The sequence below is a fragment of the Centroberyx affinis genome, unplaced genomic scaffold (genome assembly GCF_046629955.1).
Source record: "Centroberyx affinis isolate AG114_WGS23_722 - 3 ecotype Tasmania unplaced genomic scaffold, CSIRO-AGI_Caff_v1 ptg002180l_1, whole genome shotgun sequence".
NCBI classification, from domain to species: Eukaryota; Metazoa; Chordata; class Actinopteri; order Beryciformes; family Berycidae; genus Centroberyx; species Centroberyx affinis.
In genome coordinates this window covers 245,232-317,320 of record NW_027280488.1, presented here as the reverse complement: position 1 = coordinate 317,320, position 72,089 = coordinate 245,232, and the positions used below count along the sequence as shown (strand labels likewise).

Genomic DNA, 72,089 nt, shown 5'->3' with positions numbered 1-72,089 from the left:
TCTAAGGAATACAAGATTTTAATACTCAGCACTAGACTAAATGACTTAAGATGGATATTTGGGATTTGTGGCCTGGCTGTTATGTCTCTCTGGTCTTGCCTTTTGTCAATATGTCCTCTAAACTGCACATGTGAAATGTGAACACATGGTAAGGCATGTTGGTCTTCTGACAGGAACACACTATCAGCTTGCAGTATGACGTCACACTGTACGTATGTTTGGTGAAACGCCAAGATAGAGTTTCTAAACAGGCATTTCTACCACTGATCACCTGAGGAGCTATATGCTAAAACAGGCCTATAACCAGCACTTCCACTATATGTAGGCTGTTCAGACCTGACGCACATTACCTCTCTTCAAGAGCTTACATTACTCAGCAGTGAGCATGAATGTTTTCATCCTCATCATAAAATCATAAGACACTTGCCTCCTTCTCTTAAAAGTCTGTAGCTCCTTCAGACAAAAAAACAAACTGCCCAACTGCATTGAGAAGCAACTACCAGTGCCTGTAAACACATTTTTGAACCTAGGCCTTTTTTTTTTTTACACCAGTAACTGTATGATCAATTTTGGTCTCAATATGGGCCATACAAACTATGAATACAGTGATTCCCAAAATGCCTCTTCACTTTCAGCAGTCTAGTGCAGTTTCACCTGGAAATCTTAAGAGCCTCTGAATCCCAAAAAGGGTTGTGTATTGATTCTGATTGATAGAATAGTGCAACTTTTGGAAGAAAGGGGACATTTCAATTAATGAATATAACACTGGCTATTTTGTACAAATCAAGTGACATAATGTAGAAATACTAATACTGATTGAGTATCAATCATCTTGATTTGACATATACAAGATATCTGCATCTTGTAGTTTCTTAGTTTTTGGGAACATGGAAATTAAAACTAACTTGCTAAACAAAGAAACTACTTTGGCAGGGTCCTATTTGATATTTCAAAGATGTTCAATTTCATAGTACATGTCAATTTTGACCTGTATGGATTATGTATGGATTATATCAGTGAGAGGTCATAAATGAAAGTATATGTACATGCCACTGCACAAAACTCACCAGAAATGAGAGATTTTGAAAAGCAGATTTTCACAATTTTCTCCCTTTTAGAGATTTATTTTTAAAGCATGCCTGCTTTATTAGACAGCCCATGGTGGAAAGAGACAGAAAAGTTGGGAGAGTCACAAGCAACAAAGTTTTCCAGGCCAGTTTCAAACCCAAGACTTTGCATTTACATAGACAACTGAGCCTCCAGGACAGTCCAGAAGTTGCCCTTTAAGAGGATTTTGCCGCTGTCCCTTTTCAGAGTGTGCTCACACCACTGGTATGCTGTGATAATTAATGGATATATCACAAGGATGCTGTTAATGCAGTGGATATCTGAGACACTGCCAGTGAGTCACAAGGTCTACATGTGCTGAGTCGTCCAGTTTCCACATGATAAAATGTCTATTCATGTGGGTGACAGAGTGAGACTTCATTTCTCATTTCGAGTCTAGACATCTGCTCTATGTTACTGCCCTTGTTAGCTCATTACTGTACCAAAGGTAAGTCATCATGTCGACTATTGCATTAAACCTCAGTGGTATCGCTGTACTGTGCCTCACTAGTGGGCTGTGGAGTTAATTTGCCATACTGTTTTGTTGAAATGTAAAGAAATTCAATGCCAAAAGAAGAATATTCCAGCACTTGTCATATTTAAATCCAAATTGCTTATAAGTAGCCTAGACTTTCTCCAAGTTAAAACACACTGGGCCTTGTCCAGCATCTCTTTCACATGTGTTGTCCATTATGTATGATAATAATAAGGTCTGTATGTAAAATATACAGGCTCTCAAAATATGATTTTTATGCCTCTGCAAAGTGTGTCATCGTGAATCACTGCTGTAGCACTGTACAGTCCTGAGAGTGGACTCTTCATCAGAATCCTGAAATATAGTGTATATTTATAGTGTACATATGTACTGTATCCTGAAATATGTGTCTTATTAAGGTGGCATATGCTCTAAGAGTTAAGTGACAAGAAATTACCCTGGTTGGCTGACCATGTGGACAGTTCAACTCTACAAAATACATTGAAGCAGTTACAGTAGTTTGGAATACTGTCATTGTACATTATGCAGGATTGGCTGTGAAATTAATGAATTTGCAAGGCAGATGACATGGACAACTATCACTGTCACTTGACACTAAATCCCTATACCAGCTCCAGACCCTGACCTCTGACCTTCCTGTGAAGCAGGCAAAAGAAAAGACTATTTCACTATGGGGATCAATTCAGTATCACATTATCACCTTCACACATTAAACGACACTGGCACCACCCTACGTCCCCACTAGGTGGCAGCATGGCTTAAGGGGAAAGAGCATAACATCACAAAGGTGCTGTCAATGTCTTCATTATATTTTATGGCTTTTTAACATAGGGAAATGCTTGGCAACATTCTCGCCCACTTGCAACATGATACACCAAAGCTAAAAACAGACTCCAGTGGAACTACTTTGTTCTTCTAAGTACACTTGCACAGTTTAGGCTTGCTTTCATGTGCAACTGCTGTAATGACAATAAAGAGTGAATCTGTTTGACTTATTAGAGCCGACAAGTATTTTCCACGATTTCAAAGCCGACGCAGAAAAGAGATTTTTGATACAGGTGTGCTGATGTTTTGGTGGTATCAGCTGCATGGTGGTCTGTTAGGATGAGCTGTCTGTAAGAGGCTTTAAGTTGCAGTCTTATTTAAGTTTATAGTAACCTGATCCATGTTATAGTTATGGATTCCTTAAACCCTCCTTTCAGAGGTGGAAAGCCCCTGGAGGTTATGGAAATCTGGTTTACAGTCCCACACTGTTTATTTTAAACTCACATTTACTGTAATCAAAACCAGTAAAGACTAAGATTGCCTTCCCATATGTTTTCCTATACATTTCTGTCTTTTGTGATTTTGTGTGTGTGTGTGTGTATGTGTATGCGTGTTTTGTGGTGTGCTTTGGCTTCAGCTCAGCATGACTGTGTGAGCCCTGGCATTTTCAGCACCTCATTAACGCCTTTATGCAGACATGGCACACACACACACACACACACACACACACACACACACACACACACACAGAGACAGACACATATGAACACAAACACACACACACACACACACACACACACACACGGCAAAAAGGCCTTCTTTGCATTGCAGAGCTGCTCTGAACTTTGGGCCGGTGCTATAGGTAAAAGCAAAGAATTGCAATAACCTGGTGTACCATTTAGAAGTCACGTTTCTCTCAGCCCATAGTGCATCAGCTGAGGATGTGGGTGTACTGTATTCATAGTATTCTGTTACATCACCATATGGCCATCTTGGTAGGAAAATAACAGGTGATTGTAATAAATTAACAGGTGATTACAACTAAATGACAAACAGCCAATGAGCTGTGTGTATTGTAAAGCACCATATTATTGGTAGGAAATGCATGTGACATCATGGGAATACTAATAGGTAGGCTATAGGCTACTCAATCCAAAGTGGTAATTAGGCTGATTGGTAGATTGACCCATATTTGTCAAATTAGACATTAAGTAACATAGACACCAAAGTCATGTGTGTCCCTGGTAGATTATTGGCTCTTGTGCTCCATGCTAACACTTTAGCATACGTGGCGTTGAGTGATAGTAGGCCCCATGCTAACACTTTAGCATACACTATGTTGAGTGATAGGCTCCATGCTAACACTTTAGCACTATGTTGAGTGATAGGAAGCTCCATGCTAACACTTTAGCACAATGCTGAGTGATAGGAGGCTCCATACTAACACTTTAGCATGCTGAGTGATAGTGTGCTCCATGCTAACACTTTAGCATACACTATGTTGAGTAGGGGTGTAACGATACACTCAGCTCACGGTTCGGTACGATACACGGTACAGGCTTCACGGTTCGATACAATGACGATATTTTTAACAAAGTTTAAATGGAAACAAATGACTGTAGAAGATTTGCTTATTGTTTAGATATAAAATGTCAAAAAACATTTTTTTTTACTTGAAGTTTAACCTATTCCTACAGTTTATTTTATAATGGTTTCTTTCTTTGTTATATATTTTTCAGTGCAAAAAGCAAATAATGGAATCTGTTGAATAAAATAAATCAGCTTTTAACAGCGGATGCTTGTCTAAATGAAACAAATTGTAAATTAAAATAAAATGTCTAAACAAGGATGTCCTCTTTACAATTTGTGCAAATGTCTGAACATGGTTGATCTAACATTCTCCAAACACCTTAGTTGGCCAGGCAGGCCACAAAACTTAAACTTAAATGAAAACAACAAATATGTTCAGACACTGATTTTCTAACCTAGGAGGACATGTTTTTTTGGGTTTTTTTTTAAAAGAAAATTAGCATGTCAACATTTTCGGGCAACAGCTGACACCTTTGACACACACTGCGAGAATTTGGTAGTGACGACCGAATTTATGAATGAGAATGAATGTGCATCTGTCTGGTCACACTGGAGCAGAGAGGAGTAAATTACCCCTGTGTCTGTACGGATAATCTCTGTAACCATAGTAACGTTTACTTCAAACCAATATGGCGGCTACCACTGCCTGTGTTTTCAGTTTACTTGACACCACTGACACCAGTAACCAGAGGTGTCAATTTATCCATAAGATCTTAATAAACCGCCACAGACAGCGGCGTCATATTCTCTTTTTCCACCGCATGGACTTGATACTTTCAACCGCGACATTTGGGCCGAGACCGCAGAACTGGTAGGAACAACCGTTTAATATGGGAACAACCGCAATGTTGAGGAAACAGACTAGATAGAAAATTTAAGAATGGCTCACAACATTTACCTCCGTCTCTTTCGAAATAACAATGGTAATGTTACCTAACGTAATGGGTGTATTTCGATTTCCTGTTGCATGCTGCACACCTGGCTCATCCGGGTCTCGAGTGAACGTCGGTGAACGTTGGTGTCAATGACGTCAATACGCCAGTGAGGCAAACCAAACTAGTAGGATCTAGGATTGCTGATTCCGCCCTCTGGCGTTTAAAGTATGTAAATGAAAACAAAGAGTAGCCCACATTTTGGTGGCGCAGTAATTGATAAGCTGTAGGCTACTTGATATCGCAAACCATTTTTCACCTCCACGATGCCTATCGTCATGTTTTTGGATCGCAAAATATCGTCCCACGATACATCGTTACATCCCTAATGTTGAGTGATAGTTGGCTCCATGCTAACACTTTAGCATACACTATGCTGAGTGATAGGAGGCTCCATGGCTCCACATAGTGTATTCTAAAGTATTTACAAAACCAACAAGTGACACTTGTGTCTAAGTTCTCACTTAACAGGTAAGTTGACCAACAGGTTAATCTCCCAAAATCTTGGTGTATTTCTATGGGAATGGGGAAAGGTGAGTATTCATAGTATACGTTACCCATGATGTCACGTGTGGTGATGCAACAGAATACTATGAATACTCGGCACACTTGTGTACACCCTCGACTGCACCACTAAACAATTAATTAATGGCTTGTGACCGGGACAGTGAGTGTCTTGCTCAGTACAGTGTCTTATAAGCTGCTGCAGACAGAGTGGATTTGGTACTTGGTGTGACGATAAGCCTGGTGGTTGAGAGATAGCTGTGTGTTTCCAGGCTCTTTGGCCCGGATGGTGGAAACTATCGTGGAAACTCGTAGTGTTGCTATAAATAAATGTCCCTGTCCCCTGTAGCGGGCCTGGCTATCATGTCAGTCAGTTAGTCAGTTGGCCTGTCTTTCCATCTGCCTGCCTGTCAGTCAGTCTGCCTGCCTGACTGTCTATCTTTCTCTCAATCTGTTTGTATTGATTATACATCTGTCTTGTCTGTGTTTACTAGTCTGTCTGTCCTCAACTCATTTGTCTACCTGTCTACTTGGCTGCATGTTCTGCTTACCTGTCAGTCAGCCTGTCATTTGACTCATGTGGCTATCTGTCAGTTAGTGTTTAACTGATATGTTTTTTTGAAGCAGATACTGATATTTTTGTATTGAAGTTGCAGATATTTTGTGCCGATTTTCAATAGCTTTAAAGGGGAATGCCACTCATTTTAAGAATTCACATGTTATTTCTGTGTCCCAGTTCAGTCAATGTTTGTGAACTTGTGAACTTGAACCACTCTTTCCTAAAGCTAGAAATCAGAGAGAAAATCCTTTAATTTGTGATGTCACTGGGATGTAAATTCAGAGCCATATTCAGAGCCAATTTATAGAGCCATAAGACGCTAATTTGAGTTGTCACACCGAAATGAAGTTCATATTCCAGCATTGCTAACAGGTATGAACCAGAATTGAAACCTCATTTGGGTGCAAGAACTCTCACAAAAACCGTACGCCTCAACAAAGTCAGTGCCCCATTCATTGTCTATGGAGCAGTGCCAGATTTTACATCTCAGTGACATCACAAATTCAAAGGTTAGCTCTCCAGTTTCTAGCTTTAGGAAAGAGTTAGGGAAAAGTATAAGAGTGAACTGTCTTGGGGCGCAGGTATAACACTTGTAAATTCTTAAAATGGGTGGTATTCCCCTTTAAATCTGACACTTTTCATGCCAAAAATCACAAGGATTCTGTTTCCCCGAGATCTTTGTTCAGTGTTTAGACCAACATGGGACACTAAAAGTCTCCATTGAAAACCAGACTAATGAAATTCTTTTAGGTGGGTTAGCAGCTCCTTGAGGCAGGGTGAGGCAGGTTTTATTACAGGTTTTACAGACTGTTGAGTCAAATCCTCCCACACCACACTGGAATTTTTCGGAATAAAACACTGATATCGGCCCAATGTATCAGTCTAACCCTCCATGCCTGTGTCTGTCTCTCTATTGGCCTGCCTGTCTGTCTGTCTCTCTGTCTGTATACCTTGGAGCACCTGTTGCTGGTCACACCAGCAGCTGTTGGCCTTGTGTTACTTCCACTACACCCACTCTATCTCCCCTTCTACACACACACACACACACACACACACACACACACACACACACACACGCACACACACACACACACACACCAGGAACCTGTCCTCGCTGTCACCATACTATTTCACCCACTCTTGCAACACTTCATTGTGTCATTACAGCTACCATGAGAGAGTTGTCTCCAGTTACTATCTTTCCACTGTGTGTGTGTGTGTCTGTGTGCTTGCATGTATGTGGGCTTGTGTGTGTGTGTTACAAAGTTATAGTCAGTTACAGTACAGTATGTCATCTCTGTAAACCCTTAGAAGGATGTGATTGTCACTCTCAGCATGCTAGAAGGAAAATGAAGAGGAAAGTAACCCGGAGTCACCCCATCTAACCTGAGAATGCAATGGAAATGTAATGCAATGGAATACCTAAACTCAGTAACCCAATCTGATTAGATTCAGTTATTGTTCTCACTCCAAAATCTGTAGAATAGATTAGAATCTAAATGCTCATTCCCCTTCAAACAGTCTGGGCAAATCAAAAAGTAAAAGGACTATTAGATTATATTTTTGTAATCAGATTACTGTAATCCCATTACAGATTTAATGCAATGAATCCATTGCAAAATTTCCCTCTCATTCACATGCTCTGCTGTTGTGAATATAAACGCATCCGTACAGCGATGAGTCAACATCATGATGCTGTCTGCTGCTTTTGGAGGAATGCTATTCAAGGGAAAGATGCCATGACTCATTTGTTCTGATGAAGCAGAATGACCAGAATCTAATGTATCATGTTATTCTGTCGCTGCTAGAATTTCATCGGTGCACACACTCGCGCGTTTCATTCGGTCGTCACTCATCAGCTCCCCTGTTGTTTACCACATAAGCATCTCCTGATCTAATAGAGCCAGGAGAACACTGGTGGTGAGAGACCCCTTTGAAACCAGAGCAAGACCGTGGCATTTTATTGGTGGCCTGTGCTAAATTCCAATCATATGGTATTTTAATATACTAGATGGAAAAATATGGCTAAGGTATTGTCTGACTGTAAAGACTGTAGGAATCTAGACTTGACACTGGAGAATGTTTTTGCAAGGACACGAACAAGGAACTTTGTGTCACGAGGAAACAACATTTCAGTGGAGTCTTGCTTCCGTAATTCAACACATTTGCGGTTGAAACAGGATATTAGGGTGGGACATTATGCAGAGAACTGTTTGAATGTGTCTGAACGGGTCAGATCATAACAAACATGGAAAGAGAAAGGCAGTGAAGCCCGTTGCATACACCGTTTTCCCGGAAAATCTAATTTGATGTAAAAAAAAAATATATATATAAATGTTGTAGCATCGATTGGCATGTATTGTAAAATGGGTGTCCGTTATGATATGAATTAGCTAACAAGGTGAAAAGGTCATTTTTCATTACATTGTGATTCATTCATCTTAGTCTCACTGGAACTCTGCTGCTTTTTAAGAAATGGGTAAAATCCTGAGCTATTGTATACAGGCAATAGAGGGATGGGAATAGAGGTGCGTGGGACAAAGCTTTGGTTGAAAACAGCTATAAACTACAAACATATATCAAAAAAAAAAATCCTATCTATTGCATTCAGCAGGATTATTATCACTCATATTGCCTCACACTCTCTCCTAGAAACAGCTGTCATCACTGGCAGGATAGAGCAGACATATCTAGTCCTTGTGCGCATGCAGTATGCATATTGTGCATGTGTGTATGTGTGTTGTGTACGCACATGTGTCAACTTTCACTGAATGAGTTCAGATGGGCCATCTGTTGGCTGCATGTCTAGCGTCCGCACCGTTAGAAGGACGTATTACATAATCCTACTGAAGTTTATAGTATGATGGATGGCTGGAGCTCCTTACACACTTGCTGTGTGTGCCAACACTTCTACTCTTTTCTCTTATTAAATCAATATGCAGAGAAGTGTTTTGGAAGCTTTAACTCTCTAAAGTGATGACAAGGGGCCCCATGATAACTGCCGTTTGAATTGTTTGCTGACTGTAAAGAAGATATAGCATGGTCGATGATGCTCGTAACTATATAGCTTTATGAGGTTTGGTAGGAGACAGGTGGACACATGCACATAATTATTAGGTGGTTGAGTGTAGTTTCCCTATTTCTTTCTTTCTGATTAGTGTATACACTGCCAAAAACATCCCACAAGTCATTTATTCTGGTACTGAGCCTTAAAATCTTACTTTTTCTGCTAAAACAAATCTGTGAGTGAGGTAATTCCCTTTGTTTCCAATGCAAATGAACTTACTTCAAGAGTGTTATTGAATCAAGTTCAGTTCCTTGATACATAAAATAACACTTTAGCACACACTGGTAGAATTGCATTTGAAACAAGTGAAATTATCTCTCCTCATCTACACTTTTTTTTTTTGCTTCCTTAAAGTGGTAATCCATGAGATCATGTTTTTTTGGTCTTCATCTTTGGTGCTCGGCGCTCTTTGCTGTGGTGTTTCTACACTGCTCTTCCCACAGATCACCTGTCAATCAAACAGTGTGTCCAGTTTGTTATTATTGGTTCAGTCTATATGAACCAATGGTGACATTATAAACAGATCTCAGGCTCTAAAGTGGCTCTGGCTTGGTCATGCTTCTACTATTTGGTGTTGTGATCCCCCTGAGGTTCAAGTGAAGTGACGGTGCAGTCCTAAGTGGTTGGTTCAGGCGTCAGGGTCACAGAGTCCTGCACTAGGCATTTGGGGTTCATATGTAAGGGCAGAGCCTCTTAATTTGAGCTTGGTGTACCAGCAGCCATCTGTAGAGAGCCTCAAAGTGTCGGGTCACTCGGTTTGTCATGTGCTGCCAGCAGGAAAGCAGTCAACCTAGGGTCGTTTATCAGCATTCCTCTGTCCACACACACACACACACACACACACTTGTACTGGCTCACTTTTACGACTACACCTTTGCTCTCTCTCTGCCCATTTCCTCTACTCAGCCATTACTTTTTCCCCATTCTTATTTTTCATTTTTGTATTTATTTATTTATTTTTTATTTTTTTTCCATTAGTCTCCCCTACCCAAGCTTTGCATCATGTCTATGTGGAACTTTTCCTCTTATCACAACAGCTCTGAATCCAGTGAACATAACAGCAGCAGGGGTTGACTTGCCCTGTTACACTGACTGTATAGTCAATATTATTATTATGTACTGGGGCAGAGAGCTTAAGTCAGTCTGATTTACTGTTGAGTCGACTGCAGTGTAATATTGATTTCCCATTCTTAAAAGGTGAATATGAACAAACAGGTTTGGATTCTAGCTGATTAGCAAAAAAACATTGCATGCCATCACTTTCAAACCCAAACATACATGTCCTCTTGCCTGACAGAACCCTGATATCATAGTGATATCATGATATGCAGTAATGTGTGTGTGTGTGTGTGTGTGTGTGTGTGTGTGTGTGTGTGTGATTTATTTCCATCCTCCGTCATTGTAAATCTCAGTGGCTGAACCAGTTGGTAGCCCTGCCATGTGCAACTGCTCATGTTGCTCACATGTCACTCCTCTAGCTTTCCTATATCTATTCACTGTATACTACTACTACTACTACTATTACTACTATTACTATTACTACTATTACTACTATTACTACTATTACTACTACTACTATTACTACTATTACTACTACTACTACTACTACTATTACTACTACTACTACTACTGCTGCCACGAGTACTATTACTACTATTAATACTACTAATACTACTACTACTATTACAACTACTGCTATACTGTTAATAGTACCGGTGCTACTACAACTACTCCTACTACTAATTGTAATGCTACTACTGCTCCTAGTGCTAATAATAATTATTAATAATAATAATAATAATAATAATGATAATTGAATGACGGTCTGTATACTGACGGGCCCACTTTACTTAAAAAAGAATGAAAATCTATTCTCATAGCAGGCCGTTTTACATGCCCGAATGCAGCAGTTGGCACCTGACTCTCCACAGCTCTGGTGAAGACAGTTGGGAGGTGCTCCGCTCATAACGAGCAGCAGCGCTCTTATGTAATGAAGCGGGCTGAGGCTTTGATTCCTCCCACAGACCCGGCGGCCCGCTGTGAGCAAAGCGAAGCAGGCCAGGGAGGAGGAGAGGTTGTAAAGCGGAGGAGAAAAACACAACACCAAGCGACCCTCTGTTGTCACCGGGGCTTAGCAAAAACAACGGAGCGCGACAGCTGCGCGTCGGTTTGTATTTTTAACCTGTCGGAAAGTCAGAATTACCATATTTAACTGCTCACACCTCCTCAGCACAGGAGTCTTTTTTTGAAACATCGGCACGAGCACAAGAAGGAAACTACTAGGGAACTAAAGAAAGAATACACTTATTTGTATATTTGCTGCTTTCCTTCCTTCCTTCCTTGTCGCTGAGCGCGCGCAACAAGTGACCCAAACAAAATGGCGGCGGTGCTTTTCTTTGGACCCTTTTCACCAGTTTGCACATAAAGGAAACCTCGCCTGTCCTGAGGGATCCACCGGCCTGACTGGTGTATCAGCGTCTGTGCAAGACAAAAGTGTGTCTGTGTTCCCTTACTGCCAAGCAAGCTGCACGAACCGGTGCGCACACACACACACACACACACACACACACACAGACCACCAGGAAACAGAAGGTTCTGGTGGAAACGTTGTGGGTCCAAGGGTGCATGGCTTGACGAGTCTTGGCTCCAACACCCGAAAAAAACTCTGAGATGCTGAAGAACTACCGACTGTGTAAAAGTAGGTGGTGTGTGTGTGTGTGTGTGCGGATGCTTGTTTGTGTGTGTGTGTGTGTGTGGCCGTTCTCCGAGAGGTGAAGATGTAACCTTGAGTCATGTATGCTGAGCGCGTCGACTGTTTCTGTTGGGAAAGCTGCTTGTTTGAGTCCAAGCGAAAGTACACAAGATGACGCAAAAGCATGTCACCGCACCGCTTTTAATTTTTCGGTCCGCAGTGACTCACACCTTGGAGAGGCTTCAAAGTGAACGCATTCGATGAACAGAGAGAGAGAGGGAGAGAGAGAGAGAGAGAGAGAGAGAGAGAGAAATCTCTGTTTCTCATTGCCAGAGTAAATAGCATTCAGAGAGCCAGCAGGACCTTGGGCTGTGTTACTTGATATAATCAATGGCAAAGCAAAGATTCTCTCTCACACACACACACACACACACACACACACACACGTACAAGATCTGTACAGTAGATTACAAACTTCACTCAAACTACACAAACACATGTATATTCTTATAATATTCTATCGTCATATTGCATAGGCCAATAGCATGTAACTCGGACCAGGGTTTTCTGATATATTTTGTTAAAATTCATCCAGTGAAAGTCGTCTACCTCAGATATGATAGAGGTTTTCTTTGCAGCTGTTCAATTATATTCTTCATTTAAAGTTCTGTTGCTTCCTATTGAGTTTCCCCAACTACTGAACAATTGAATTGGGGGTTCAATGGAGAGTTCTAGTGTCCCATGAGAGGCTTTTCCTCCCTGACAAGGATAACATTCAAGATTTAAGATATTGAATACCGGCACAAAATATCAGCTATTAGTAGCCTGAATCCTAAAATCTTGGTTATTAGTCGGTTAAGTGTTTGTGGTGGAAGCCCTGCATCATGCTGAACCTTGGCCTTGGTTGGACGAGCCTGTCTAGATGCATTATTCTGGTGGTTTTGGCCCCATAATGGCTGACTGGCATCTGCTTGCAGTATGCCTGATCTGCAGCAGAAGGTGCCAGTGCCTAAAATGATTCAAAGCATGATTTTGGGGACACTGAAAAGCAAATACGCATGCATTTGTTTCATTTTTAATATGAAAAGGTATATCACTTGTCCTGTATTTGAACTCAGTTGCATCTCCTGTCATGTAAAGCCTGCTCGCTAAACCTCAAGCACATTGTGGTTGATGAGATATGAAAATCTCTGAGGTTTTCTAGTTTGAATGAAAACTTGCGAGATGTGTCAGGTCAGTGGTTTTCGTCCTCGTGTTTAAATAGGTTAGTGCTATTTCAAGTTTCAAGAGCCTTTAAATAATACAGTTCACCTCATTCTGATATGGAGACGTGATTCAAAACCTGCCAACAACGAGAATTCATACTGTATATGTGTATGTGTGTGTGTGTGTGTGAGCCCAGACATCACACGGATTCTTCAGCTGTTTTCAATGGCGAGTTTTTTTAAAGTGTTAAATACGACACTTGAAGGCACCCACATACACACACACACATTCCCCATCACATAGACACTCCAACACTTATACACCATCCACATAAAGGAGCCTCTATTGACTGTACTGAAGAAAATCATCCGCCGTAAATCTGCTGGATGCGATTTTCCCATCTCGTTGTGGTTCTGGAGTGTGATGTGGGCTTGGTTTACTGAATGAATGGTTGCTCTTGGAAATGTCCGGGGCTGCTCTGACATTCATATAAAAGAGGGGAAAATTAACTGGGGGGATACACACACACACACACATACGCACGCACGCACACACACACATACATATACACACAGAAACACACAAAGCCAGAGAATAGTCCGACCGCAGGAGAAACTGTAACGCTAACCAGGAAACATTGGATGATGATGACAGTCTCTGGAAAACACATTTTCTGACTTCCCATGCATCTCCTTACATAATTCTCCCACAGAACTATTGTGCATTGTAATATGCATATTCTGTGTGTGTGTGTGTGTGTGTGTGTGTGAGAGAGAGAGAGAGAGAGAGAGAGATGGAGGTTCATGGTTATTACAGTAGTCGTTCTGAGAGTGTTTGTTCTTTTGTGCGTGTGTGTGAGAGAGAAATAAAGTTCTAATGTAACTCTTTGGCTGTGTTTCTTATTGACTTAAAGCAGGCAGAGCCTTATGGTTTGTTGCCAAGCACAGCCTAATCAGTCTTGTAATTGGTCTGAACCGTCAACAGTGGATAATAAAACTACAGTCTACTCTTTCTCTCTCTCACACACACACATGCACACACACACACGCAATAAGCAAACATACACCCACAGATATGTATGCATGAATGGACAGACATGCTCATACAGTACAGTACACACAATACACAGAAAACGCTCTGCTATGCACGTTTGTTTGTATGGTTGCATAAGCACACACTCACACATAGACACACACACACACACACACACACACAGTGGCTCTCTCTCCACTGGCTTACTAGCATGTGGTAATGTTTAAAGCTCTGTCTTCAAGACAAAACTCAGGCACACTCTCCACTTATAACTCTCTCACTCTCTCTCTCTCTCTGTGTCTTTCTGACTCTCTCTCTCTCTGTCTTTCTGACTCTCTCCCTCTCTCTCTCTCTCTCGATTGTCCTACCCTGAAGAAATAGCGAGGTCTCAATGTCTGGACATTCCTCTGTAACAGAGAAAGCAGATATCCCAGGAGCACACACAACATCACCATTAGAGTAAAGAGGCCTGTAAAACAAGATGCAATATCCCTTCAACATGTTCTGGAAATAGTTGTGCAAAATAACATTTACTTTGAAATCTTTCTGCCCCTGCATATCCATAAACTGACAAATCTTAAAACATTCCTCTCCTGCTCCTGTATGTCAGGTCTGCACTCTACACCACAGATCAATATCTATAATCAGTTGATACAGCTGATACCATGGCGAACTAGAAAAACCATCAAGCAAAGAAAAACTTCACAGCAGTTTTTCCACTGGGTTTTTGATGTCGGTTTGATGTTCATCTTTATTGGCTCTGCGAGTGAAATAGTTCCATATTTGGCTCTTGGTACCAGTTTGTCGACCAGTTTACGTGGACTGGGATCCAGTTTAAGACTTAAGACAGTTTAAGACTGTCAATCTGCATGTTTACATTTGTTAGAATTATTGAATGTTTACAAAATCCAATACTGAATTCAATTTTTTGCAGCGGTATTGAAGTGGTATTGAAATTTCAGTTATCGTGACAACATTAATCAGGTCAGAGGTCAGGGTCTGGAGCTGGAGCTGGTAGGGATTCAGTGTCTTGCTCAAGGGCACTAAAGCAGGGTGGATGCTTACTGACACAGTGGCTTGAACCAAGTTTGTCCGGGTCAAGGACAGTCTCTTTAACCAGACAATTAGACAATCCTGGCACTACTGCCCAGCAACTGGTCTGCAGCCCTGCTTCTGGTGACTGCCACCAGTAGAAAGACTACTTGTGTACTGGGTCCCAGGGCAACAAACTAGGCTATTTTTCATTTAGGCTTCGGGCTGCAAAGAGGTTTGGGACCCCGGAGTCTACACCCTCTTTTAAAATGGACATCCAGTAAATTTAAATGCTGGAAGGAGCAGCTAATGGAGCCAGATTGATAGTCCGGACAAAGCTCTCAAAGCTCTGCTTGAAGGCAGGCCGGGAGGAGAGGCACTACGGCCGCTCCTTCCTGCTCCCTTTAATCAGGCTGATTTCCCCAAAAGCCAAACCCTAGGAGGAAACAAACAGCCACTTCAGCCAGAGCTAACAGCTCTAAAGTCCACGTTAAAGCCCCGATCCGGTATTTATTCCTCCATTCAGATTCATTCGCAGATGGAATATTATATGTACTTTTTGCAGATGTATCATGCCATCACAGCTTAAAGCACTGTTCTCTTCTACTGTGAACAGTTTAAGTGTCAAATTAAAATTTTGCAGCTCTAAAACACTTTACTTCATGCTTTATTATCTATCTTATATCACAAAGTCTGACTATGAATTTGTTGTTGAAGTTGTAGTAGTGGGTGTAGTAGGTGTAGCAGTAGTAGTAGCAGTAGTACTAGAAGTAGAAGGTGTAGTAGTTGGTGTAGTAGAAGGTATGGTACTTGTAGCAGAAGGTGTAGTAGAAGGTATAGTAGATGGTATAGTTGTAGTAGTTGTAGTAGTAGTGGTAGTAGTAGGTGTAGTAGTAGAGGTAGTAGTTGTAGTAGTAGGTGCAGTAGTTGCAGTAGAAGGTGTAGTAGTTGTAGTAGAAGGTGTAGTAGTTGTAGTAGAAAGTAGTAGTTGCAGTAGAAGGTGTAGTAGTTGTAGTAGAAAGTGTAGTAGTTGCAGTAGGTGTAGTAGTTGCAGTAGAAAGTGTAGTAGTTGCAGTAGAAGGTGTAGTAGTTGCAGTAGAAGGTGTAGTAGTTGCAGTAGAAGGTGTAGTAGTTACAGTAGAAAGTGTAGTAGTTGTAGTAGAAGGTGTAGTAGTTGCAGTAGAAGGTGTAGTAGTTGTAGTAGAAAGTGTAGTAGTTGCAGTACGTGTAGTAGTTGCAGTAGAAAGTGTAGCAGTAGTAGTATTTATTTATTTGTTTCTTACCTTGTGTCTCTATCTAACCTAACAGTCTACACCCCATTATCGCTGGTGTGCCGTTTCCCCTCTCCTCTCTAGATTGAGGACTGGGCCTTTACCCAGGCAGGCAGGCAGGCAGGCAGCAGGGAGTGGGAGACATGATGAGATTGCCTATCAGTTACAGTGAACGCACTGAAGGCCCCTCCAATTCAAACAAACACTTGGCAGTACACAGCGCCGCAGCAATTACATAAAAGAGATTCAATTTGATCTGGTGAATGGGCCGAGTGTGCGAGTGTGCGAGGGGGGACGGCTAACATGTGATAGATAGATGGGGAGATAATGGCTCGGGGGAGAGCGACAGGAGGGAGAGATGAAGTGAGAAAGAGAGGGACGAGGAGGATCAGTACGTGTCTGTTTACGTGTCCAGAGAGAGAGACAGTCATCCCGTCTTCCTTGTACCTGAAAGATGCACTGTTTGAGACAGCAGGAGTCCCCAGCTGATAGCCAAAGTGGAATTTGTACCAGGCTTTCAGCGGACACAAAGTACCACTGTGTGTTTGCCAGATTTCCCAGTGTGTGTGTAATGTCAAACCTGCTGTATCTGATTTGGACAACATGCAGGAAATTAAGCCCAATTACAGTTCTATCTAAGATCGGCGCTATCTAAAATCCATAGTAATTCATTCAAATCATGTGTTTACAAATCATGATATATGCAAATCTAGTGTACGTGACTGTGTGTGTGTGTATGTCTGTATGTGTGTGAATAAAACGTACACCAGCTCATTTGAGTACCGCACCACAACACATTCCCACTGACCTGACAAAGACCTTTTTACTGTAGGAAAATAAATCGCCTGCTACAGTACATGCAATTCATCACAGAATAGAAAAAAATACAGTAAAATCTCCACCAGTGGCTTATAACTGCTGCTATATACGTAAAACAGCTCCAGATTGAGATATTTGGTTTCCAAGTCCTGCGTGGTAGGGAGCCGATGCCAACAGCAGTAATGAAGAAACGGGTTGAGTTTGTTGGTCAACTGGGCACCGAGCGGAGCGGGCTGGCACAGCGGGCTGGAAATGTGACTGGGGAGGTCACAGGTTCAAATCCCAGGTTAATGAGGAACTTATATGATGCGGAACACACACACGGAAAAAGGTTTTGCCCAGCCAACGTGTTCTTTTTCCGACATTTACACACATTCACATCACACAGCTACTCACAGTCTACTACTGTTGGCCTCTTAGCAGCTCAGCTGGAGCAACTGGAGGTTAAGTGCCTTGCTCAAAGGCAACTCCTGTCCAGTGACCCTTTGGCAAATGTGTGTCCTCCTAAAGTCTCAGCCAAAGGCCCCATGCAGCTCCGCCCCAACCTCTCTCACCCCTCATGTCCACGTGAGCTACGGTGGTCTGGAATTGACAGAAAGTATGACCTGGCGTTTTCACAATAGACACCACCTAGCCAAGTAGTGTTACACTTCAGAAATGTCAAGTGAAGAGGTAACATGCATTGCAAACTGTTAGAAATGCTTAGAATATCCCGGATTCCAGAACTATTATACAGCAAGTCAAGTAAAAGATGGAATCAGTAGCTAGTGATGCTATGTTAACTCAGATGTCTAGTAGTTCAAGCTGTAAACCTTTCAGCCACTTAATAGCAACAGGTTGTTTGTGAGCATATTGCTTGACAGATATTTATTTATGCGCAGCAAAGCTGTGGCAAGCTAACGTTCGCTAGCTAACTTGTGTGGCTAACGTTAGCTACATCATAGGTTGCTTACCTGTCCAACAAATGTAAGGCCAAGTCAACACCGATCTTGACGTTTTTCAGAGTCCTAAGCTACCTCCACCTTTCAAATGCTGCAGCAATGTTCACTTGGGTTTTGGAGCGGGCTTTGTCACTGGCCTTTTTGGCTTCAGATTGAGACTGCTTAGGCTTTGTTGCAGAGGGGTCTTGTAAAGCTGATCGTCTGGCTGCTGTACGTTCTTCCATGGTTGCACAAATGAAACTGAAAGAAGTTCACAACGCAAGTTCAGGGTGCGGAGCTTGGGCGTATCTTGAAATGCCTCCTTGGTCTGGCATTTGGCACTTGAACTATGAAATAATAAATTTGCAGTTGATATTGGCAAAAACAATATGTACCACTAAGATTAATTTTATTTTCAATGATAATATACTATCACATACTGTCAACAGAGTAACAGAGAAATGTTATCCTGCTTCAGGCTGCATGCTCATTTTATTTCCGATCAAAATCCACTCCATTTTTCTCGACCAGAACCTAAAGAACCACCGGAGAGTATCAGTCAGTCATAGGCTCCCATGAATCACCTATGGTGGCCCACGGGGGACAGTAGTCACATTCACCTGTGGATATATGACAATTCAACAAAAAAAATTTGACCAGGGTGAAATGCTAAATTCTCCTGATTATCTCTTTTTAGCATTTTTTGCCCCTTTCAATTTTTATTTCACAGATATTTTATAAACTTTCAAGGGCAATTTTTCCCCTTTGCCCCGTTCCTTTCTGACCCTGATAAATACTTACTGGCAAGTAGAATAAAGCCTTTCTTATGGAGTCCTGGCTTAGATGAGAGTCGGAGGGCAGCTCTAAGGCGGTGATTATTCTAAGTCTTGTTGGTTTATGGCTATTCAGCCTTGGCACAATGGTGTGGAGCATAAAAAATTCAAGCTATTTGGATTTGCTTGCCCATTCCTAGAGGGTGTGGAGATCATGTGAAAAATGTCTGAAATGATCTGGGTCAGTACAGTACAGAATTGTACAGAATGAATACACAGAAGTGTCAGAAGTGTACATCATATCTCAGTCTGAGCCTTGCATACCTTCTTATACCATGTTGGCACCCACGCAAGGCTCTGGGTTCCCAAAATCTCTTTCACTCAGTGATTATCTTTATCTATTAGTTTTACAGCCGAACAACGATTATCTCAGCTCCAAGAAGCTTTTGGGAAACCGTGGGGCCCCAAGTTAGTAACTTTCCAACCCTGGCTCGGCACTCGTGCTGCAGTGCGAGGAATGCAGTGGTTGTTTTAACATTACAATGGCTTGGCAGGACTCCGCTGTGGTCGACCGCTCGGTCCCAGACACCCTTAGACATGCCCTGCAGGGTGCCTCCAACAGCATGCCTCAGACAACGGAGGCAATCACAAACGTACAGTAAGATGTTCTGTAAAATGTCCCGAGAGCATGTTCTATTTTAAATAATTCACAAAACACACAGCGGGGCGTCCCAGAGCTTGTCCATTACAAAGAAACAGATGGCACAAATACAAAGTTTTCTTCCTCTGTCTTTTGTACATCAAATGGTGGAAGCGATCAGAAATGCACGGCGAGACCTGTGGTGAATACATTTGATTTTACAGTACATTAATTAGAAGAAGCAGTTAGCAATCCTGAAGGATGTCTATTTAGCAAGAAAAGATCGGAGAGGGAATACAAATTCCATTTTATATCACAAAATGAAAGCAATCAGAAATTGAAACCTACATCAGGACATTGCACAAATGTTCCTGCATCAGATGATAATGACAAAATTCTTGACCATATCACATTATTAAAATGATTGATAAGAAAAATAAATGGAGCAAACACAGCCATGACAGTCAGAGCATGTTCATTAGATTGGATTAGATTAGATTAGATTAAATTAGATTAGATCCCTGTGGGGAAATTGTGTTGTCGCAGCAGCAGAGAATAGGATACAGACAAGAATAAGACAAATGAGTAATGAAGATAAGAAAAAACAGATAATTACAACCACACAGAGATGTGACCAAGTCAACTTTGCTCAAGTCCCAAATCATTCTCAAGTCTTGAGGCACAAGTCTCAAGTCAAGTCCCAAGTCTAAATGTAGATTACCAAGTTAAATCCAAGTCAAATCCATGTCATTAATGTCGAGTCTAAATGTAGAACAGCAAGGCGAGACAGAACAAATCAAGAGTCCAATATCAATTTAATCTTAAAGAAAACTAAATATCTAGGACTCTTCAGTGCAATGTTGTTTTTATAATTATTCCATACAAATTCAGAAAACAGAATCTAGTCGTCTGCTGGAACAAATCTCATCACTTTCAATCTAAGTCATTTACACAAACACAAGATCTCAAGTCAAGACTTTAGAAACCTTTTCAAGTCATCAAAGTACAAGTCAGAGTCAAGTCCCAAGTCACCAGAACCCAAGTCAAGTCAAGTCTCAAGTCTTCTCTTCATGCATCAAGTCAAGTCTCAAGCTATTGAAACTGTGACTCAAGTCAGACTTGAGATTTACAGGTTTTATTACAGGAGATTTACAGGTTTACAGGTTGAAACGGATGTGCAAATGTGCATCAATACCTATTCACATTACCTGTGTATTGATGGGATCAAATATACAGAAATGTGTCCTGATGTGCAAGTACACATTGCAAACCATTCACATACTCATTATCAGACTTATGGTGCCAGGGAGTGCAGTACTGGAGAATGGAAACCAACACTGTTGTGTGTACTCTTGTATCCTTTTAAACAAAATTCCAGACACTTTTCAGTAGAATTTTATATCTCATCATATATCAAACTACAAGTTATAATTTACACTGACCAGGAGGAGCAATCAGATATATCCAGATATATAGAAAGATGGTGACAGCCCACAAGGTGCAGTGCAGGCAGAAAACCAGTGTGTACAGTAATTATCAGAGTACAGCTTTAGAATATATATATCCTGTTTTTCGTGTTAGTCTTCTGTCATTCCTGTTATTCAATGTGATATTTATTGACCTCCCTTTGTCCTGAGCTAGATGGGATTCCTGAAACCCGCTGCCTGCAAGACATTCTGCAGATGCCATCACTGCCCAAAGCATTTCCACCAAAGCAAACTTCCAATAAAAAAAAAAAAAAAACTGGAAACAAAAGTAAGATGAGAGAGAGACAGCAAGAGAGGAAGAGCGCAGAAGAACGGTAGCCAGTCTTATGAAAGAGCTCTTCTTTATGCCCATTCACTCTGAGGATGTTTTTTTTTTTTTTTTCTCCTCTCGTTCTTTTGTTTCTTTAGCCTCCCTCGTACTTCCTCCCTCCCTCCATTCCTCCCCGGCCACAATATAAGTCTGTTTACTCTCTGGAGGAGTCAAAGTTGTTCAGAAGACCAATTTTGAGATTCCACCGCAAATGATATGGTGCTTGTGAGAGAAAAAAAAAACCCTCCTTTAAAACTTACTATGTTTGTTGTTACCCCACAATCATTTCTCGTTCGTCAGTTGAGCTCTCTCTCTCTCTCTCCCCCCTCTGTGTTCTTTCCCTCTGTCGCTGATGTTGCCTTTATGGTGTCTGTTACAAAATACAGAGCTGATGAATGATTGATGAAACCTTGACTAGAGAAACAGCAAATCTATTCTTGCGGGGACAGCATGAACAAACAAAGGCAAACCAAAAGGACATCCGCAATGGGCTGCAATTAAAAAGATCTCTCACAGCAATTAATGCAAGAGAATACGCTACTTTATTGCATGTAGATGTGGCATATTGGATGATTAGATTGGAGTTTTAATTATACATTATACATTAAACATTTCTTAGAGGCAGAGCTGCTCTGGAGGCAGAAATAATCTCTTTAGTTGAGTTAAACCTCAATGTGCGGTGCCAAAGAACCACAGTTTGTTAGAGTGCTAACTGTTAGCTAACTGGCAAACTTGAATGGGAAGAAAGGAACTCTGGTCAAAATATTAATAAAAATGTAAATGCAATGACTTTGTTTTTATTCATTCATGTTGGAAGGTCAGCATGCTAGCAACTAGTTTACCTAGATAGCTACAGGCTAGCAGCCTATGGCTAGTTTGAACATGGAAGGTCAGCTATAGGCTAACTAGCTAACCAATATAACTCTTGTCTTTTTCACTGGGCTTCAGTCTATCGTGATTTAGCCAGAAAAACTGTGGTTCTTTGGCTTAACGCAACTAATCAGATTATTTCTGCTTCCAGAGCAGCTCTGCCTCCGAGAAATGTTTGCAAAACTCCAATCTGTAGTGGATATGCAATGTTTTTTTTTATTTTCAGAGATACAATTTCTTCCAATGAACCATGGGTTTTTTAGTGTATTATAATCAGTTATCAATCCAGGTGTGATTAGTATGTTCGATATGGAGTAACCATCCATATGGTTGTCATGCCGTGTTTGGTAATGAATACTTTTTTGAAAGTCGATTTTCTGGTTTTAAATATACACACACATACGATAACTTGCCAACACCACAGCAGGAGCCTGTGCCTCTGTACCTATTAATACTATCTGCTTCAGGTTCCTGGCTTCCACTCTGCAGTAAACCTGTGCGTGTGTGTGTTCATGCATGAATGTAAGTATGTCTTTTTTTGTGTGTGTGTGTGTGTGTGTGTGTGTGTGGTAACCAGACCACACATCTGTTAAACTGTAACAGATATTAGTGACTGTTGAAATCAGCCAGACTCCCCACATAATCCACAGAGGCTAGCTGTGTGTGTGTGTGTGTGTGTGTGTGTGTGTGTGTGTGTGTGTGTGTGTGTGTATGTGGTGGGGGATCATCATTTGGACTGTGATCCTCTTTCCCTCCTAAATTCACAGTTTAGGGTAAGATGACCTTGCGCAGGTATTTTTCTGGCCTCATGGCACAGTTATGTAAGATCCAAGATTAGCCGTGTCCAGAGTAAATATTTCTGTCTTTCATTCACTCTTTCTTTCCTTCTTGATTCCCGTCTTTTCTCCCCGTCTTGCTCGCTTTCTCGCGTGCTCGCTTTCTCTCTCTGTGCGTTTGTGTCCAGCGGACGGAGACAGAAAAGCTGCGAAATTCAATAAAGAAAGTATCTTTTGTCCTCCGCTGAATGAAATATCCACAGTTTCCTCTGCTTTTTCCTCCTCTCTGTGGTGGGTGCCAGCAGAGGATAGAGGCATTACAGTGTTGTCATTCTTCTTCTGGCCAGACACACACATGCACTAAGACACACACACACACACACACACTTAAGCCTGCAGATTTGCACATTATACATACACACGAAAACACATGAACAACATATGAACATGCAGCCACACTGCTGTGTAGAGGAATGAACAGAAAAGCCCTAGAAATAAAGGAACAAAGGGGGAAAAAGCCCGGCTGACAAAAACCACAATCACCATCTTCCCCACACAACTAATGAAAACCAGATGCTGATTCTATATGGTGGAATAATGACAGGATCTCTGCATGCAAAAAAAAAAAAAAAAATTAAGAAAATGTGTGTTGCAGTTATGGCAGCCGTTCAGAATTTCATTTGCCGCTGCTTTCGTTTTAATGACGGGAATAACCAGGCTTGTGTGCTGCTGCTGTTTAGAACGAGGAGGAGGCGACGACTTTATAATCAATCCCAATCAGCTCTCTGGTTTGACTTGAGTCTGCATGTTTTGTTGCCAGGAACATTATCTAATAATTCATATTTTGTGTTGTGCGGTAAAGATTCTTCTTCTGCCTAGGATTCTAATAAAACTACTGCTTGTTTTCCTACTCTTGTCAGATTTGGTACGTCCAATGAAAATCAGGGCTGTACAGTATATGTACTGATGCTTTTGAATTATCGCCAACAGTACACACACTTATTGTGTACTTTGTTGATGCACATGGGAAGCAATATCCACCAAGTTTATTCCTGCATTATACCAACACATAGTATAATTAATATTAATGTTAAATACTGTACATCACCTTTGAATCACATGCCAAAGAAACATGCTGACAATACATAAAAGGTATGGTTAATCTTGGATGTAGGTGATGATGCCACTAGAGTTTGGAGGTGACTTGATCCCAAATAAACTGAAACTAATCAGACTACATTGCTGATATTGGCTAATCCAAACTATTTTGTTTCTGATTTTAGTTTTCAGTGGATTAAACAATATAACGGAGGTAATCAGTAAACTGTAATGGATTATACCCCTCTCAAAATCTTCCCAGTTACTGCCCTTCTCCTTCCGTCACATTCTGTCTCTTTTAAAAACGACATAAGAGGGCCCCATCTGCTGTAAATGCAAAAAAAAAAAAAAAGTCAACAATTAACCCGAGGAACAGCATAGAGTCCAAATGCTGTTTGGCGACTGCTGGGTTACTGCGGGACACGGGCGGGAAAACCTGGAGGACCGTAAATCCTCCGCGCACACAAGGGTTAAAGAGAGGGAGAACGCCACAAAGCCAGCCCAGCGGTGGAAAGCACTAAAACTTTTTTGCCTTCGCCACACACCGCGGGGCTTGTGTGTGGTGAGGGTGGTGGTGGCGGTGGTGAGGGAGAGGGGGGGGGGGTAGGGCAGTAACATATTGTTGGAGGTAAAAAACAGTGTACATGAGTGTTGCTGTGTGTGGCCGGCTCAGACGCAGAGGGAGTAGATCGCGGCGCGGATAAGCACACCGCTTGGACCGGTTTGACTGTTTTCTCGAGGCACGTCGAGGCACAGCGGCACCTTGGGCAACTCTGCAACTGTAGATCAAGATAATGGATGGCAGCTGCGAGACATCTTGCATGTAAAAAAAATATATATATATATATTTAGAGCGTTGTTGTATCAAAGCAAAAATCGGAAACAGACAATTTAACCTCGCTGAAAAATATCGAGACTAAATACTTGTGGCGGGCCGTCCCACACACTTGCCCGTATAATGCAGTAAACATACCCTTGGCAAAATAAAGACTTGACTCTAATCATAAATGAGTGTACCTTTTGAGTTTTACAGTAGCCCCTGGAGTAATAAAATCTATCATAATGAACCCACAGCCGCAGAGCCTCCTCAGTTGCCGCGGCCTGTTTACCGTCCCGTTCATCTCGGGCCCCCGTTACACAACGCTCGCATGTTTAGCGCTCACTGGGGCCTTTATGCTCGGGTACTCTTAAAATTCTTTACATGCGCCCGGCACCGTTCTCCACACACGCTTTTATGATGATTTTGTGCTTTTGTACGCACGCACTACCCGGTGAAACAGGGGCTATTAAAACGAGAGCTGTAAATACAGTGAGGCTTGGAGTCAGGCAGGCCCTTATGTGAAGTGGGTACACCGTACATAAGGGCAGCTCCACATCCGCACATACAGGATGACCATAAGTACACACACACACACACACACACACAGAGAATCACAATGTTACTGTCATTATTGAAAAGCCTCTAGGCCAACAATAATAGCTGAGAACCGGAAATATTTTCAAATGCATTACAGTATGTGATACCCAGGGTGGCCCTTTGCCAGCAGAGCTGTTTAATATAAGTAGTGTGTACAGCTATGGTCTTAACACATCACAGATTATTCTTTACCTCTATCCAGCCAGGTTTAGGCCTGGTTCCAGTGGTATGACACAAATCAGGACCGATTTGTGTAAAATATCTTTGTTTTGAGATCGGTTTCCCTGTTCAGTGCTCATAAATGTTATTTTCTTTCTTGTCTGTCTGTATCTCTGTCATGACTGTTTTTCTCCCCGCCTGTCTGTCATTCATTGGCCGACTGCCTCCTATGCTACTGGTCTGCTGTGTTTGCTGCTTGGAGACAGACAGCATGATAGAAAATAGAAATGGACATATACAGGCATCCTGAGGCTCAGCGGGCTAACAAACATTGTTTGAATTACAATGTTTGAATCCAATTCGTGACCCTTAACCAATTTATACAACAGGAATTCCATGGAATAATAAAACATGGGAATATGGATGGAATACTGAGGAACATAATAACAAACATTAAACCTCAAATGTACTGTATTGTAATATGATTATGTGTTCACTGGGTATATTGCTCAGACTTTTTGTTTCCCTGCATCTCCCCAAGGCCTATTCAAGTCCTGCTGTCTTCCTGGCTGGGTGACCCACACACACACACACACACACACACACACACACACACACACACACACACACACACACTGACAGCCCTCCCCCTTTTAATCAGACGACTGTCACTGTGTTGGCTAGTGATCTGTCAGGTCATCATCACCTTGCTGATACACACACACACACACACACACACACACAAACACACAATCACAAATGTACACACACACACACACACACACACACTCCTTGATGGCCACTGCTGACCACTGGGAATGGATACATGGGCTCGGTGTGAGCCAACAGTTATGTAAACTTGTTACTGTATGCTGCACATTTGGGCTAAATACTTACAATTAAAAAATTAAATGAGTATCTATTTATCACAGATGCTAATGAACATGCTAATGACCCTAACTTCCCTTACCCTGACTTGTCTAAACCAGCGTGGAAAGTTCTGTACTAAAGACTGTCACAACAGCGTTTGGGCTTTGTGATCTCTCTGTGTTACAGCACTGATGATAATTATGTAATGGCTCGCCTATGGAGTCACCACAAAAGAAACCGCAGTCGTGACTCTGAATGCTGTTTGCTTATCAATCAGTGCCATGTTGTGTAAAAGGCTGTCATGCAGAGACTTGTGGGGTTTCCCACAGAAATATTTGTGAATACTAATGTACAGTTGGTGGTGTGAGAAAGCCACAGGGGACAGCATCTGGACCATGATGGTAAATGTCTCCAGTTTCAGGTTTATTTGTTATTTTGTATTTGGGAATTTGACATTTGAGAGGGCCAGAAAGCAAACAAAGTAACAAGGCATACTGGAGCCAAAACTCAGCAATGTATGATAACAAAGAGGTGGCAAATGAAAGCTCAAAAAAGCAATATGGCAATAAGATTATACAATAGTTACGGATTCAGATGTTTAAATTGTTATTAATAGACAAAGAAAGCCTGACTATGGATAGCGAGGCAGGGTCAAACTAAAACTTCCCATTGAAACCAATGTAAATCACATTCCTTTTAAAGAGGTGGGTGGCATGGCTGTACATGTATGTTAAGAATAAATGAACCTTGACAATTCGTCCATTTGGATTCATTACGTCCTGAGCTGTGGGAACATGTTGATTTTCACCAGCCTGTTACTCAACAAAAGGTTTCAGTTTTCACTTTCCATGCTGCCCTGCCTTATTGCATCACATCTACGTCATACGTGACTGCAGCTCAGGCATCGCGCGTGATCGTTTCAGCGTGTGCCTTCAAAGAAAAATAAGCTGTTTCTGAGTAATGTCACCTAGTCCCGGGAAGACGGCAGGTACGGGGGGTTCAGGCCAGGAAGTCACTTCCTCACTGAGTCTCTTTAAATCTCACTGGCGCCCAATCAGCGTAGGAGCGTTTATTTACCTGCCATAACCGTGGTGAATGTGAGTGTGTGTATGTGTGTGTGAATGCACATACACGGGTGTGCACATATGCCTCCATTCATACCTGCGTGTATGAGTGTGTGGCAGCATGTTTGTCTTTTTGTGTGTTTGAAAGTGTGTGTGTGTGTGTGTGTGCATGGGGGTGTATATATGCCTCCATTCCTACTTGTGTGCATATGTGCATGTGGTTGTATATATGCCTCTATTCCTACCAGTGTGTGTGTGTGTGTGTGTGTGCGCGCCTGCACAGAAACCCCAGCAGCCAGTCTCCCGATGGGGGGGGATGTGAGAACCGACTGAACCTGAGATGCGAATAATGACCTCCATTATTGTAATTTCCAATAATTCTCCTCCATTTGGGCCAAATGCCTACCAATAAACAGACGGGGAGCAGCCGACCGCAGGAGTCTCCTTACAAATCTGTCACTGGCGCTTCAGGTGTGGTCGACCGTTCACCCGGGAGGTCCGTGGACGCAGGAGTCGGGGGGCCGTTAAAATTTTTTTACCGTCATTTGGTTGTCGTCAAAAAAGAGGGGGCCAAGCAGTGTCGTATGACGGCGGACCCTTTTGAATGTAAACAAGTTCATGGCACCGGTGGGATCATGGGATGTGGGAGATTACAGCGGGGGATGCAAAAGGAGCGTCAACAGATGTTTTCGAGCTACCGCAGTTACCTGGGTGGTGGCAAAGTAAATGCACAACTCATCTTCTTCTTCTTTATTCTGGATTGTTTGGAATGAACAGAAGAAGAACTGGGTAGTTAGCATGAGCAGCGATAGCCACCGTGGCTGAACAGACAGAGAAAAGAGAAACTGCATCAACAGAAAATCCAAGGAAAAAGACGACACAGCACTGGACACACTGTTTAATTGACAGGTGAACTCTGTGAACTGCAGTGGGAAGTGCAGTGCAGAGACACCACAGCAATGAGCGCTTAGCACCAACATTAAAAAAAACACCTTAAGCGTAAAAGAAATAGAGCCAATCAGAGAGACAGAGACAAAGAGAGAGAAGGGAAGGCGAGGAAAGTATATAGAGAAAACACTGCGTTCAATTAAAAGTGTGAAAGAGGCCTTGGAGCGTATTTCTTCACAGATCCCATCTCTTTGATGTGGAGTAGTGAGATTGAGATGTTACAGTCAGTGCGACTCACTCACTTAACCACAACACTGTTGCTGCCCCGGGCTGCCTTACAGATTTCTTTATAGAGAGAGGGTTTAATTATTACTAATTATCCGTTAATGTCTATGATATTACCTCAGTGAATATGCTAAGTTGCGTTGGCAGCATACTGTAGCTGCCTCTCCTGCCAGGCCAAGGATTCATGAAAACATGTCCAGAGCGTCAACTAAGAAAAACAAGCCTTGCTTTGTGTTTTTGAGTTTATTCAACAGCTTTGAAAGGGTTTCATAAGCCCAAGGGTGGTCGAATTTATTCTCCACCCATAGAGGAGCGTGTAATTCTTCAATTAAAGCAAAGACATGCAAATCACTGAAAGTGGTTTTACAAGGTTTTCAGAGAGAGAGAGAGAGAGAGAGAGAGAGAGAGAAAATTAGTGGTGAGAGGCAGTCCTCATCAAACTGTTTGATTAGCCTCATGCTGCAGTTTCCCCTGGGCATTATCTGGAGCCAGAGCGTTACATTGCTTTGCAGCAAGCCGTTTTGCTGAGTTTCCACTTCTTTTATCTCTCAGTGTTTTGCTGAATCCGTTGAATGGGAAATAGAAAATATCCAGATGGCACGTTACATCAGTAGAATTCACTATAAGCAGCAGCAGAAGAAAACTGACACAGAAATATACACTAATTCACCGTTCAGTGTCATCGGCATACAGTAACATCATGTTTTTTTCTTGTTGCCCAGATTTGATATGCGTTTAGTTGGCTGGTTAGTGATTCCAGGCTATTCTGACACCATGTAGAATGAAGCTGTTCATGAATACAGTTTCAATGCACTGGGGGTAAAGGCACTGACAATCTGTGAGGTAATTTGAGTTACGTAACAAAGTCGACCAGATGACATTTATTAGGTAAAATGCTCCCTTCCTTTTACCACCCATATATATATATATTTATGCTGCCTACCGAGACCTTCACCCACCACCACACATGCATGAACACACACACACACACACACACACACACACACAGGAAGAGTAAACATCCCAAGGTGTTCTATGAAAGAGGCTTGTGTTTTGACTCTTTTTTTTCCACCACATTCGGACTCTGAGCGAGGGAAAACAAGCCAGCACTCATGGAAACAAGTAGGCCAGGGACTTAAAGGGAAAATCCACCTAAAACAAAAAAAGAAGCATTTTGCATACTATTCCTATGATTGTTATTGACTAATGTGATACTATACTGATCCTGTAGGGAAATTCTCTTCACTCTTTCCCCCTCCACAGGGAGGTCAGAGGTCAGTGTCAGCAACAGCACAGTAGCTGTAGCAACAGAAGTCTCCTGCTGGACATAGAAACAGAATAGTCAAATCTGTTTTGGTGACATCTTTTGGTGCTGCTCCATTGAGAATGTATGGGAAGTTGACTTTGTAGACTCACAGAATGTATGTTTGAGGTTTTGCATCCAATTGATCTCATCATAGTGCAAACAGCTAATGGCCAGAGGCATGTAAATATCACCCAGTATACTGTCACTGCGTCAGTAAAGTCAGTGTCAATAGAGAAGCCATATAGGTTTAAGTATCTGGTAGTAACATCATAGATCGGACTCCTGGTTCTCTGTATGTATGTACAGTATGTATATATGTGAATTCTGATTTAGGGTGTATTACCTCTTTAATGTAGTTGGAGAGAGGAAAAACAACAAACGGATATTTTTACAGCCGGGATTCACCGGTGGCGACCCTGATGGTGACACCTGAATGGGGTCATGTGATAGGCAATGGGGAAAAAGTACACATCCATAAAAAGGTAAAGGTATCAAAGTACAAAAGAAAGTATAAATACCAAATTCAGGGGATGAATTCATGCCCAGAAGGATCAACAACGGAAAATGTGAATGATTTCTTTTCAAAATGCAATATTCACCATGTCAAAAAAAGTGACGCTTTTGTCACAACAGCTGCCCAAATTAAAACAAATTATGGTATTTTTAAAGGATACTAGGTAAATTAATGAGATTTTGCAGGATGAACAAAAAATGTTCATATGATTTTTTGAATAAACTCTATGTGATATGTCACTTCAGTGTTTTTGAACTGAACAGAAACTTGTACTTGTATTGTAAGACTGACGTTTGGCCTGACAGACGTTAGTTTGTGTTAGAACATGCTAGACGAAACCAGATGATGAAAGCTATTATGGGTTTACCTAAAAGGCCTCCTGTTGTGCCGAGGTGCATGTGGTGATGCATACTTGTGTGTTATGTGTGTGTGCACTTGTGCAGCTGTGTCTGTGTTTGCGTGGGTGTATGAGTGTGTACGAGCACGTGGCTGTGTATGAGTTTGGTTCAAAAGCCTCCCGTCGGGTGAACGTGTACGTGTGTGTGTGTGTGTGTGTGTGTGTGTGTGTGTGTGTGTGTGTGTGTGCACGTCCTCCATCTGCGCCACTGTAGACGCAGCGCTAGCGAACAGCTTTTTCCTCCACCCCTCGCTGTGAATTCCTTACATTCACAAGACCTGAGGGCAACTCGGAGCGAGAGAGCGCTCCGCAGAAGTGTGTTATGTTTCCCCTGCTTTCCTTTTTACAACGTTCTCCTGTTCCTCCCACAAGTGTGTGTGTGTGTGTGTGTGTGTGTGTGTGTATGTGTGTGCACGCCTCTAATTCATGGCTTCTTTTCTTAAAGTGCTGTTGGAGTGAGTGTAAATAAGTATAATGTAGCCACAGAGCTCCTACGCGGCCGTAAATAACTTGTGGTAAAAAAGTGGCGTGGGGTGTGAGGGGCTTAATGTATGGCTTTTATAGATGCAGCTCCCACGTGCACACACACATATGCAAGCTGAGACACACACACACACGACACACACCAGTTACATAAGAGAGAGAGTGTGTGTATGTTGAGGTTAAGGGTCCTTGCTCTCATTGTTGCTTTTGGCTACCTTAGACACTGCAGGTACATGCAGCCAAAATTAACCCTTCTACCCCAGCCTGCACTCCCACCCCCCCACTCGGAGCTCCAATTTCCCTGTTTTTCCGAACGCAACTCGTTCTCCCTCTCTCTCTCTCTTTCTCTCTCTTTCTCTCTGGCTGTCCACCCCCTCATTTTTCTTATCTCATCTTTCTTTTTCATCAAACCAAACTTTTCCCTCTTCTTCTCCAAATGATTGACAGTACTGCATGCCATACATGGCAAGCTTTAGATCAAGATCATCTTTAAATAAACACAAAGTTGAAGCTTCTCATGTACACACGTCAATGTAGATAAATGTTGCTTAACATTTGTATGATGTCTGTACGTATGTCTTGATCCAAATGTTGTTGTTTTTTTATCCCATGATGACGACAGTGTGATGTTTCTGTGTTACACTGTTGTTTGTCACTCTCTTCATGTGCTGAGTTTATGTTCTCAGTGCTGTGATGTCCAAGAATTTCCCTGCTGGGAAATTTAACACTGCTGTTACATCATCCTTGTTTTGCCACTGTTTGGACACTATTAAGTTGTACTCTAGATCCTCATAGATACAAACATACCAAGAGGTGAAGTAAGGCAAAAAGAAAAAAAAATGCTTTCAGTGTCCAAACTTGCATTTTTGTAAGCCTGTTTTCATGTTAGCCATGTGGACTTTTATACTTTTGGCTTCCTCTACTGTCAATAATAAAATGACTTGACTTGGCACTGCAAAACAATGAATCCTCAAAAAATCCTAAAAAAAAGGCCATTTGTTCTGTTATTGAGTCTTAAAATCTTGTTTTTAAAAAAAAAAAAAAAAAAAAAGAAAGAAAAAAACACTTGCCAGCATGGTGAGTGGAAACAGTTTCATTTGTTTCCAATGCAGTTTCACCAGTTTCCAGAATTTTCCTGAGACAACTGACAACAAGTGACTTGAAATAAAGGTGGATCACACTGCTGTTATCAACATAATGTTTGATAATTATCTCAACCCATTGGCAGATTTTCTTTTTGATGGTTTTAACAAAAAATGAAATACATTTAAAACTTAATACCAAACTAAAAGACAAGGATATTTTATTGCAGTGTAATGCTAACATACACTTTACAGAGACTTTACAGAGAATGAGCCTAACTAGATCTAACTGATCAACAATCAACTATAGGACAGAATGATGTATGACTAACATAAGGAAGTAGAACAAAGCACAAGACACACAAAAACAGATTTTAGCAACAGCGTACCTATTCTACATAGCCTAACCTACCGGCTCCCTCAATGCATACATGGAAAAACTTCCAAGAAAACCTTATTAGGAAAAAAAAAATGGAAGAAAGCTTGGGTGGGCCAAGTCAAAGAGGCATCCCGCACTGGGACGGCTGAGCGTGCAATAGGTGCTGGGAATAGAGGAAGGAGGGCGAGTCTTCTGAAGAACCTGGGATAGATATGTCGGGTCCAAAATGAAGCAGTGATTTTAGAACAGCTAAGGGGTTGTTAGGCAACGCCCTAAAATAAACACACAGCAACAAAAAATGCAATAATTTATTGATAACAAATAATCATTCTTCCGCCAAGCAATATAGTTCTTCAGCGACATTTAGCAGAATGGTTGCCAAGCAACACACAGACACAGCAACAAACAGACACAGTGGAAAGCATGCTTAAAGATTGGGATGATTATTAACATTTATCTGGGGTGATTATTAACATTTATCTGGGGTGATTATTAACATTTATCTGGATATCGCCATTAATTGTGCAATTGTTGAAGTAGTGTTCAATTATGTTAGCACTCTTCTTTGCTGGTACAAGGGGTGTTTGACTCTGGACAGGTGCGTTTTAATTGCACGGTGCCAGAAGCAAGGATATTGCTCCAGCATCTTCTCTCGTTGTAAGTTTGGGCGCCAGTAAGATTGCAGGGACGATTCACATTTCTGCCCCGTCACTGACATGATTTCTCTTGCCTCTAGGCCAGCATCAGAGAGTTTTTGTACAGTGGTGCTTCGCAAGCAGTGGTTGGTGTAGATTGTCTCGGTGCCGGCTGCTTTACAAATCCGAGCCAAGGAAGTTCACCCCCATGGGCTCTCTAGTATACCTAACGTTAGGAGAAAGATAAAAAAAATGGCAGTTACATTATAACCACATATGTATCTCCCATTGGCAACTATTATGCTCATTTTCCCCTATAGCTGTTGTCACTTGCCAGCCATGTCATTTTTGTTACAGTGTAGAGTAACCAAGCTACACTGTAGCCTAATAAAAAAAAAAAGTCGACGGTGTAGTTTGTCCGCTTTGGATGGAGATAAAAGGCCGGTGGATTGGTCGGCAGCAACAAAGAGGTATTTATCCAATGAAGCGACAGGACACAGTGGGTTCCCTGCTGCTCAAACATAAATCCCCGTAGGCTCTCTTTGTTTCTTTCGCCGGCATCTTTGTGGTTTTTTGTGCATTAGTTGAATGACAGCGTTGCATATTTCTGACCGTTTTCCTCCTGGCGGATGATAAATGATTCGAGCTTCAGTTGCCGGTTGCCCTCTTTAGCTCTGCGTCCCATATGCAGCTGCACATCAAACCAGAGTTTGTTGACAAGACCTTCAGGTGTGTTTGGATTCAGTGCCTGAGAGTGCTTGATTTTCTGAAAGTCTGCCTCCGTTAACGCTTGCTGGTGGGATGCTTTGTCGCGTCCTTCTCGCCGAAGTTTTTTCACTACTCCAATGAAAACGTTGTTGCTAGAGATAAACTCGGGATCTTTCAACAGACACCAGGATCGGCTGATCGGTGGATCATGGATGTACCGGTTAGGCCACGTAGGCCAACATAACTGCTGAAACCATAGGGTTCACCTTTACCGTTTTTCACAGTGGAATAAAACTGACAGAGAGCCTGGTTTAGCTCCATTTTGGTGATTGATTTAAAATCAATAGCCAGATCTTTCTCGGCACACCAGGTCTGAAAACAGCGAACGTAGTCTGTTTAACGGTCCCGGCTTCGTTTCTTGACTTTTCCAGCTTTTCAGTGTCTCCCTCATTAATTTCAGCGTGTCTCCTTTCTTTTTTTCTCTTCCTCCTCCATCCTGTCCAGCTCTTTCAACCACTCATCGAGGCTTAGCCCGCCCGGTAAATCAAAATTAACAACAAAAATCTGACATTTTGAAACAATTCGTTTGGCGCAGTAATACTGATGTGATGCGGTCACAGGTGTGTGTTTATAGAGTATTTTAAAACGGCTTCGAACGCGGCTCAGCCAATCATAATCAAGGACCGGAACTATCCGTTTTATAATGTGGTGTTTTCTCTCTATCTCTCTCTCTCCTTGTATATCTCCTTCAGCATCCATTCCCCCCCCCCCCCCATATCTCTCTATCGACTTCTTCTCTCACCCTATGTGTGTGTGTGTGTGTGTGTGTGTGTGAGAGAGAGAGAGAGAGAGAGAGAGAGAGAGAGAGAGAGAGAGAGAGAGAAAGAGAGAACCACACAGGGAACTGGAGTAAAGATGGGTAGTCATAGATTAAAAGGGAAGTCGTTCCTCAGACATTTGGCCCAGAGCCCAAACCCTCAGACAGCATGAAGAAGGAGGATAAGGAGAGAGCATTCTTCTCAGAAAACAACACAACATGTCTATTCACCTGTACGCATAGCCAAATGTATACGCAAGTTACAGTTACTGTCGTACTATGTGTGCATGTTCCTCTAGCATACGTCCATTTGATATCAAACAACACTAATATGCAACTGACTGGACTCACCTGCTGCAGCATGTGGCTGTGTGGAGGAGGTAGATGGAGTTGATGGATGTACTTTGGCTTGCAGCTGCAGAAAACTGCCCAAGATATTTTATGAGTGACCCTGGAGGGGAGTTATGTATTAGTAATTAGCCTACTGTAAACATGTATACAGGCTATAAAACATAAGACATACAGATGAGCAATAGATTTACTGTATGTATGTGCTCCCCACCATCCAGGCAATAAAACTGCTAGTCAAAGTAAATTCCACAAACACCCTACAGGCATAGAGTATTGAAAAACTGAAATGAATTGGGTGGTTTTTAAAAAATAACAGTCCCACATTAAAATATAATTGTTGCTTATGACTAGAACTGGCAATGGCAGTGACTTCTCGTTTTTTACTTTTCAATATCATCGCCCTCTCTTTTTCTCCCCATCTCTCTCTCTCTCTCTCTCTGGAAACAGCGCACAAGCTCATTATTTTTCTCTCATTCTCCCTCCTTTCTCTTCCTGGAAATCCAAATTTGAAGGCAATCAATGCCCCCTGGCAACAGGTTCAGGCTTTACCTTACGTTACAGCCTACCTCAATTACTTCCCCATGCGTCAATGCCTCAATTAGGCTTCCCAATCTATGGCCGCAGGGCCAAAATCGGCTCTCGACAAAATTCTCTTTGTTCCTCCAAAAGGGTTCCCGGGAGTGATCAGGTTTTCTCTTTCATCTGTCTGTGACTTCGAATAATTATATCTGAGGAGTGATGTTGAGATAACTTGCTTAATTCAAGGTATATCACAGGAATTAACAGCAATGCTAAAGTGTTATCATGGAGCACTGGAGCAAACGATCTACCAGGGACACATGGATGATTTTCACCTCTTAATGTGTAAATTGATCTCCGGGGCAATTTCCCAAAAACTTTGTTTTGAACGCGTTTCCTATCTTTGTCTCCTCTTTATATATTTTACTATTCTTGTTTTTATTCCCTCCCATATGCACACGTGATCACAGATCAATTCTGGCCTATTTTCATGCATTTTTCAAGGTGACATATTTGTGATTGGGGGTGAGGGGAAGACAAGTGCACTTTCACCTTCTTCCAGTTATTATCATTTTTATTACACTTTGTCAAATCGCTAGGTAATCAATGTCCAGTTGAAGTATTTTTGTCCTGCATCCCACCACCCAAGTTTCACTTTGCCCATGAACTTGAACATTTGGACACTCTTTAAATCTTTGAATTAGAAAATACCTCAAGGGCATCAACTCCACTTGCATTTAATCAGTCATTTTGAGGTGGCAACGCATGAATAAGTGGAAAAGCAACAGAGAGAAACTGTAAATAACACTTGGCTGAATCAGAAACACATTAAAAAGTGCCAGTGTTAAAGTGCCAATGGAGCCTTAATTACTGCTAACGCATACGTAATGGTTTTTAAAGGGGTTCAGACTAGAGGTGAGGATTTCTGCCCTGCCAGTTACAGTGATGCTTTGTGTAATGTTGCACAATGATAGATAATTCTCTACAGGCGTGTTGGCACACAAACATGCCTGTCCATGCACACACACACACACACACAATAATGGACCTAAATACACGCCTGCACACACACACACACAATGACTGTGTGTCTTTGCAGTGGCTGTTAAGGATAGACTCTGGTGATCATGGTTTTCCCTCAGGGGATGTGAATCATTACATAAACACATGAAGGAGCCAGTGTTCACATTAAGCCTCCTGCTCAACACATTGTAAGCCGGGTGTCCATGTTTAGCTACTGTACTGTGAAAGCAGCAGAACTCCAGTTGTGTTATTGTGCTATTTTTACTTTGTATTCATTATGATTTTATTCATCAGTAGTAGTGGTAGCAAGCGCCAAACTGGTCGCAGCTTATCACGGATTACGTGTTTGTTTTTTCCATCATCAAGCAGACAAAAATGTACCTATAGCAAGTGCAGGTAGCTTAAACTCACCAGTAGCTTTAGTGTTGGTCGCTGCAGCATGTTGGGGCTGTTTGGTCACCAAAATATTTCATCAGTGCTCCTGAGAGGCTGCTCACACAAAACACAGCAGGTCAACAAGATATGGTTTATGCATGAAAAACGTAATCTTAATCTTTATCATAGCTACATTGTCATTGTTTTGTAGCAGTTTAATGTAGACCTAAGTAACAACAACCTGATCCCGACCCTACTAGCTAGCATCATCATCCATGTATCTAGCTGACTGGGATATGACAGAATGCTAAAAGCTTTTGCTTCCTCCTCGTTCTCCTCTTCTACTTTTTCTCTCTTTTTTTTTTTTTTCTAAATTTTTCTTCCCCAGACTGTTAAGTTATTTTGGAGCTCAACATTACTAGTATGCCACACCTTTAAATGAAAAGATAGGTGGTTGTCAGCCAGCCAAACCTAACCCTAACCCACGGCCCCCATCTCGCAGCAACAGGTTTGTGGAGGACCGGTTTTCCACGTTTGATGAATGTGATAATCTACATAAGCCCCAACTCCCCTAATTTGATGATGCTGTGTTTTTACTGACAAGATTGTGTGGTGGCAACCTGTAAGTTTACTCCCTGTGTATGCTGCAGATGTACACGTGCGTGGCCAGGTTAGGTCAGTGAATGCATCATGATGCTACTTTGGAAGAGGCCCTTTAGTGGCAGGCAGGGCCCTAAGCAGCTGCTTATACTGCTTAATGGGTCAGGCCAGCTCTGAACCAAAAAAAAAAGAAAAGCAAATAAAAAATCTGCAAAACTTTTCTTTCTTCCTTCAGTGCTGAGTTTACTCCAATTTACTCTTTGGAGCTACAAGGTTTTCACCTGAGAGAAGGATTTGTTGATAAGCCTCCAAGGGACACCAGCTCAAAAACAAGAATGATTGATTCTTTGAAGCTACAAGGAGGATGAAATTGATCTGTTTTATCTTCCCAAACAAGAGTTAGCACCATGTAGATCTACTGAAAATGACAGTGTGAGTTGAGAAGAAAAATGTATTGTGATTTCTACAGCAGGATCTTTGCTTATCCAGGCCACGATTCATCTTTGGCATGATTCATTCATTCAAGGCTTCACAGAACAACAGCAGGCTTAGAGCAATACTCCAGGATATTACATATGAATGAATGACTGACAGAGAGAAATAATGTCTAAGCCTGTTTTCCCTGTTCTCCTTTAGTCATACCATGCACCTCCTCCACAACACCATCAAATCTCTCAAGCTCTGTCATGTGTTCCAACAAGTTGCTTTACCTTCAAACTTAACTGTTCCCCCTTCTTACACAATAGATACCAAAAGTCTACACACCCTTTCAAATATTCTACTTTTTATTGTGTTGAGGCCTGAAAACCCATAAAATCTGACTTTTTTTTCAAATTCATTTGGATAAATTGGAAATATATTGTCAGAAATGAGGAACCTTTTGTTGTTACCTTGATTTTGCAGGTTACTGCAGAGGTTGGAGTGTGTCACACTTATATACAAGTCACAAGTCTAAAGTCTTAATCTTCAAGTCTCGAGTCAAGTCCCAAGTTACAGTGCTCAGAATCAAGCAAGTCAAGTCCCTGTTAAAAGTCAAGCAAGACAGGTCAACTTAAACGTATTGCAGCAGACGTTAGCATTGTGTTACAAATTTTGTACTGCACATTTTGCTAGAACATGAGAAATGCCCCTTGCGTTGCCCTTTGCGTTGTTGCGTGTTGCTTACATAGAGCATGTAACAGGACTAAGTCAAGTCCAAAGTAATGAATTCCAAGTCAAAGTCAAGTCAAAGTCAAGTCTTGTCAAGCGATTCTCAAGTAGTCGAATTTGGGACTCGAGTCTGACTCGAGTCAAGTGACTTGAAAGGGTGTACAAACCCACATGTACAAAAAAGATATTTAACTAACTTGCACATTGCGTAATTCCGCCTGGTACTTGGATAACCTCAACCTGAGCACCAATAAAATAAGAGCCAAACATTATTAGGGACTTGTTGAACTGCCATGTCTGAAAAGGTCTGTGGTAGTAACCTTTATGGACCAGCTGATGAGAGTTTTCACTGCAGTTGCTTTGGAAGGTGGGTTTTTCCATTTCATGTCTCAATTTTACTTGTGTGTGGAAGCGTTTGGCTAGCTGGTATAAGATTATTTTCCAGTTCCCTGATTTCCTGATAAAGGTAAGTCTTGTCTAGTCTTGATTGATTTAGGTTTTGCATATTGGTTGTTGGACTTCTTTATTGTAAGTGGGTGTAGTAGCAGGCCTTGATAAGTGTAGACCTATGTAAGCAGTAATGTTAGCTAAGTTGTAGCAGTTGATACATTATTTGTCAAGATGCTCACAGCTGGCAAGCAGCTAGGTAAGTAGCTTTAAGCTAGCTTTCACTTCTTTAATGTGAAACCTTGAATTATGTTTCCCCACAAACATTATGTGACACCATTTAAAATACTTCAAAAGTCTTTAGCCTGGGTCTGGCCGTCACGCTCCAGTACAAACCTCATGACCGCCTGGCCTCTCTGGCCCTCCGCCCACCGACTCAGACAGCTGAAGGGGATTTTAATGAAGCAGAACGTATCGTCAGAGAGGGAGAGAGAGGAAGAAAAATGATTGATTTCCACTCTCTACTCTTTGTAATTGCTCTAAATATGCCTTCCACCTCTCTGTTTTGCTCTCATTCTATTTCTTTTCCCAGCACTTCCCAGCATGCTCTTACAGGATTGCTCTTTGGTCACAGGAATATTGTAAACACACTTTTTGACCTTTATACTTGGTTTTGGTAGATTGTAATTTTTGATGATAGGAATTGAAGCTGATTCAAATGTTGCACTCAATGTAAGTCACTCTTTAATTGTAGAAATATAGAAGAGGGAAGAAGTTGGAAAGAACAATGAAAGAGGTAGAGAGAGAGCGGTGAGACAAGTTGATAGCAATTTAAAGGAGAGAAAAGTAAGGATGACAAAGAGACAATGGAGAGGGAGACAGAATGGGCGAGTCACAATAAAAGAACAGAGGAGAGAGAGGGAGAAAAACACATTCAAGGGTTACTACGATATCTGATTGTCCCTTAGCTTTTGAATGATTTGATCACGACATGATTGCAATTTTTTACATCATTATAAATATTGATGATTAAGTACTATTTTACAGCACATTTTCAAACAAAATAATGAATCATGTCAACATTGTTTGAATGTATAAACTGTTGTTTTTTCTTGAAAATTTATATTTTATACACTGCCTTGCCAGTACTGTTTCTGATTAACAGTCAAGTCAATAAAGAAACTGAACAGAGAGAGAGAGAGAGAAACTGATAGAGTGACACACTCTGCCTTCAAGAGCTGCTAACCCTAAAAGAATTTCATTATCTTGGGTTTCAGTGGAGAGTTTTAGTGTCCCATGATGGTCTGAATGCTGTTTCAGAGGCTTTTCCACCCTGATGAGAATACAGGTCCGGGGGGAAACACTGAATACTTGGAAGAGAGAGAGAGAGAGAGAGTTGTATAGAAATGCTAAGAAAGAAAAAGCAAGTGAGAGGGTAAGAGCTTGTCTCCAAGGTGAGTCGCCTGAGGGGGATGAATGAGCCGTCAGCCCACTGCTTTGCATACTGTACTGCTTCTCCACTCCTTTGACTTTGAGCTGAGCAGATCTCACTGACCTCGCTTCACTCCCGGCGGGTGTGTGTCAGTCACCGTGGAGCTGTGCTCAGCTACTGCACCGACAGTTTGTGTTGGGATCAATGAGGCAAAAGCATGAGCTGATATAGGTTTCACTGTTTTTTCTTTTTCTTTTTTCTTTTTTAGCAGGAGGGAGGTAGCAAGGCAGGACCGGGAGGGAATGAATGATTAATTTCTAAGGCTCCTCCCTTCCTTCCTTCCTTCCTTCCTTCCTTCCTTCCTTCCTTCCTTCCTTCCTCTGTAAGCAACTTAGTTCATCCACAAAAATTGCAGTCCTTAAAGGCATACTGAGTAGAATTTTGCCAGTTGTGTATTGCAAGCACAACTTTCAAAGCTGACCCTCCTCCTCTAGCCAGCGTGGCTTTTAGATATAGAAGGATTCAGCAGTGGCTTTGGTTGCACCTGCTGCTAAAAGGTCAATGCCCAGAAACGTCTCGAACATTCAGAAATTAGAAAATCCAGGCAGAAGGCAGAGTCTCTGCAAACACACACACTGTCACAGACTACCAATGGGTCATAATGATTGAGTAGGATCATTTTTCGATGTGTTTATGGTATTTCAAGGCTGAAAATCCTGCTCAGCATGCTTTTAATTAGTAGAGAGACGTATTGACATTCACACTACACACTGTGGGTAAGAGCGCAGATACGATATGAATACAGCATACAGATACAATACACTGCAGTTTTTTCTGTCACTATTCTGTTCAATTCTGTTTGCTTTTGACTGATCTGAAATCTAAAAAAAAAGCCATTACGATGGCTATAACAAGTCAACACAGGTAACATACGTCACAGCGGTCACAGCAAACGGCGTGTTCCCACGTTCTCATGCTCAGTACCTGGATGACTAAGCCAGCAGCTGCAGTCATTCGATGTGGTCGGCTGAATTTCTCCTTAGTCATGGTGAGGTGGATCCAACAGCTGATCAGAGCGCATACCTACACCCACATAATGTCAGGGATGATTCCAGTGGTTTGGCGGACGACTTTTCAATTCCTTCCTTCCATCCTTCCTTCCGTCTCACCTTCCTATCTTTCTTTCACTTCCTCCCTTGCGTATTGATGAAACACTACAACATCAAAGCAGTACTTGGGACTCATTTTAAGGCCCAGGGAAGGGAAGCGAGGTTCCTGATCTACTCCATTTACGGAGGACGTAATGTGACATTGAGCGTCTGACAGCACTGCGTTTTCCTCTTCTGTTTTCCTCAATTCCCATATGTGCTCTCTTGCATTTGATTGAGGTCACTTTGTACATAAATAAACCCCCTCATCTCACGCCGGGATGATTTATGCGAATAGTAACCGTACATAAAGCGGGCACGGGCTACTCCCCGTCAAAAGGACGGCTGCGGAGCTCAAGTCAAACCTTTAGAGCGCCGCAGCCGGCTCCCTGTCACCTCCAGGGGTTTCGTCCGGGGGAAGGTAGTTGGTGTCCGATGGTGGCTCAGCGCCCGGAGGGAATTATGTAAGTGGGCCTTCTCAAAAAACGGGAATAAATATGAAAATACTGTTCCTCTGGACTGCGGGCTTGGCTCTCACTTGGCTAGTTGGCCGGTCCCATTGTTGAAATGGGAGAATGAGCCGCTCCTCCTGTGTGTGTGTGTGTGTGTGTGTGTGTGTGTGAACTTGCCTGCTCGCGTTCCTGTGTGTAATTGAAGTACCGCTTACCAATCCCATTGTTGAAGTCTACTAAAATGAACAGTGCTGGCATTTGGCTGGGCCCAGGAGACCCATCTCCACCCTATGTGTGTGTGTGTGTGTGTGTGTGTGTGCATTTCAGCTCAGTTTGGCCCATTATTAAGCTGTCTAGCCAAGCAGAGGAGAAGAACATTGTGTGCCTGCGCCGCTGTGCTCTGCCACCATATGGAAAACACTTTGTCGTTTTTCTCCCACCATGCACCTATTCTTCAAAGTATAATGAAGACACATGTGGGATATCACCGGCTACATTAGAGGGAAAAAATACTGCATGTATATCAGAAACACATGTTACTGTCACTACCTTTGTCTCCAAGATTGCATTTTTTTTACTGGTGGTGACATTTTTATCCGTTTTGTAGCCTCATAATGGCTTCCTTTATGTAATTTTATTGCAATTTTCCCCTTTTTGTTTGTTATCTTCCTGCCTTTTATAGCGATGGAGTATTAAGTCTATGAATCATTATGTTTAAAGTAGACTTAAGTTTAAATACAGGCATTTAAAGTCTTTATTTTAATCAATTAATAGTGTTGTAAAGCACACCACATGATGCCCTCAGGTGTGAAACTACAATATACTGTAAACTGCACACGCAAGCACTTGCACACACACACACACACACACACACACACACGTTTACCAAGCGGTGCCAATGCATGTGCCCCGGGGGATGTAATAGTTCTGTGTGTTGACCAAACACAAGCACACACACACACACACACACACACACACACACGCACACACGTGTTCTCTGTTTCACCGGCAGGGCAGTCTGGATTTCACTGCACTGTAACAAGTTACTACTTACTTACTACATGTGTTCTTTCTCTCTCTCTCTCTCTCTCTCTCTCACTCACTCGCTCACACACACACACACACACACACACACGCTGGTTCTGGAGGTTGGCTGAGAGTTGTGAGCCATTGCATAACGGTTATCATCTGATCCCGGGGACGTTGTAGTTGCTGCAGGCTCGCTTGCCTCTGACCTTCAGATGTGTGTACAGTATCTGTGTCTGCTGCTCCCGCACATCGACACACACTGTGAAGAGCACACACAGCTGTCGCATGGACACGTCACTCAGAAACTTTTTCGGAACTAAGGAAAAATATGTTTTTATAATTTTTTTCTGTATTCTTAAAATAGATTTTATAAGAAAATAATCCAAATATAGGTAATACATACAGAATATAAATAATGATAATACATTTAAAAAAAAATGTTTTTAAAGATGTATAACATTTTGAAAACATACAATGTGTTTGGACATTGATATTTCACTAGTCCTTGGATCTTGACACAGTACTCAGCCCATAAATGACCAACTGAACTTTTATTTCACAACAAAAAGCAACAATCATCACAGTTTAACTTAGAAGGACTTCATGCAAAAGCAGCAGAGGGCATGTTGAGCAATTGAGAGTGTCATGGTTCTCCATTGCATTTCTCTGAGAAGTGTTCTCATTTCACGGAATGGATCACAGTGAAAGGTCAGACGTTTGCACTGACTCTGGTGCAGGAGGGACACATCGGCTCGTGGAGGTTTCAAAGCTGTGGCTCAACAGTCTCCAGTCTTCTCTCCAGTCACTTTTCCTGAAAAGGCACCGCTGGGATTCGAACCCAGGATCTCCTGTTTACTAGACAGGCGCTTTAACCAACTAAGCCACGGCGCCACTGTGGGTGATAGTTATGTAGTGTTGCCTATGGAGGTGCATACATTTCGACCCCATTATCCACTGTATATCAGTGGCAATTATATGGTAATTAAAAAGGCGGACTGGAACTTTACAAGGCCTTCAACTTCAGTGAATTAAAGCGATTTTTTCTTATTCCTCAAAAGCAAAGCAGAACTTCATTTGGACAAAAGCTGCCTTGTGATTTTGTAATTTTGCAAAAAATAAAATGGAAGGAGAAGTTATTGCTGTCGTCGTGAGTCATGACAGTGTTTTGCTCTCATGGCTGATGGTATTGTTTGATGACTTTGTATTCAAGGCTGATGCAATCGTATGATTCAGCTGGAATAGCACAAGCACATCCGGTAAGAGACTTCACTGAGATGTAGTTTCACATTGATTTATGAATTTAATCAAGATTGAAATGAGTGAATTGAGTATCACGTTTTTAAGATATCAAGCATAAGTTAAGGTATATGCCCTCACAGGAATTCATGAGAGGACTGTAGTACTGTAGCACTAGAACAAAGCACATAGTATGCACTATTTGAGAGTCCACAAGAGATACCAATAGATGGAAGAGCTGACTGCAGATATAACCATCTAGTGTTATCCAACCCACTACAAATCCCCTCAATACTAAGTATGCACACATACAAACCTAGTACCTTTGTACTAAACTGTCCACCAGGAGATTGTGTAACCTCCCATACAAACATCTGTTTTGGTGAGAGCTTTGATACAGTGCAACTAATTTGTGAAGCCTTATGCCCCTTTGACAAGCTGAATCCAACTCTGGTCTAACTTTTCTCTCAAAAACAGAACCGTTTGTATGTCAAGTCAAATCAAGCTTATTTATCACAAGCATGTCTCAAAGGGCTTTACTAAGTGACTAAGCAGATAGACCTCAGCTGACTATTGCATTTCCACTTTGTTGTTAATGTGGAACAATGCATCTCTGACCACCTCCACAGCTTGTTTGGGTGACTGGCTCTTCAGAGCATCTTGTATTCATTTTAGCCATTTCTGCTCTATCCGATTACCATCCAATCACCTAAGAGGCATGTTAATGCCAGGTGGAAAGGAGGTCATTGTCCTACATTCAACTCCAAAAGCTTCATTAATTTGTTTTATTTTGCCTGTTTCACTGCAGTCTATTCACACTATTTCAGTTACATGTAAGATCTCTTGCATATGACAAAGTGATTAAAATGGCTCCATGATTGCCAAATATCAATATTCATTTGATCCACCAGTGCTGAAAAAACACACTGCAACAGTGGAAATAGCCATATGTTAAGGCTAACATGGCTATCATCACAGGTTAACAGAATCACAGGATAGATGTTTCATCTCTGTTCCCTTATAGTTCAAATACATTGTTTTAATGGGAAACTATAAGTGTGGGATGAGTTTTTTTCCCACTCAGCCTTGCCTCCCCATGTGTATCTATACTCTAAAGCAGGGATTCCCAAGGTGTGGTGCGCGCACCCCTTGGGGTGCTCGAGCTGCCTCTAGGGGGTGCGCGAGAGGAAAAATGTAATGGTGGTGTAATGGTGTAATAATTACACCATTACACTGTAATTTTTTCAAGTGGGATTTTCTTTGTGGGATCCTCTGTTTGTCCATGTTATCTATTTCTGAGCCTATGCATGTGTCATTCTCTTTGTTCTTTACTTGGTGGATCGTGTGTAACTTTATTGCAATTTGATTCAAATTACTGGTGTTCTAATTTCCATAACCGCTATGTTATGTATGGTTAATTGCAGGGGTTAAAGTGGGCCGGAACGATCCGGAACAGCGTTCAGGCACCTTCGATTAATAAGTAAATAAATCTGATTGGCAGTTTCATACATACCTAATAATGTCAAGTGAGTTCACGGGGCTGCCAACTCTCATGCATTGACCGAGAGACTCACGCAATTGACATTTTTCACACGCTCTCACGCCACAAATCCATTTTCTCAAAAACAAATTCATAAACATTGCGGCGCGAAGACAGAGCAGCACAGCGCAGCAGAGAGTTATTCAGACCATCTGAATAGCGAGAAATATACACAAATCTATTATATTGTAATTTATTCCCATGCATGCTGCTCAGAGTAACCTCAGTCAGCGGCTCTTCTGCGTCTCTCCCTCTCCTCTCGCGCCGTGCGCACACAGGCAGGAGTGAGAGTGAGTTGCTATGGTTACGGGGACGCTCTGTGTCTGTCGCTATGAAACTTTCTTGTGATTCCCAATAATAGGTTTTTAGGTTAGTATGCCTATGCAAAATCATGAACGTAAGCACCTCAATGCTGAAATCTAGTAATATAACATAATTTTACATTTTTGGTTAACATTATACAGGGTTGCTGTTTCTTGACTTAATCCAAGAGGTTAGGTGGTGTAGAAATGCAGGAAATTTGTTTTAAATTACTGTTTTTTTCTGACCACCCCACCTGCCAAATCCCACTTTAACCCCTGGTTATTAATGCGACTGAAAATATGACAGCATTTTTCCCAATCTTCTCTCATGATGGGCCTATCTGCCTCTGAGCCTGTGCGTGTGTCCTCGCCCTCACTCATCCTCTTTGCTCTTTAAAAGTGACGCTTGTGCGTAACTTTGTTGCAATTTATTGAAACTTTGTTGCAGTTTCGGTTTCATTTGAATGTGAGAGCGCATTGTTGCGATCTCTTGAATATTTTGTTACGTGTGTTCTGATTATTTGTGCATGATTAAATTTGATGCCTTTAATGCGGCTATAAATAGGATATGTTGCGTTTTTTTGGGTTTTTTTTGAAGGTGCGGGGGATTGGGGGTGCATCAACCTGGTCGGGATGTAGAAGGAGGTGCGTCGCCTAAAAAGGGAACCGCTGCTCTAAAGTAATGAATCTCAGCCAGTGTTTTCAGGCACGTTTATGTGCAGTGAGATGAGCTTAGAGATGTTTTTCACTTTTTAACTGAATTTTAAGTCGATTTTGAAGAAGAAGAATGCTAAGTAAGACAATGCTTACATTACCTTCATTAAATTCTAAGGAAGTCAAACTATGATCATTCCTCTTTCAGTCTAAATAAAGTCAATTTTCTTCCTGGCCAGTGCACTGTCTTCTTTAGGACAAAAGACGTTTATGTCACTTTTTAATACAAGCTATATTAATAATATGGGTAACTTTACATTAAGTGTTCATTAACTAATGTTTACTAATGCATTTACTAACGTGAATTAAACATGAATAACAACATTAGGTAATAAAAAGGTTTTTACATAAGGTAAAGATTAGTTAATGTTAAATTCACACAAACTGCATTAATTAAAGTTGTTATACATGTTTGTTAAGGTTAACTAATGTGTTTACTAACATGAATTAAGCATGAACAGTGACATTAACAAAGATGAGTTCATATTAAATGCACAATAAACAACTGCATTAAGTAATGTTGTTATCATGTTTGTTAATGCCAATGTATTGTCTAAATTGAAAACCTAACTCTTCATGTATTACTTAAACATATCCTTGCATTAACTAAAGTTAATGCCAGTTTAGTTAATTAACTAAACTAAAGCCATGTTTAATTCATGTTAGTAAGCATTAGTTAAGATTAGTTGCTGAACACTTAAGTGTTACCATTACATGTTGTGTCTCAATATGGTCAATATAATATATGCTCAATATGTCTCAATATGCTCAATATGTCTTTTCCAAGCAATCAGTGATTAGTTATGCATGGGAATTCAGTGTTATAAATGCTATGCATTCTTAAAAAAACTGAGACCCACTGACTTGAACACAAAGGGACCCTGGATGCTAGAAGAGCAGCCAGCAGGGCCGGAGTGTGTAGCTCTGATCCAGATGTGTTGAATTCCTGTTGCGTCCCAGAACGCCTCTGAGAGCATGCTGGATCATAAATCAACATGCTCTACATCCACAACAGACGGCCTTTAGACAGACATAGGCCTCACTCGCTGCTGCTGGCCGCTACTTCTCTGCTTGTACACAATGACTCAGCAAACACGCTCGGAGACGGGAAACATCCAAACACATTTTTTGAAGAAGCTGTGAAGCGAGGGAGGGGGGGGGGGGGAGAGAGGAGACATGGATTGGGAGAGAAAGAGAAAGAGACCGAGCGAAGGAGCGCGGAGAGTGGGGAGTATAATTTCCGTGAGGATTCGCCATATGGTACGAATCTTACACTGGCATTCCTCACGTTTTCCGACTTTATGTTTCTTATGCAACTTTACGGGAAAAGCAGTGTGGTTTTTTTTCTTTTATTCACTGTCTGCGGGGACAACATGGGGATATAAAAAAAAACGATTTATTGTTGCACTTGCGAAGTGAAATGAGAGTACGGCACCGAATGATTGGATTGTTTGATGCTGATTTCAAAACCGACACCTTCACCCCTGTTCCCAAGACACTCGTGAAGCTCTAAATGGAGCTGATAGACACAAGGCGAAGGCTGTTAAATGCCACAGATATGTAATATCTTTGATCGGTATCACAGAAGGGCCTTTAAAATCTGGGCAGTTCGTGCCATGCAACAAGATTGGGAAGCTGAACCGGAATAGATGATTTTTTATCTATCTGATAGACTGATAACCAGGCAATGAATTCATTTTATTCATTGCCTGCATATCAGATGAAGATATACAGCAGAGATAAAATGAAGAGTTGTATTTTTATGACTCTAACATCAAGGTGTCAGATGTAGATAAGATAGACTTTCCATACACATTGGGAGGTATGTATGTTCAAGGCTATACTCTCTCACTGTAGTATATAGGGAACTTATGGAGCAGTTTCTTGTCAATATGTTGTTGTCAAATCGGTAGTGAAGCTGCATTCCAGTTCTAGCAAATAAATGTGACTGTAACATTTTATACAGATACGGGGAGTTTCAGGCAGTGATATATTCCCAATAAAAAAACCTCCCATTGAGCTACAGAGGAACTGTGATACATGTGTAGCATGTTGTATTTCTCAAAATTAAGACCACATTTCCCATGAACCCCATAGCTTCCTGTAGTAAAGTTTTTGCTTTAATTCACTCAAGGAAAAGTTAAAGGCCAAGTAAAGTTCCAGTCTGCTGTCATATTTTTTTTAATCACTGTAAAATATCCATTGACTTACAGTGGATAATGGGGTGAAAATACAGCCATCCTCTAGTCATGTAGAGTATATGCACCTCCATAGGCAACACTACATTTCTGTCACCCACAGTGGCGCCGTGGCTTAGTTGGTTAAAGCGCCTGTCTAGTAAACAGGAGATCCTGGGTTCAAATCCCAGCGGTGCCTTTTCAGGAGATGGGAGGTGAGATGTGCTGATGTAACATCACAGGTTTGACTCTCCTACTCCAGGTTGAGTGCAAATGGCTGACCTTTCCCTCTGATCCCTTGGGTAAAATGAGAATCTGTATACACTTCTCAGAGAGAAATGCAACGAAGCACTCGCCTGTCAGATTACACTCTCAATTGCTCAACATGCTCTCTGCTGCTCTTGAATGAAGTTCTTGTAAGTTCAACTTTGACAATTGATGTGTTTTTTGTTGTTCAGTTGGTGATTTATGGGCTGAGTACTGTGTCAAGATCCATGGACTAGTGAATCAATGTGCAAATAAATTGTCTTTTGGCTAAACATTCTCGTTCTGAAGCCAACATCAAAAACAACATCAGATAGATGGTAGAAGTCTATAGAAGTCACATTTGACTTAGTGGCCCTTTACGTGAGGTACGAAACATTCCATAATTTTTAAGTATGTTAATCTTAGCGGTTTGGAGTGCATTCCTACCACTTTGCATTTGCTGGAAAACAATATAGCAGCTGCCTTTCATTTCGTCTTTCATGTTCACGACGAATCGACACTCATTCCAAACTGATCTTGTCGAATTCTTGGCCCGGAACTCGGACTTGCGAGCTGTACCGACTTTTATCATTCTCTCTGTGATCCAAAGTGAAGGGAGACGTCAGGATGGCTTTCTGAAGAAGGAGACTAAGGAGAGAAGACTGAGGAAAACTGGGAACGATTTTGTTTTTTCCGTCCGCGATGCCAAATAAAACAGCAAACACGTTTTCTTTTGGGATTTTATTTGTAAATGCGTTTTATGTAGAACAAAGAAAAACAAAAATATAACATTTTTGGCAACTCTTCCTTTTGTAACGTGTTTATATAACACATTGCAAACAGACTTATCACATGTTTCATAATACATCATGCTGTACTGCAAATTGCACCTGTCAAATTACTTTTACTGTGACATCTATATCGCCTTGTCATGAAAATATTGTGCATTGAAATATTGTGCACTGATTCATGAATGTGTTATGAAACATGTCATGAGCCTTTAACAATGTGCTGTTTAAACCCTTGACAAAAGCCTAAGTTACCACATTTTTTACAATATATATTGAATTATCATGTTATGTACATTTTCTTTACATAAAGTAGAAATTTTTCACAATCACAGAAATCACTAGAAGAATATTTCTGTTCTCCTTTCAGATGCATATACAGTATTTACATACATTCATGGGTTTACATATAAACACCCATTTCATAAAAGCTTTTTTTTTCTGATTGTATGGAAGGAATGCCTGACAAAGCATGTATAAAGATAATACACTTCCTCCATACACACTCAGACACCGAAAGGGTTTGTCAATCACTGGCAGGCAATGCAATGTAGGTTCAGCAAATCAAAGTTATCCAAAAACTCATCCCCCGACTCAACCTTCAACATTCCCTTGTACCTTCAACATGTCCTTCTCTGACCTTTCTGCAGCAGCCATTTTATGTCCCGCCTATTACTCATTTGGTTTAATTCGTTTGAGATGCAAAATGGCACAGGTTAAAGCAATCTGCAAGTATAAATCTGACGTGACAAGGAGGCAAAACCAAACACTCACTGTTCCCTTACAGTACAAGAAGAAGGCATTCAGACACAATTTTCTGGCAAGAGATTTTTTTATGTTAGGGAAAGATGTATTTTTATGCTTTTGCCAAAATCTATTAACAAGTGCCAGGTTAGTTCTGATACTTCCTCTGATATGAGACATACATATGCTGTAACAAGTCACCTTTCTGTAGTATCTAAATGAAAGGGATAAATAAACATTTCCCAGATGATGTCATAGAGAATGGCAGATGGAGCGAAGACCAGTTGGATATTTTATGCTGTAGCACCACACAATTCCAGTTCTGTCTCCTCAGCTTTTGTTTCCTCTTAAAGAAAAGCTTAGGGCTGTTCCAGTTAATGTTGTAAAGTGCTCTTGCACCGTAGATAGGCAAGTGAATATAAAATGTCCAATACAATTGTCATCTGTAGGCTGTTGAAATTACAGTAAATCTATCTCAGGCTGTGTGGCAAGAAAAGGAACTTGAACTTAGCCTATATGGCAACATTGTAGTGCTTGCATAGTAAACTGACTAGTATTGCTACCAACCAACCTTTATGCTTCTTAGCATTATATATTTATCATTTCTTAATATTTTACCAATTTGTTGGCAACTAATATGGCTAAATGCCAAAGCTAACATCACAACAGAGCACGACAAAACCGCAAAATAAATGTTAAAGGCATACTGAGTAGGATTTTGCCGGTGGCCTGTAAACTTTCAAAACTTTCAAATTTGACGCAAAGCGCCCACCCCCTGAACGCAGTTGCCAGAACGGTACAGCGAAGTGAAACTGTTGGGGATGGGGATGAAGAGTGACACGGAGTTAGCCTGTTTTCTGTTGCACAGGCTGGTACCTAGCTTAGCTAGCTAGCTAGGTACCAGCTTTTCTACTACAAAGAAGCTACGCTAACAACGGTAGCTAGCTGCCAGCTCACGACAGACACTAGCTCTGACCAGAACTCCAGTTACTCCGCAAGTAAGATTGAGTAGGATCGTTTTTGGATGAGTTTATGCTATTTCAAGGAGGAACATCCTGCTCAGTATGCCTTTAAGTTTAGGTTCACTGACTAGGCCTACCTAAGAATACGCAGTGTGGATGGGTGTCGAACAATCTAAGAAATGTACTTTTTATGGTGTCATTTTCACATAACTCTTGCCTAAAATACAGTCCAACGTCTGCCCATGCTTTGGTGATACCAGGTAGCAAAATACCATATTTGATAAAGACTTTGATAATGAGGGGACACTCAGCAGAACTATGCTTTCTTTTCTGTATTTTCTCATTGCTAGTTTGAAATATTCATCACTATTACTATCTTTATTATTATTGATCGAAGCTGCGGTATTGACCCTGATTTGTTTGGATACAAAAAGGCCAGGCAAATGACCAGATGACATAAAAATTCAAAATGACTCAATACTGATTGGAAGGCCAGCAAGTTTGACATACAGTAAAAACTGACTTTAACAAATGCTTTGTGCGTGTTTCTGATATGTACTGTATAAGTTTGATAAACCTCAGACTATAGTTGCACTGTTTGGTTGTTGAAAGGTCAATGGCATGTGATTCCCAAACGTACTCTATCAAGCCAAGTCCAGAATCATATGGCAATACTCTTTATAGGAGAATTTAGTCCAGAATGAGGCTGCGTCTGTGTCCACAAACTTGAACTTTAGCTAAATACAGTAAGAAGATCCTGGTGGCGAGCAGTAATTCAACATGAACTTGAGCTTAGAAAGTCACTGTTTTTCTCATTGAGGTACTACAGTGTGTACTGTAATGAGACTCCCTTGGCAAAGACGAGGCTTAGTCAAAGCTACAGGAATGTTGATGCATCATTTACTCTGCCGTCTATCAAGAAAGACTTATGCCAGTGAGAATCAGCAAGGCCCCAACAGTTCCCAACGCTTCCTAATACAAGGTTCAACAAGCTAATGTTGCCAGGCAACAAATACAATTCAAGCCATCAAGCGATGAGTTTCGCTACTATTGCTTAGCAACAAAATTTAGCTCCAAGAAGTAAAAAAAAAAAAAAGAAAAGAAAAACCACTGGGGACTTAAAATAGTTGCAGACCCCTCAGTGTTGCAACCTTTATAGATACAAGGCTTTTGACTCAATGGGCAGGTACACCAACAACAATACACACCTCAACGTGTAAAAATACTTTGAATAGCAAATCTTTCTTTAGAGCTTCAAATGATTGTAGCTAAAACATTTGAATGAGACAAAAAAAAAAAAAATCTAAAAAGTTGTAATATACAAGAAGCTTATTACACCTGTGAGGGTGTTAAGTGTCAAGTAACAGTTTTCTGCTTCGTCTTTTTTGAGTCTTTTCCTCGCCGCCCAATAAATTATCACAGTACCATGAACGTACGTCACACATACGTGTTTCAACATAAACACCGCTAACATACGGCAGCAAAAAAACAAAAAAAAAACAAAAAAAAAAACAAGAGTCCAGCACAGACTCCCTTATAAGGTGTTTGGACTTTTATCCTCCCCAACCCCCTCTTCCCCCCTTTCTCTCTCACTCTCTCTCTCGCTCTCTCTCACACACACACACACACACGCAGCCCCTCCTCCCCTGCCCTTGCTCAGTCTGTCAGGGTGGGGTCAGCGGGGTCAGTTTGCAGAGCGTCCTGTCCTGCTGCTTCGTGGAAAGCGGTGGACTTTGAGGTGTTTGGACAGGTGATCGCTGCGGGCGAACTTCTTCTCGCAGACGATGCACTGGTACGGTTTCACTCCGGAGTGGGAGCGCCGGTGCCTGGACAGCTCGTCCGACCGCGAGAACCTGCCGGGGGTGAAGAGCGACAAGCACATGGTCAACAACAAGTCAATTTTTTTCTGATTTCTATGAGGTTTTTTTTTTTGGACATTCAGCTTCTTTAGAGTGAAGATTTGCACAGTCCTGAACCAGCAGTCAACAATATAACACGTGCAAAGCTACAGTTCACATTTCACAAAGGAAAAAGAAAACATTTAATTCTCTCTGAGTTCAGGATTACACCTCATGACACACTACACAGCCCATTTTCCACTAAATATTAAGTCGTACAATAATGAGTGAATTCAGAAAGATTGGTTTAACACTAAATAAAGGATGCAGTCACGCTTAAACCTGCCAAACCGCAACATAAAAGCCATGTCAAGCCCAAGTAATCCGAGAGGTGTGAAGCTATACGTGTGTATTGCTCAGCTTCTTGCTCTGTGAAGTTAAAAAGCCCGTTCCACATTTAGCGCAACACATGAGCACTATAAATCCCAGCAGGGTCTATTCTTGGTCTGGTCTGGCCTCTAAGCTCTGGCTAGTTTATGCTGGTCAGATGGCATGACAGTGAAAGGGTTAAGGGGATGATAAAGTGGTGTGGGCTGTATATGTGTGTGTGTGTCCCTATGTGTTAGTAAATCTGTTAAGATCAGTTTAATCTGTAACACGGATTCATTTCCAGTAGCAGCAGCAGCAGCAATAGGCTGAAGCCATGAAGGCGATAATTCACTCGGATGTAAAGATGTCACTCACTGTTATTTCAAACCGTTTCCACTCCAGACATGGATTTCACAGCCGGCCTATTCATTTTAATGGCCTAGCAATAAAAAGTGCAATCAAAAGATAACTGACAGGGCTGATGAGGCTCGGCTAATGGAATTTGAACTGACAGTGACTGACAAAACGCTTGCACCTGAGGCCTTATTTGGCTGATTTGGTATTGAGGCCTTATTCAGCTGCATCTCTGCAACGGATGGTGGTTTGGCTTCTAGTCAGAGAAGCCAACTAATAGCCAGGGTGGCTGGTTCACTTGCCAAGACTGGCAGTCAAGTTCAAACCATATCTGAGCTGACTGGAGGACTATGACCTCTACATCTATTTACACTTTAGGCTTTTTGGTGACTGTCTTACCAGAGTAGTAGAATAGGCAACCTCAGAATAAGTCGACATTGTAACAAGTCATCATCAGCTTCATTGCAGGCAGTGTATATAAATACATACTGTAAGTGCTATGGACAGCAGTACAGTGCACTGCTAAGAGGTTGCAGAAGAAGTGTCCAGTGTTTTCCAGTGTCCTTAAACTGCTTCTGGATGCCATACTGCTGTCTGAAGTTTCTAAAGGCCATGTCTTTGTGCAGTTCAACTTCAACAAATCCTTTCCGATGGAACCTAACCTTGTCAGAAGGTGTTGGTATGATGCCAAACATTAATGCTGCATGATCTGAAGTGTGTACATTATGACCCTCGCCAGCTTTCAACCACGCCGCATTCTCTCCTGACTGTTTCCAGCGATATCACTGCATATATTGCCACAAATATCTTTGGTATGACTGTTCAATTGACTGTATTCCTAATGTAGCGTGGGTGCAGTGAAGGGGGACTTCTACACTGGCAACCAATGCACATGCCGAGCTGAATTATTCTGTGTAAGACACTGACATTTTTTTATTATTTTGTGATTGAGAGATTCTTGGAAAGAGAATCTCTCAGCCCGGAGACAAGTGAACAGGAAGAAATGCTGACTAATGGATGTGGCTGCCAAGGTGTTGGGCGGATATCAAAGGCTTCAATAAGGGCAGAAATGTTTGACTTTGTATTGACTTGTCTGGCAGGGGAGAATGGTTACGAACACTAAAAAGGATTAAGAGGATTTCTTAATCCAGAGCACCAAGAGGCATGTCATTATTACTGATATGGATCAGAAACCACATCAGTGTGTTTGGAAATACAGTCTGCAATGTGCTGTACACTGTGTGACTGTACTTTAGGGCTCTGCTGTACTCTGTCTCTCACTCACACAAATGCACATGTGCATACACTTGAACAGGACTTGCTCTGTGTCTCTATCTCTCTCCCTCTCTCTCTCTCTCTCTCTCACACACACACACACACACACATTGCACCCTAAAGCCGGTGCTGTACCATATCAGCTTCAAGCCGGGACACGATAGAAACCATGTACAGCTATTCTACTGACTCACACTGGGCCTCAGCCCAACTATAACATACCGCACCAAGGGGGCTCTTTCAACAGAACATGCATTTAGGACTTTATGCAAATAGACAGCCTGATTGTTCTTTAAATCCACGCCGTTTCGGAAGATTGATCATGCGCCAGTTCGTTCCCTCACAGGTTCTTGCCATCTGTCTCGCTCAATCTCATGCTCTCTCTCTCGCTCTATCTCCTCCTCCACTTCTTCATTTCCCTCTCTCTCTCTCTCTCTCTCTCTCTCTCTCTCTCTGCATGTCCTAATCTAACTCACTCCAGGTTTCCAAACTCTTCCCTTCCCAGGGTTGAGGGGAGAGGCCAATGAGCTGATAATGCCAGGAAATTGGGTGTAGGGCGGCTCTGTGTTTTTTTTTCTCTCTCTCTTTCCACCTGAGCACTGCGATTTCTGCACCTTAGCTCCTCGGGGGCGGGCTTGGCGTGGGCGCAGCACGACACATAGTATACATAGTAGCGGGGGCGCTGTGGGAAACGCATACACAGGTTTTGTTCTAGCTTGTCCCTAAACTCAGCTCTGCAGCTGGCGGAGCGTGAAGAAAACACCCTTCGCCTAGGAGGTGGAGCGAGCACGTCGGTTACATACCTGGAAAATCATGCAGACTTTTCTCTACCACTTTTCCCTGCTCATTCTCTCTCTTCTTCTTCTTCCTCATACCCCCTTTCCACAGCATCTCTGCCTCTATCAGCGGCTCACATTCGACTCACTCGGTTCAAAGGGAAATCCCATCCCATGCATGACTAGGCTAATCAATAGCAGAAGCGGGCCCTCTTGACATGCGAACGTATATACAAGACAAGCATAAAAACTCTTTGGACGGATCGCGCCGTGGGAGTCTCGCCAGTGCAGATGGTTTACGGTAACGGTGTGGCCAAGCGGTTAGAGAGGCCGTCCTTCAGCCGGGTTCAAGCTGAATCCCTACCAGCTGAGCCTGACCTTTGACCTCTCTGTGGAGAAAAGTACCCGTATTATAATTTAGAGACAGTAGGGTGACTTCTCTTTATCTGACTTAGCCTTTCTCTCTCTATCTGTGAGCTCTATTCGAGTACAACTGCAGTAAAAAAAACATTGACAGACGTTAGCTTGTCACCGCCCGGCAACATTGTTTTTGTTGTCGGGGACGACGCATCAGCTGGCAAGGGCACCGCAAGCCCCCGTCCCGATGCCAGACGTCAGGTACACACATGTCACGGTGTTATTACAGCAAACCGAGTCCAATGCGAGCCGCACATCAAAGCCTCCATGCAGGTCTGTGGGTGTGTCTGTGTGTGTGTGCATGTGTTCCTTTATGTGTTTACATGTGAGTTTGTTTGGACAAGACATCAGGGTCTGTGGAAAAGCATGTGTGTGAAGTCCGGTTATGTCTGTGCATTTGCTTAGCATGGGTTTCAATGGAGAGTTTTAGTGTCCCATGATGGTCTAAATGCTGTTTCAGAGGATTTTCCACCCTGACAAGAATACAATTCTGGGGGAAAAACTGAATCTTTAGAATTTTTTTGGAATTTTATGGTATGAAAATGGTCAAAATATTGACACAAAATATGGCTGTTGGCAGCTTCAATCCAAAAATATCTGTAACAGTATCAGCTATTAAAAACCCATATGGGTTGAACCCTAGAGAAGAGTAACCTAACAGAGGCCAGAATCTTTGGACACAACAGACAGAGCGAGAAAGAGAGGGAATAAAAGTCCAAAAAGCTTGAGAAAAAAAATGAGTCTGACAAAGACAAACTGCGTGTCTCTCAGTGAGTTATCTGCAGGAGCCCAGCCAATGAAATACCACTCCTCTCTACTCCAGTGGCTCCAACATATGGATCGGTTCTCAGGTTACTGAGGGCTAGAGGTGCAGGACTCCCCAATTCACCTCCATTTCCTGGCCCAAGGGGAGAGGAGCAGGGAGAGGGCAACTCTATATTACAGTATATTGCTGTTGTCATGTGGAAACACTGGAACTCCAGTTTTTTTGGAGGGGGGGATTTTTATGTTTTAACTTCAGTTGCTTGATCCTGTATGAGTTGGGAAAATTCCACCAGTCATATGAAAGGGCTTATGAAACCCTTTCCAAAACAAAAACCCATAGTCATCAAGCTAAAAGCAAGGCTGTCTTACTTTCCTTTAGTTCCTGGAAAATGTTGGAGATATGAGGTTTACACATGACAACAGCAATATGTTAATATATGAAATGGCATGAGAGGAGAGGGGAAGAGAGGGTGCCTGCAAATTGAATTCAGCTAGAGTTATGTAGAGTTATGCATATGTGTGGGATAAAGTGCAACCATGGTGATATATTGCAAGAAAATTCCTGCTGTGGTCTATCCCACATTATCTAACGTTAACTAGTTTTAGAACAGGTTGCTTTAGTCCAGGATAGTGCATGGAAATGGGGGATAGTTACCCTAGTTAGTCCTGGAAAAGGCCATTGTAGAAGCTCCCTCCACCCCAGTTCTATGCTGTGGTGCATTATCCCTTGCAGGGTTTTCGGAAACAAATCACCAGCAGTTCGGTCAGCATGCAAACAGCCAGACTCATATAGGAAATTGCGCTTGAATATGCCTATTCATCAGGTAGTGTGCTGACAATATAACTGCTGAATTAGTGGGACCTCCAGTGGATTAAGTAGTTTCTACCTTACATGTTCAGTGAATTATGGTCAAGCTTTGGCCAAATACAGTACAGCTGCAGCTTATTAAAATTCACAGTGAGGCGGAGCGTGGTGCAAATCAGCGGGATTAAGAACTGATTGGACAGGTTTCTTAGCAGGGCATTTCATCACTAGGTATGTTTCCATCGAAGCTGTCAAGCGAATTTTAAAGCTGCACTCGTTTTTTTTTATGTAAAAATTCCCCCCCCGTCTTATCAGCCTAAATCACAAAGTGAGACTGCGGCAGAGAAGAGCGGCCCCTCTTCCCCGCCAACTGGGACGCTGTTTGCCTAAATTAAGATCGGATGTTGGGTAAGGACGCTTCTCTGAACCACAGGAGATGACAAATCAAAAGTTAAGAGCAGAACACAAACTCTGCAGCAGTGAACGTTCCGTCCAGAGAAAGCTGGAAAGCTGGTTAGATCTTTTTCCTCTCTCGTCTCTTTGGTTTCCTTTGGTATAAAGCATCACAGACCAGTTTACTGATGTCACTGACAGGATTTCAAACGGTTACCATTTGGAGCTTTACGCAAACTTCTGAAATATCGCAAAAAATTAAATGCGAATTAGGTGTGTTTCCGTCAGCTGGATTGAAGAAAATACACATGCTTCCTGATACGTAGAATATATCTGCATTGAAAAATAGGAAGTGTACAATCATGTCATTATTTATTCAACAAATGCATTCCCATCTCGATTTCTCGCATCATTTCTTAACTGAAAGAAAACCTTTTCTGTCTAAAGTCGGCGTAAAAACATTTTGCCGTACTTTTTCGTCCAGCTTTTCATCTCATTGCATCATAACTCACATAAAAACACTTGGATGGAGACCCAGCTGCGTGGCTGCAGATGTTGTGGAGCTTTGTCCCAAAATCTGGTGTTGCAGGGGGGGAACCCAGGTCACTGATAAGACCTGGAGGACTTTCTGCTGAGCCGGGCCAAACTTATCTGGATTCAGTCTCTCTCTCATACACTCACGCACACATACACGTTTGTATTACTTTACTTGTAAGGGCCTTCAACTTTTAACTGCATTCATTCCCAAACCCCCTAACCCCTAACCTTAACCTTTAGTCTAACCTTAATTCTAACCTTAAACCTAAACCCAAGTCCAACCCTAAACTAACCTTAACCACAACGCTTACCCTTATCTTACCCAGTCCTAAACTAACCCTAATCCTAATTTTAATCTTAACCCTAAACCCAAGGCCTAACCCTAAACTAGCCCCTTGTTGAAGTGAGGACCAGCAAAATGTCCTCACTTTGGAGGACTTTAATCATTTTTCTATCCCTGTGAGCATGTGAGGACATTTGGTTCTCGTAAGGATACAAGTACAAACACACAAACACACACATATACGGGCATCTATATGCACCCTTGTGCAATAGTAGCAGCAGGTATAGAGGTGGAATTTATTGACTTGTCTATTGCCTCAAAAGGGCTCAAAGGGCTGGCATTTGAACTTTGGATACACTTGTTTAAAATTTTGGATTTCCTATTGAGATGATGAGTGTGGTGAGAGAAATAATTCAGTGACAGAACAGCAGGCCTCAGGTCTTCAAAAATACGTATATCACGGTTTGAAAATTAATTAGTGCAACTTGAAAGCCTGTCTGAAGTTAAAAAAAAAACTTTGAACTTGATTCTGCAATAATCCAGTGTGTCTCTCTGTCGTGTGTGTGTGTGTGTGTGTGTGTGTGTGTGTGTGTGTGTGTGAAGTGGGTTGCAGACAGAGAGCAAACAAGTGGAATAGCTAGCAGGGGGCAAAGTCTGCATGCAGGGAACTTCAAAAGGGTTTCTATCTAATCTACAACTCTGCCATGGCACAAAAACACACAGATAGTGCGGTAACACGGCTTTGCATGTAGAATAGGGCAAATTACAACCTCCTCGTATAGACTCTACATTTACCTTCTCTGGAAAGGAGCCACCACCATTTCCCATTCCCTCCCAGCTATAAACTATCGAAATTGAGCTGCCTGTGTCATTTAGCCCTCACCTTGTATATTCTCCCATTCCCGGCAAGATTTACTTCCCCATAAAACCTTTGCCTCGCTCTCTCGTAAAACAATATCTTGCTCCTTTAAAACAAAATAACGATAAGTAAAGACATCAAAGGCCGACTTTGTGAATGAGACTTCAATCCATTTGCTTTTGCTGGCGATTAAAGCAGCAAAGAGTTCCGTCATGTGTTCACACTTATTGAAGATTAAGGCTTTTAGGGGGTTTTTTTCCCCTGAAGAGCGTCATGGATCTATTTTCTTATCTGCAGTAATAACCGTACACTAAAGAACACCTTCAACACTTTTTTATCTTCATACGATAAACCCAAATGGAGCGCTCTCTACCTCTCTCGAAGGTCCACAGCTATCTTTTGGTGTCTCGGTCTATATGTCAAGAGTGGAAGTTGATAACCCTGTTCACTGTAATCCATATAGTTTAGATAAGCATGTAGAAAAGGTTGTGATGCAAGAAAACTAGATTTAATGTACCTGCAGTTTTGGTGGGAAAAGTATGGATTTCCAGAATTGCACAATATGATTCTTTAACAGGGAGGGCAATAAAAATCGTGCTGGCCTATATTTGGTGATGCTGTCTTACAGATTATCGATTGAGCCAGTTATCATGCTCTTTCATTCATTCATTCATTCAATCATTCATTCATTCATTCATTCATTCATCATTCATGGTTCCATTCATTCATTCATCATTCATGGTTCCGTTCAGTCATTCATCAATTCATCAACCTCTCATTCACGTGTAAATGAACCAATGTCCATTCCTCCATCCAGTCATCCACCCATCCTTCCCGCTCATCCATCCCTCCTTTCAGCTCATCCATTCATCCATCCATCTATCACCCATCCATCCATCCAACCATCCATCCATTCATCCCACCATCTATTCAGCTCTGAGTAGTAATGTAAAGAGACTTCTCCATCTCAGGTAATCTATCCATCCCTCCAGCCATCCATCCCTCTCAGTTTCAGCTCATTCACTCGTCCCATCACTGGACCTGATATAATCACATTTGGTTCTGCTCACCTCCATCCACAGCCGGGCCATGTGCAGGCGAAGGGTTTCTCCCCGGTGTGCCTCCTAAGATGGGCCTTGAGGTGGCTGCTCTTGGTGTACATCTTATTGCAGCCGGGAAAAGAGCACTTATGCATTTTTATAAGGTCCGCTACCGCGCTCTTCTGGTACTTCTGACCTCCAATGAGGAACCCTGCGGTCGAACCTCCCCCGACCCCCGCTTCCCCGAGCCCCATGGGCTTAGCGGCGATGGGCACCGGAGCGATCCGGACGAACTTGGATGGGCCTCCGGTCGGGCTCCCGCTGGTAACGTTTGCCGGGGGAACCAGCTGAGGCACCAAGGCAAAGGTCTGCCCCTGGATGTTGACCAGGAGCTGGGCTATTTTGATGTCCGACGGGGCCTGGGGTTGCTGGGGCTGGGCTTGCTGGGGCGGGGCTTGCTGGGTGGCAGTGTTTGATATAGCACTGGGGTTGGGCTCTTGCTTGATCTGTATAGGTTGGATTTGTAAGATGACAGGCATGCTGGAGGCAGCGCCCGAACCTTCTGTTGAGACCAAAGGCGATCCGCAGTTCTCCTGCTTAATCCCATCAACAGCTCCACTACTAGAACTAGTGATACAACTAGAATCCATTGTTGATGGTGTATTGTCCATTTCAGACTTATGTTTGGTCTCTGTGTAGGAGGAGAGCGGAGAATGAGCAGCAGCACTGCAAGCCACAGGCACAGTCTGATCTGAGTTCTCTGACCCTGACCCGAGTTCTCCCGCTATCGTCCTGGGACTCTCCGCCTCGGCGTCCTCCGACGCTGGTGACATCCCTCCATCGCTCCCCTCCTCTTCTCTCTCCATCGCCACCTCCATGTTCTCCTCCAGGAACTCCTCAATCTCCTCCAGGGTGGGCTGGAAGAGGAGCGCCGCCGGGTCCTGCAGCTCGTCCAGGAAGACGGGGAACTCGTAGCCGTCCTCCTTGGCCTGCTGCTGCAGGAGGCTCAGCCGCTGCTCCCTCCTCGACTCCCAGGCCAGGCCCATCGGCAGCAGGGGGGCGGAGGGAGACGAGGAGGAGGAGGAGGACGAGGAGGAGGACGGGGAGGACAGGGACAGAGAGGAAGACGGAGGAGCAGAAAGAGAGATGCCGCTACCGCAACTTATGGAGGTGGCGAGGGAGGCCTGCGAGAGGAGGAGGTCCAGCAGGCTGTCTTGGCTCTCTCCCCCTGACGAGCTGCTCCCGCTGCTCCGGCTCCTGCCCTCGTAGCTGGAGCCCAGGAGGCGGCGCGACGACGGCGACGAAGACTCGGGGCTGGAGCAGAGGGAGGAGCGGGGGCTGGAGGAGTCGCTGAGGTCATCCTCGGAGACGAACGGCGAGGAGGAGAGCGTCGCCCCCTGGTGGTGGTGGTGATGGTGATGGTAGATGCCCGCGTCGGTGACCATGACGCCCGGCGACACGCCGCCGCCGCCGTGGTGATAGTGGCGGCTGTAGTCGGACGCCGGAGAGCCGGTGTAGTACAGGAAGGTCTCCTCGCCAAGCGGCAAGTGATCCACCATTCCTGAGCGGATGACTGGCAGCTGGACTCTCTGCTCTGCTCTGAGGATCAAGCTTTTCTGTCGGAGATCGGCTGGATGTTGGAGAAGAACTTCGCTCTTCTTCTTCCTGTAAAAGAGCGATGATTGCATTCATCAGGTATGACAGTGGAAGAAATCATGCCTTTGAGATGGATTGGACAGTAGAATGCATTAAGTTTGGTACAAAAATAGAAATTGACCACCTAGTGGCACCTACTCTATTTGTGGCATGAAGGTCAAACACACTCTAGAATGATTCTGAGGTTATGACACATCTTAAACCACTGGCCATTGAAGAGAGAGAGAGAGAAAGAAAGAGAGTCTGTAATTGTTGCATGATAAATTCTTAACTCCATAACAAACATCAATACTAAAACTATGAGAAGACATCATTTAACATAATTTAGCATTATGTTCATTGAGATTACTGGAAACTATAGAGGTTAGTGTTTGCCCAGATAGTGTCAGGTAGTCCTTGAAGTTTTTTTTTGAAGATGTGTAGACTGGCTGTTTGCCCTAATGAAAAACCACAATAATGTTCCTATAACATTCCTATAGGGATTTATAATGTGTCTGTGGTACTGCACAGTGAGTTTATAGCGACCTTACTGTATTGAATGGTATTTTTATCTCCTATAGTGGCTCTGTGGGGACTTTTATAGCATGTCTGTAGTTCTCAATAATTAGTTTACAGCAACTGTATGGTGCTTTGCGGTATTTTTGACTCTGAGCTTATGACTATAATGTCTCCATAATGTCTTCACATACTGCTGTGATATGTGTGTAGGATCCTTCTAATGTTTCCTATAGGATTGCTCTAGTCCATGCACTACCTGCTGCTGATTCAAGAGGTTTGGAGCTGAAGGCGCTCCAAAGGGAAAGTCAACCACGTGTGAAGAAAGTGGAATTTGAAGATCGTGTGTGTGTGTGTGTGCGTGCGTGTGTGTGTGCGTGCGTGTGTGTGTGCGTGGACACACGCTGCAGCTGCTGGTGCGCTCTGCAAGATGACCATGTGGAATCAGGAGTTCCCATTTCCCACCGCTGCTAACATTAAAACCGTATGCTTCAATTGGGTTTTTTTCTTCTTCTATTTTTCTCTCTCACGGTCTTACAGCTTGGGATTTTGTAGCACCCAGTCGGACTTGTCACCCTTAGGGAAAAATACGTTTTGTAATCCTGTAGTACATTTTGTAGGGACGCTATGCAAATATCAAATATCAGTCCCCATGGGAATATCATAGGAATATTATAGTGATAAGACTGGAGATTAAAAAAAATACCATTATGTATGAAAAGGACACTAAAAACTCACTATAGAGCACCACAGACGAGCGGTAAGCTACTACAGAAAGGTAAAGTTAATGGTGAATATTACAGTGCATTTTCGTCAGGGTCATTCAGTCAGATCAGTGGATTTCGGTGGGATGACGAGCAAAGGATTTAGTGTCTATTTTTATCCGTCCAATAGCCCACAAACAATGTCGGCTTGGCACTTCCTCCACATTTATGTAGGGTAGCCTGAATGCGAGATTTCCAAATGCCCTAGTTAATTGCAATGAGCAGCCTCGGGTTTATGATGATAAAAAAAAAAAGATGATAAAAGCCTTTGTGACACCGTAATATAGGCTGCATGTGTGCAGAGTGAGTGTCTAGAAAGGAGAGATGAGGCTGAAAAAAATGAATGATTGTGCGCCCTCTTCTGTAAAGCTAAAGCAGTGGTTCCCAAAGTGAAGTCCGGGGACCTCCAGGGGTCCTTGAAGGGGTCACCGGCAAAATGAGGAATCATTTCACCGTCATTTCACTCACTATAAGTTATCATAATGAAATAATATAAAGGATAACCCGATGTTGTTATTGCCCCACCTTCAGTGTAGACAGTTATGTAATTCTGAGTAAAGTCTCACAACAAAAATCCTCTTAGATGTCGCTTGTGAGGATAAATCTTATACATAAAAATACAGTCAGTGGTCTAATGTGGATCTATCTGAGCGGTAGGCTTACTTGACATGAAAAAAAAAAAAAAAAAAAAAAGTTTAGACCCCCTGATCTAAGCCTCAGTCATTTGCCCTGCAGTAACCCTGCCGTCCTGAAACATCAAGAAGGCTTTGACAGCATGATGCGCTGCTGGGCTTCACCACGCAGCGTGGGTCCGAAAAATAACACGGACACACTCAGGAATTAGGCCGATCCCAGCAAAAGTCTCCATAGGAATATTATGGTGATTCCAGAGCAGATAAAGTACAATAAGGTCACTATAAACTCACTATTGAGCACCGCAGACATACTTCACGTCCCTATAGGAATATTATAGAAATATTATAGGAATATTATAGTGATTTTTTTGGATTTGGATCAGCGGAATATGAAGTGGAATATTATCAATAAAGCTTTGCAAACTCGCCTGTGTGATTCTGATACCGGCTGCTGGGGTTTTTTAAATGCCTCTCCATTCACTCGGCAGAGTCATGCTGCCTCTTCCACGTAAACATGTTGTGGCTGCGCGACAGAAGGAGCGGACCCACGCGCACGCACACACACACACACACACACACACACACACACACACACACACACACACACACACACACACGCGCACAAATCATGCACTTTCAGCCTACTCTCGCACCGTGTCGGACTAAACCACTCACCTTTATCTGTGAAGGAACCAATATTCCGCTCCCTCGTGCTGTCGGTGCGTAATGGTGCGTAATGGCAATATAACTCCACGGTACGGGCTTTGCATTGCTGAGCGGCTCCGCACACACACACATACACACACACACGCTCTCTCTCTCTCCGGCGCGCTGGTAGTTTACTTACCGTCACATGATCGGAGCTGGGTATGTTATAAGAGTCAATTTAGGGGTCGGCTTATGAAGGCTCGCCTGCTCGGCGCTCCTCCATTGGCTCTCCGCGCAGGAAGGCTGACCCAGGGTCTGGCGTCAATGGGGAGAGAGAGAGAGAGAGCGAGAGAGAGAGAGAGAGAGAGAGAGAGAGAGAGAGAGAGAGAGAGTGTGTGTGTGTGTGTTAGCAAGTCTCTATCGATATATCACTACTTTAATGCCCAATGTTATCACTATAATATTTCTATAATATTCCTATTAGGGTTGTATAGTACCATCCTTCTATTATGTAGCATTCTTCTATCATAGGATTACTATAGTGCTTTCTTCATTAGAGGGGAGTGAGAAAGTGAGTGTGAAATGAAATTCCTATAGAAACCTAAAATATGAATATGCATATGAATTTACAGTGACCTCTTCACACTTAATGGTATAATTTTTTTCTCCTATGATTCTGGGAGTTGAGGATGCAAATGTCACCATTCTGAATCATGTAAGACTTTGTAAAGCACACTTCTCTGCTGCCTGAAAAGCACAGTGAGCTACTGCACATTGGAAATGACCGTGACTGAGTGAGTGTGTGAGTGAGTGAGTGTGAGAAAGAGAGAGAGAGAGGGAGCCCTTCAGCAAGTCGGTGAGTGTGTTTACATGCCGCCTAATAACAGCAGTCACAGGACTTTTGCTTTTTCCTCCCAGTGAGCAGACCTCATATAAACACCTCAGCTGGGCTCAAGTGACTTCACTGGCTCCGACCTAATTTGATTTTCTTGCCTAGTTTAGATTACCTTTCAGTGTGTTTGGCTAAGTGATCCACTTTCAGCCTGCTGGTCAACATTTGTGACTGTTTCAGTGTGTGTGTGTGTGTGTGTGTGTGTGTGTGTGTGTGTATTCATCAGAGAGTGAGGGACTGGAGTGTAAAAGGATGCACACTGTGGACATCTGTTTGCATATATAGGACTCCTATTGAATATCACTACTACTACTACTACTACTACATGCATTGAGCTCAAATGACTGTTTTCTACACAGTGCATCTATCTAAATGTTTTTGTATCCACTACTAATGAAATTGAGCGTGGCTCATTTGCCAAAGTATCCCCCCCTTCCCACTTGCTGTTGACCTGAACGCAGGCAGAGGTCCAAAGGTAGTTGGTGACAACCTGCTTAAAAAGAAGCAGTTCACTCCAGTCAACGCCTCTCTCTTTTCACACTCAGATTAGATCTTTGCTGATATCAATGGTCAGCTTGTAAAATGTATTAGGAAGTCCCGATTTGGCGGCGTGATTGCCTGTAGCAGAGGTTCTTAAAGTTTTAATGTTTGTTTGTTTTTCTTCCCTCTACTACTCTTGTTCGCTGAGGACTGACGGGAAACATCTCTGCAACCCATTTCAGGTCCCAACCCATATTTTATTAATTTATTTTTTTTATATATTTAAAGAAACGCCGGGCCCATAGTGGTTACTCAGTAAGAGAGTCTCATAGGGAATCTACAGAGGTTCTTTTCTCTTGCCCACAAACTAATTGGTTTGGGCTGGTGCTCGCTCTATTCAAACTCACAAACACCTACACATATGCATATTATGTAAGACCCAGATGGACTTAATGAATCGAATTGATTTCTTTCCTCTGGTAATTGTAGCATGCGAACATGCCAAAAGTGAAATGGGGAAAATATGTGCTTCTTGGGTGAGTCTTTCAAGGTTGCAGCGATTACAGAAGTCAGTGCTGTGATCTAGGTCATATCAAGTGTTGAAAGGGAGATGTGGGCACCTGAAGACGTTTTCAGGAGGAAAACGCACACATGTGGTGAGGAAGAAGTCCTGCAGACAATTAGAGAAGTGAGTTTAAAGTGGCAAACTGTGTTGTCTCCACCTTTGATGCTCGGCGCTCACTGCTGTGGTGTTTCTGCACTGCGCTTCCCAGAGATCACCTGTCAATCAAACAGTGTGGGCGGGGCTTGGAGTTTCCGTTGATGAAGTGGTGGCTATCGCTGCTCATGCCACCAGACCCCAAATAGACAACAGGCCTGTTGCTGTAGGGTTTCCATGTTCCTCATTACCAATATTCGAACTACAACCCCTCTCACAGGCTCACTGCTCCTCCAACCCGGATCCCACGGTGAGATAATCCACTTCACATTTGGGCTCAGGCCTGGATGAGTTTATGCTTGGCTTGTGGCATCATCAGGCTGGTTTAATTATTCTGGGGTAAAAAACAAACTTCGCTTCGGAGAGGAAGTGGAGGATAAACACACGTACACTCAGTTTGCCCACTTTTTTTTGTCATTTGTGAAAGAGTTTACCTGCTGTACCTTCTGAGGCCCAAATGAATCTTTATGATATGAATTTATGAAAGGGCAGAGGTAGTTTGCGCTCTTCACATAGTGGAATAAAGGTGTGTAGCTTCCACAGTGTGATAGCATGAGGAAATGCCTTAGATTGGACATTTTCCTTATTTTGCTCTCATTTTCCCATGATATACATTTATGTTGTTATTCTTATGTTATTCTAGGCGGTGTCAGACTGGTGTAACTTTCATAAAAATATGGTTTTGTCAAGAAAATGGAACACAAGCTAATACTAAAAAAACTATCATTCTAAAAATTCAGTTTCTTTTTGTTCCTATTGGTGTTTTTTTTTTTATCACAGTTCACCCACATTCTTATTTGCCACCACATCAGTGTTTTGCATCTTTGATCAAGAGTGCATACTGTACCTGGCTTCAGGCCCACCAGCTAACACTGACCCCAGCAGCTGTAAACCCGCCATGTAAACAGGAATCTGCAGCCAGTTCACTGGGTGACGGGAGCAAAGCGGTGGCTGAATTTACACTGCCGCGCCAAAGCTGATTATTTTCCCTCACCTGACACACAGCTGATCTTTTCACAGGCAGGAAATCGGATTCTATGTGGGGGGGTTTTCATGTTTTTTATGGTAATGAAACGATCAGATCTGCGTTACATATCGGTGGAAAATGATCCCGTTGTGTCCTCTGAGCTGTAGCATTAAAACGCACAAGGCCGCACCAGGAGAAGTGTGGAGAAGTTTATCACGGGACACTTCACCCACTGCCCAAAGTGTCTTTCACAACTATCCCCCCACACACACACACACTCATCTATACACACACACAACAGTCTATTTTCAGTCGCTCTCCTGAGATGCTCATTGTACCAAAAACAACGTGAAATATTTGTAAAACCCCACCGGTTTGTCGGGAACAAAGATTCCCTCAGAGAATTGCGCAATGGGGTTTTTAATAAACCTGTAAAGAAAACAACCCCCCCACCCCCACCCCACCCACCCACACAATCACCACCACCAACAACACACACAAACATCCCTCCTGTCTCTAATGCACTTCTTAGACAGCTTAGTTGGCTTTTAGTTATACTGGCAAGTCTCATCCTATTTGATGGATTAAGTGTCCTTGCCTTTTGCCTACATACACACACACACACACACACACACACACAGGCTGGCTTCCATTCAGCAGCATGGGATTATTCATACCACGGTGCCATCGTGACTAACCTTTGCATACTCTTTGTTTGAGCAGATTAGTTGGTACACTTCTGTACGCTGAGGCAGAATTTTCGTATTTGAGAATGTTTTGTGTGGGTGTGTTTGTTTTATTTCCTAAATGTAATCACATAAATGAAACAACAATGCCATAGTGTGGTAGTGAGATGGCAAGTCGGCCGGTGGGTTGGAGGCGAAGGCTCTGCAGTGTAAACATCATCAACAAGTCAGCAGAAGTCCATTGATTTCCTATAGAGCTGAGCGACCAGGGAGACTCAGCCGATGCGCAGATGGTGAGCAAGCTTCTCGTCACGGCTGAACTTTTCACGGTCATCGTCCGTCAACAGCCAATCAGATTTCTGCCCTTCCTTGTTTCCTCAGAGATGTGATTTAATTTCAGGAACAACAGTAAAAGTAGCTATAAAGTAAACTGTAAAGTAAGAGGACACCGACAGAAAATGGTGGTGTGTGTGTGTGAGAGAGAGAAAGAAAGAGAGAGATTAAATGATTGACTCAATTGTTTATTGCCAATCATCCAAGGTTAGCCTCCTCTCATCTCTTTTAAACCCTGTAAAGCATAACTTTAGCACTTTGTTGTTTCCTCTTTGCTCTACATGCAGCCGCTGTGTAAAGTAGTGCAAAGTGAAAGTGTTCAGGTCATGGATAAACTGAAAATTAAATATGTGCAGGTTCATGAGTGTCAATATATTGAAAAAGACATGCTTGGGTGCTTTGGAGCATCCATTGGAGCAACTGATAAGATTTTGGTCTCAATATATTGGTAGCTTCCTGTGTTTACTCATCAAAACAATGTTGTTCTCTCAGGCTGAGAGAGAGAGAGAGAGAGAGAGAGAGAGAGAGAGAGAGCCATCCCACCCCAAAGCCATCCCATTTCATTCTGATACTGTAGATGACTTCTTATTGGTGGTGTTATCTTTATTATTTCCTGTTTTGGCAATTGGAGAGAGAGAGCGAGACAGAGAAGGAGAGACGGACCCAAACAGTCCACAGTCCATACATCCAGCCCTTGTTTTCTCCCCTCCTCTCTTCGTTTGTTTAACCTATAAAAACACGACAAGGGCCAAAGTTCACTGCCTGGTCCTCAAGGTCGAGTACCCATTCTGTGGTCAACAAAAACCTGCGTGTGCCTGCTGACGCCTTCACACACAAACACACACTTGGCTTTGGGAGGAAAATATTTGTGATACGGGTAGGCCTACTTTTCCGGTAAATATTTGACTCGATGGACAACAACCGTCATTTCGGGCCAGAAAAAAAAAAAAAAAAACTATCCCACCTGTCTGAAAAACAATACTAGTTTCGATTGTAGAAATGCCAGAGTCTGAAGTACCAATGGTGAAGTGTCCCCCCTTCTTCCATATGTGTGTGTGTGTTTGAGAAATGCTGGTGGACTCAACGTTAATGCAGAACAAAGGAAGTTTACTGAGGCTCAAACGCAGCGGATGGGGCCGAAATATGCAAAATACTCATGATGACTGTTCCAGTTCCAGAGAAGCCGAGATAGTAATCTTCCTGCTTTTTTTTTGTCATCAGCTAACATAATGCATGAAAGATGTTCTGCTTTCCAGTAATTAGACCGTATTTCCCAGTCATAAGTTCATTGGCTGCTGTGGGGCAGGTAGCTAGCAAGCGGGTAGTTTAGTTAGGTAAGTTGCAAGTATCAGTGCAATGATTCAAGTGTTGAAATGATACTAACTCTTCTTCTTCTACCCTGGAGAATCGTCCGAGAGTTGTACCTTCAGTTGCAGCCGCCGCACCTTCTTTCCTGAGAGTGTTCGGGCCGGCAGGACAAAGCGAGCGAGCAGGATTCAGTCATCATCGCCCGTTGTTCTCCAAAACTCGTCATGTCCCAGATAGCTGCTGTTTTTCCAAGACAGAGGCCGCAGTGTTTCGCGTTGCTGTCGCTACTGCCACGCTCCACAGAGAATATTATGCCTCCGAGTCCTGGATCCGCTCACCCTGCTCCTCGTCCCTAATCCAAACCGTTTACAGACACAGAGAACAAAGCTTCGCCTTTATTCAGAATCCAAAAGGACGGTATTATATATCCCCCTTCCTTCCTTCCTTCCCGTCTCTCCTCTCTCTCTCTCTGCTCAAATCTAAAAAATGTTTTGCTTTAACGTGTAACCATGGTGGTCAACTGATGATTTAATGGCTTCTTTTTGTTCCAAGAATCTTCAGATCTTCAGATGCCAGTGGCAGGAAGAGACCGAAAGATTGCATGATGAAGAGGAGATGTACTGACGTGCAGACAGCTGCATTACGTACTGCAACGCTCTCGATGAGATAATC

The 72,089-nt window shown here is 42.4% G+C and overlaps 1 protein-coding gene and 2 non-coding genes across 3 annotated transcripts; 1 reads left to right on the top strand and 2 right to left on the bottom strand.

Annotated features, from left to right (window-relative positions):
- Window positions 1–44,232: 44,232 nt before the first annotated feature.
- On the bottom strand, window positions 44,233–44,306 carry trnat-agu (transfer RNA threonine (anticodon AGU)). Its single transcript has one exon. It is a non-coding gene; the product is annotated as a tRNA-Thr (tRNA).
- Window positions 44,307–49,509: 5,203 nt separating this feature from the next.
- trnat-agu (transfer RNA threonine (anticodon AGU)) lies at window positions 49,510–49,583 on the top strand. The gene has a single exon. It is a non-coding gene; the product is annotated as a tRNA-Thr (tRNA).
- A 4,206-nt stretch (window positions 49,584–53,789) lies between these two features.
- LOC139654971 (Krueppel-like factor 15) lies at window positions 53,790–66,201 on the bottom strand. The gene is made up of 3 exons (XM_071532255.1): window positions 66,061–66,201; window positions 61,866–63,500; window positions 53,790–53,977 (listed from the first exon to the last, which is right to left on the bottom strand). The coding sequence occupies exons 2-3, from the start codon at window positions 63,392–63,394 to the stop codon at window positions 53,809–53,811; spliced, it is 1,698 nt and encodes a 565-aa protein (XP_071388356.1). The 5' UTR covers window positions 63,395–63,500; window positions 66,061–66,201; the 3' UTR covers window positions 53,790–53,808.
- Window positions 66,202–72,089: the final 5,888 nt, after the last annotated feature.

Coding starts and splice junctions, on each gene's coding strand:
- LOC139654971 (XM_071532255.1), bottom strand. CDS start 63,394: ATGGTGGATCACTTGCCGCTTGGCGAGGAGACCTTCCTGTACTACACC. Junction 53,978..61,865: donor TGGCCCGGCTGTGGATGGAG/GTGAGCAGAACC, acceptor CACCCCCGGCAG/GTTCTCGCGGTCGGACGAGC.